This window comes from Vipera berus, assembly GCF_964194415.1.
Source record: "Vipera berus genome assembly, chromosome: 2".
Lineage (NCBI taxonomy): Eukaryota > Metazoa > Chordata > Lepidosauria > Squamata > Viperidae > Vipera > Vipera berus.
In genome coordinates, this window is record NC_138203.1 from 137,094,830 (window position 1) to 137,155,777 (window position 60,948).

The 60,948-nt window shown below is 43.8% G+C and overlaps 1 protein-coding gene across 1 annotated transcript; it reads right to left on the reverse strand.

Moving 5' to 3' along the window:
* Positions 1-3,897: 3,897 nt before the first annotated feature.
* MARCHF9 (membrane associated ring-CH-type finger 9) lies at positions 3,898-55,758 on the reverse strand. Its single transcript, XM_081321237.1, has 4 exons — positions 55,262-55,758; positions 25,810-25,965; positions 18,038-18,230; positions 3,898-4,458 (listed from the first exon to the last, which is right to left on the reverse strand). Exons 1-4 carry the CDS (start codon positions 55,649-55,651, stop codon positions 4,130-4,132), a joined length of 1,068 nt encoding a protein of 355 aa, XP_081177363.1. The 5' UTR covers positions 55,652-55,758; the 3' UTR covers positions 3,898-4,129.
* Between the last annotated feature and the right edge of the window lie 5,190 nt (positions 55,759-60,948).

The following is a 60,948-nucleotide window of genomic DNA, read 5'->3' on the forward strand; positions in this document are numbered from 1 at the left end:
CCATTTCCCACTCATCTCTCAGAAACAGTCTTCTATGGCCTCTCCTTTCAAAATATTGAAAACCAGTGAAGCTCAAACCAGGTAGCTGGTATGCAGAGAAGAGAAATGGCAGGTTGGGTCTTTCCTCCTTTTTCCTCTGATTTTCCTCTCTTTCAAATACTATTTCAGCATTTCCAGGCTGTCAGATTGATTTCTAGTGAGAATATTGACCCTTTGAGCAGAGTGAAAGCTCTGATCCACTTCCATTGCCTACCCGCCTTCTCTCCACCCAATCCTCCTTGGTGCCATCGTCTTTCAGCCACGTGCACTGTGTGGAAGCCCTTTTGTCCAAGGGCGATCCTTCTAAAGGAAAATATTTGTAGCTCAGAGTTGAAATGAAGGGTACTTGGTGCTCTCCAAGCCTGGTTGTTTCCTTGCAGACCCAAACTAGGTAATGTCATCGATGCTAGTTTGGGTAATGAAATGTCCGCAAGAAAACAACCAAACTCAGAGAGCACGCAGAACCCCACTTCTTCACAGAGTTCTTGCTTTTACTTCTCCGGCCCTTGCTATATCCTCTCTCATGACAGTCGTTGTGTAAGAACAACAGCATCCAAACTGATTGGCTTCAAAGGACGTTTTCCAACTATTGTAAATGAGGAGGAAGGGGGCCTCATCTATCCCAGGAACTCTTTAACAGAGATATAACTCCAGCAGCGAGAAGGCCCTGCACTGAAGTCACAGCTGTAATTTTGACTCCGTCTTACCAGTTCCCTATCCTGAGATGCAGCATCCAGATAGTTGAGTTTGTTAGGGCAGAAAACCAAGTGTGAAATGCAGTGGGTGGGAGTGGGGGGAATAATGATTATGGTTTTGAACTAGAACTGAGGAAACCATGTTTCCGTCAATATCCAGTCTGAGGGAGGGAGAAACCAGGTAAAAAAAAGTGCCCTTTAAGCTGCCTGGGGGAAAAGTGGAGATACTGCTGCTGCTTCTTGGCTCTGGACTAGCAACTTAAATACAGCGAGTGTTTTACTAGCAGAAAAAAAAAAATATTTATTTTTTTAATCCCATTTATATCCTGCCCTTCTCCGAAGACTCAGGGCGGCTTACAATCTAAAGCACAAATCAATGTGCTTAGCAGTAGCCTTCATTCTATGTATATGCCTGCTTATTAGGGCTTTCACACACCCCCCCAAGCGGCATTATTACAAAGTCAGCTTAATTGCCCCCAACAATCTGGGTCCTCATTTTACCTACCTCGGAAGGATGGAAGGCTGAGTCAACCTTGAGCCTGGTGGGATGCGAACCTGCACTAATTGCAGGCAGCTGGTGTTACTTAAGGAGGCATCAGCCCACTGCTCCACCAAGGCAGTGGATGGAAGATCAAATCATGACGGGATAATCATAGCCAGTAGTGTATGCTTTGTTACGATTAATCAAGAATAGTGAAGTATAGGGACTTTGGATGGAGTAGAAAAAAGGTGGATTTGATAAGACTTTTGGGAGTCTTCTACCATCTACCTTCCACGTTGCCATGATCGTGTCTGGTGGCCAAGCGGAGATGGTGCCTTTACTCCTGTGTGATGCTGTAACCGAACATTGTGACCTGGCAATAGCAGAGCATATTTTTGTCGTGGCATTTGGATTGGCACAGACTAGTTAGAGGGGTTTCCAGCACAGGCATTAATAGTAACCCCACTGGGGCCTGAGCCCAAGGGAACACTTTTTAAAATCACTGTGCTGTTTAAAATTAGTATTGCTGTGTATCTTAGTGTTGAGTGTGAAGCTTGCTCTACATTTTTATAAAGCATCCATTCTCTGGAAACTCCTGCCTGAGGCTATATAGACTCAGCTCTCCTACGAACAGACATTCACATCTATTGCTGAACAGTGGAATACAGTTCTGGGATCATCTTGCAAAGACCAATTTTGTGCAAAAGTTGATTAATAAGGATAGAATGGCTAAGCATTAAGATAAATGGCTATGTACGCTGTAGCCCAGAGTGATCTTTGGACAAGATGGGCAACATATAAATTTAATAAACAAACAAACAAGCAAGCAAACCTCTATGTTGGCCCGGTAGGAGCATCATCCAATTTAGATACTACATTACAATCTTAGGAGGGGAAAAAAATGCTAGTGACAATAGTAACCGCTCATTTCCACTTTGCTAGAGATTTGTACTGGTGGGAATGTTGTGACTGTCATTCCTTAATTCCTGGCTCACAATTTTCCTCCTTTCCCCTGCTGTGGATTTCATCACTGTAAAACTTCCTTTTCTTCTAATTGACACTGCTCTGCAGCTATTTATGAGGGATTGTATTAATTACTTGAACGGTGTGTAATTAAGTAAAACTGAAAATTAAACATTCAAAGTAGCTGTTAATTTTGCCTGGCATACATTTGCCTGCCATAGCTATTTAAACGATCGCTGAAATTGAGTTCATATATAATTCGGTCTCATTTCCCTTCCAACATTTTGTACACCACGCGTCTAGTTTTAGAAGATGAAAAGTGTAAGTACTCTATTGTGAATTTGATAATATTGTTTTCAAGGACAATGTGTTTGGGGAGTGTGTCTTGGCAATCTAGATCCTGCTTTCTAGCCCACCAGAGCAATCACAAACCCTTGCTTTGAATATTCATATTAAGGTAACAAATATTATCTCTATAACCAGAAGACCAGGAAAGTCAAGTTTAATAGTCAAACTAAAGACGTTTAGATGGCCAAGTTCAGGAGTGAATCCTAACATTCACACAGCAGACCATAAAACAGAAGCATCCTTTTGGGGAAGAATTTGGGGAAAAGAAACCTCAACTATGGAAATAAGCTTGAAAGTCTCAAAATGTCATAATGTTTCCTTTTAAATTTAGAAAAAAAAACACAGTTGTAATATGTTCAGTGAAGACAAGAAGGATTAAATACCTGTGACAATGTCCCAATCCTCTGCCTATTCACCAGAGTAAATTGCCACTGAATTTAAAGTACAGTAACACTTATTTCCAAATCAACAAGCATAGGATTGTGCTACAGTTGAGGTCAAGTTCTTAAATGCAAGAAACAAGTGCCATAATTGTGGCATAAATGGGATATAGAGAGAGCAATCCTATAAATGTCCATTCAGAAACAAACCCCATTTAGTTCAAAGTGGCTTAGTCCTAAACGAGGCTTAAGCTCTTTCTTCTCAATACAGGCCCAAAGGCCGAACACAGTGAGGTTTCCACCCACCTTCTACCTGTCTCTCCCAAGTGTATATTTCTCCTTCTCCCCCAGGATCTATCACACACATGTCCACCTCTCTGGAATAGAACTTTAAAAAAGAAAGTGCACAATGCAAATGGAAGACACCCATTTGTATACAAACAATCCTTTATCCTTCCGTAATTGGAGAGAAAGGAAAGGGAGGGAAGGGAGAACAGGAAAAACAGACTTTCATGCAGTAAATTAAAGGTGAAATGTGCAGCAACCTTATTGCAAGATGCCATTTTGCTTTAAGAAACATGTTTATTGCACCATTTTTTTCATATTTATTTTTTGGGGGAGGGGATGGTCAAAGTTCAGAGCCTCTCTGGTTGGCATCTCCTGGTCAGAGAGAAAGAGAGCAACGGGATGAGGGTGGCAAGGCGTGGTTCTTCTGGCAGGATTTCCTTTGAAAGATGAGGTAAAAATGTTTCCAAATTTCTGGATGGGTTGGCGCCAAGACTTGTCCAGAAAGGGACCCAGCAAGGGGCCATTTTTAAATAAATAAAATAAAATAAATAAAAGCCCACCCAACTTCCAAAGAGTTCAATCATAACAAGAGAAGCCAGGGAGGTGGCGTCAGGAGGGCTGGGCCAGGGTGGGGTGGGCTGGGCTGTCTCCCTTTTCATCACAGGCCTGGATGGAAAGGAAAAGAATTCACATTGATGGGAGATCAGGAAGAGGAAACCACACTGAGGCACTCCTCCCTTACAAGGAAGGCTTGGGTGGGGTCTGCGGCAATGCCACAGAGCTGGGTGCCTTCTTCCATCAGACAGTATTCAATGTGTGGCCAAGCCCGTAGGGGCTCGGAAGGGAGCCTGTGTGTGGAAGCGGAGGGCATCGGCTCTTCCTTCCATCAGATCTTCAGAGCCTCTCCTTCTTGACAAAAGCTCCCCGAGCGGTTATTATACGGTCGTCACCCTCATGACCACTTCACGGCTGGTACCGGAGCCCCCACGATGTTCATTAGGCCGCAGGTGGCTGAGAATGTGCAGAATTGTATAACCACAGTGATGGTTCAAAATAGTCCTAACTCGTTGGCCCCGCTGGGAGGTCCTCTCACTCCCTGAGGAGGGATTCGTCCGTGAATTCCGACCCCCTGGCTTTGTGCTCCCGCCAAGGGGTTCCCCCAGGTCCTTGGCTTTGTCGTAATTCAGCACCTTCCATTGCTGGTTCACTGCCTGCCAGCGCTTGAATATTCGATACACCGAGGAGCCTTCGTGAGTGATCAGGCCTGGGGAAAGAGACAAGGGACAACAGTTGAGATCCTTGCACAGACAAAGAGGGTGGCTTGAACCAACACGCTTAGATTACAGGACATTGCCCGATTTGCAAAAGTCTCAGCAGCCAGTAGAAAAATAGTCAACAGCTCAAAAAGATGGGCCAAGACCAGGAAGTGGGTGGCTTGGGCTACATTATTACTTCTCAGGCCAGTCCATCCCACAGAATTATTGTAAGGATTAAATCGAGGATGTGTCGCCACCTTCCGTCCTTGAGGGAAGGTGGGGTAGAAATGCAACAATCAATCAATTGCCCATTTTGCATATTCAGTCAGTTGCCATGCAGAACAAATCATTTCCCTCAAATATTTCAGCCCATCTTCTGCGTTCCTGCAGGCCACCTCTCACACCGTATAAAGCTATGATTGGCTTAACTGTAGGATGATGAATAAGCCAAAACTGGCTGGGTTCACAGTATTTGCTAAGCTGTCCTTTTCCCTTATTCCTCTGCTTTATTTCCAACTGAACCTGTAGCAAAGCGTGAGCATTGTTTTTTTTTACCGTTGCCATATCTCCATTTTCTGAACTTCAGACTAAGCTCTTCAGAGCAGGAAATTGCCCTATTTCCCCCCACCCCCACACTTCTGTATAGTGCTGGGCACTACCTAATTAGATGAATGAATAAATGAAATAAAGCTCAGGGATAATTGGCTGATGGGTTGAATTCACTTGGGCAGCCCTTCTTTTTATTTCCTCTTCCAACTTTCCTGAAATTCATTACTCTGCCACAAAACACCCATATCTCTCTGATCATTTATCTTCTGCTCCTCACTTGTGTACATTCAATTTTCACGGAGGAACAAAGAGCTCTGTTTTGGGCTATGAGAGATCTAAAGATTTTCATACATTCGGAAGCCAAGAAAAATGATACAGAAATTTGGGGTGGGTGGGGTGGGGTGGGGGGGAATGAAGTGTTTTTCTTCAATGCTTTCTGTGGATTTAAAATCTTCTTGTCACTTTTGGAATATACATTACATTATGCATAATTTGGTATGCTCTAAAATACTAATCTTTGGCTCCTCCAGTTTAAAAATGTAAGGATCTTTTAGTTTAAAAGTGTGTATAGTGTTCAGCTTTAACCACAAAACTTCTAATAAATAACCCTGACATAGGCTAAAAACAATAACAAAGAGGTCCGAGGGACTTTAAAGCTCATATGCTGGATTGGAAAGTTGAAAAATATTGCAGAAGGCAACTGCAAACTACTTCTGTAGTTTGCATGAACTGTGTCTGTGTAAGTCACCTGATGTACTCATTTTTATTTTTTTAAAAAAACTAATCTATTTATGATTGCAGATATGCTTTTTTGGATTACAGTCCACCTAATGAACTACAGGAAGCCCTTGCTTAGTGACTGCCTCATACATTGACCTTTTTAAGTTACAGCAGTGACGAAGAAATACCTTGGCAACTAACCCTTGCAGTCACAGGTTCATCAAGCAAAGGAGAGCTGAAGTAAGACCGTTAAAATCGTGATTATTCGCTTAATGACCATTTTGATCAATGACGAAGTTGCTGGTCCCAACCGTGGGCGTTAAACAAGAACTACCTGTATATGGACAATGTACCAGCACCAAAGCGCTGCCAAGCGCTTCATTATTGTTTTTGCAGGAAACTAACTTGGCTTCTCATCTAAAACTACATTATTGAGGCTACAATACGGCTTGATGAATTCAGCGTTCCCAACATTCAGGACAGAAGTATGTTTTCATTTCTTTTAGCTGCCTTGACCTTCTCTTTTGTTTTACAGGGACGGGAAGCAGAGTTCCTTCCAACATTAAGATCTGCTCTTCTGAGGAGGCAGGACTGCTGCTGGCTCCGCTCTGTCCCGCTGACCTCTACCACAGCAAACGCGAGTGCACTCAAGAGAAAAATGGTAGTGAATTCTTGGTTTTCTCTGGTGAAAGCAGCAGTACCAGCTGGAGCCTCCTGCAAGGATTGCATGTCCTTAGCATAAAATTTTAATGATTCTGGGTGAACAAAGTCTTCTGGTTGCATAGTCATAACTTGGGTAAACAAAGTCTTCTCCTAGATGTAACTTGGGGGCAGAAAAAAAGAGTGCACTATGTATTTTATTCATCATTCTAAAGGAAAATATTCATGATTAGTATGAGAACTTTCCTCCCATTTTTCCCCCCAAGAAACAAACTCAAACTAACCTTCTCCCCATTTGATTTGTTTTTTTGTTTTGTTTTTTGGTGGTGGTGGTGGGAAATCTCCATGTCTGTAAAACAAGATTTGAATCTTTTGCTCAAACACAAAAATTGACTTGACCTTCAGCAAGTTACTACAGGTAGTCCTTGACGTACAATAATTCATTTAGTGACCATTCAAAGTTACAACGGTCCTGAAAAATGTGACTTATGACCGTTTTTCATAAAGTTACAACCTTTGCAGCATCCTCATGATCGTGTGGATCAAAATTTGGATGCTTGGTCAACCGGTTCATATTTATGACGGTTGCTGTGTCCTGGGGTCATGTGACCACTTTTTGCAACCTTCTGACAAGCAAAGACAATGGAGAAGCCAGATTCCTTTAACAACTAGGTTACTAACTTATCAACTGCAGTGATTCACTTAACAACTGTCGCTGGAAAGGTCATAAAATGGGGTAAAATTCACTTAACAACAGAAATTTGGGGCTTAAGTGTGGTCATAAGTCAAGGACTACCTGTACTTACTCAGACTTAGAGGGTTCAGTTTTCAGGACTGGGTATCAGAATAGAATTTTTAAAACTGCCCATACGTCTTAAAGGAAGAAACTGTACATAAAAAAACTCATCTGAATGTTTTCTTCATACAGACAAATTACTGAGCACGTTTATATGCAAAAGAGACTACCAAAGATTTCCTTGGCTAAATTGAGATTATATTTTAATGCTGGTGATTTCAAAAATATCACTGAGCTTTTATCGTATCAGCATACGCTTATGTGGAATGGAAATTTAGTAGACTGTCATCGTTTGTGGATTTATTTCCATTAAGGGCTTGGCAATTACTTGGTCAATATATAGTAAAAAGGACCTTTCAATTCTGGGACTGAAAAAAGCCGGAGATGTTTGGGCCCTGTTGGGTTGTAGACCGGATTGCTGACATTGAAGCTCATGAATATTTAATTTTATGGAAGAGGTCACTGACTTGTATCATATTTTCATTTGAGTTGGCATCTTTTTGGAGCAATATTTTAATGTACGCAAGTCAATTTATGGGGAAATCATTTAACGTTAAAGATGCTAATGTTACATTGGATTATGTTTCAATAATGTGGAATCTGACTATTTTTGAACAGCTTTGGCTATGTTGGGCTTGTGGAATTGTTAAAGACAATTATTTTGAGAAATTGGAAAAATATTATTTTATTATTATTATTATTATTCCAGACATGAAGTGCAATTATCCAGATCATTAAAAATGTCATAGCATCTTTCTCTTTGACCAGATGTCCTGATATTTATAATAATAGAGTCTTATTCTCTTTTAAGTTTGAAAACTAATACAGGTAGTCCTCACTTACCATGGTTCATTTACTGTCGTGATTGTTCGAAGTTAGAACAGAACTGAAAGAAGTGACTTATGACCATTTTTCACACTTACAACTGTTGCAGCATCCCCAGGGTCAGGTGATCGAATATGGGCTGCTTGGCAACTGACTTGTATTTATGACTGTTGCAGTGTCCTGGGGTCATGTGATCACCTTTTGCAACCTTCTGACAAGCAAAGACAATGGGGAAGCCAGATTCACTTCACAACTGTGTTACTATCTTAACAACTTGCAGTGAGTCACTTAACAACTGTGGCAAGAAAGGTCATAAAATGGGGGTAAAACTCACTTAACCAATGTCTCACTTAGCAACAGAAACTTTAGGCTCAACTGTGGTTGTAGGTTGAGGGCAACCTGTATATTTTGTTTAATATTGAGGAATAGGTGATTTACTTAGATGGTTTATAATTTTTCCTTTTCTCTTTGTTTATTTATCACTAGTTTTATACAAAGTATTCCTTTTAGCTTTGCCCTTTGTTTTTATAATTTTGTGTTTAGGGGGGCACTTTTTGGTGTATTGTTTAAAAGTGTATAACAAAGGGTTATGACCGTAGCAGCATATAATGGCTATAAAATATGTAAGTAAATAAATTGTGTTTGAAAAAATTCTTGTAAGCCATATGTAGCTCTTAACTAGAATAAGAAAAAATTGAACATAAAAAGCTACCCAAGTATCTGACATAAACACTGGCAGAACACATCCTTCTGTTTCTTACTGGTCCTAACGATGGTGTAAGAGTTAACTATTCTATTACAAAATCTTTGGTTTGGAAAACTGCCACCAAACTTTAGACTGGGATGGGGAGAGATGGCCCTTTTGTGATTCGAGGATTTCAACTCCCAGAATTCCTGAGGCTGGCTCAGGAATTTGGGGAACTGAAGTCCACAAAAGGCTATTGTTCCCCAGCCCTGCATTAGATGAGCTCAGCCTATCTATGGTTATTGGCACAAATCGTGGGAAAAATAATGAACATTTATAGTTTTCAGTGAGAAATATTTATTTTACGTGCATAGGGAATTGCCATAAAATTAATTCTCCGAGTTGAACTATTGATGGGAAATGCACATTTGTTGACCTTTTTGTCATAAAAGACAACATAAAGGCTTTGGTTCTGGATACAGTCTTTAGGAATGTCTATGGAGATTCTCAGTCATCCAGGTCATGACTTTTGTCCCAAAAGCGCTTTTTCAAGAGGCAACTGGACTTTCTTGTTTTTCTTTGAAGAAAAGAAAGAAAAGAAAAACAAGAAAGTTCAGTTGCCTCTTGAAAAAAAGTACCTGCGGAGCAGGCAGTTTCTGTGGGGAGGGGGCTGGCCCAGGGGCTGCAGAAGGAGCAGTGGGGCAGGGAAGGACTCGGCTGAGCCAGCTGCCCCCACAAAGACGTCAGCCTTTCAAAATGGACTCCAGCCTCACGGCGTCCTGTTCCTCCCCCCATCCCTGGCACTAACCCTTCCAAGGACCCGCAAAAAACAAAACAAAAAAAAATTCTCAATCAACTCTCTTTATGTAAATAAATGGAATGATCAGAATGTTCAACCAGAACTTTTCCAGAAACCATTCAGTAGATGAGATGTTAGAATAGGGTTTACATATATTTCAACAAGTGAAATTGATTTCTGATTACAGGTACCTGTATTTTTCTTTTTCTTTTCTTAAATGAATTTTGTGAAAGAAATACAAGTCTTCCCTCTTGGTCTGTTCACACGTTCAAACTTCTAGTTCATCAATCAAATATAAATATGTACCAAAGAAGCAATCATTTGAGCGCCCAGCTGCCATCTCCCAAGGTGGGTCATTACCATGTAATACAGGTTCAACCAAATCAAGGGGGAACAGAAAAAGTCATTCATCCATTTCTCAGTGACGGCACATGGCTCCTGCCCACAAGGACCTGCCTGTTATCCTGCCCATCTCAGCACAGCTCATCCATCAGTGCCATAGACTTGGCTCGGTCACTGTGTGTTGGGGGGAGACAGCACGGGGGGGGGGGAGGCTCAGCTAATGTCAATGTACACATGTTGTACTTTGACAATAAAGGTTTATTATTATTATTATTATTATTATTATTATTATTATTATTATTATTATTATTATTATTATTATTATTATTTACTGAATGTCAATAGCTTCCCATTTAAAACAGGTTTCTTTCAAATCGAGGTTGTATAGTGCTAAAGGAAAAATATCCAGTCATTTGATGAGAAACCCACCTGCAACTTACACCACAGGGTGCGCCGAGGACAAATTACTAAGACTGAATATGCTTCAAAAATGATTCAGAGCTCAGGGGGGAAAAAAGGAAGCACCCTTTTTTGTCATTCATTAAAGCACTAGGGTCAGCTTTTTTTTCAATTGGTAGGTGGGCCTAAATAAAAAGTTCTGACTCTTTTTAAGGAACCTACTCCTTAAAATTAATACCATTCTTAAAGCAGCCGATTAATGCAATTAAATTCATATTTGTAGACAACCACACATACTTTTAGAAGCCACTGGGTTTTTTTTATGGAAATATCTCAGGAAGGTATTCTTTCCATAAAAATCAATGTCTCTTAAAAGTATGCATTTCAACTGTTATTTAATTAAATAATAATTTAAATAAATAAAGGATTTGGGCTGAATTACTGACAATGTCAATTGGCAATGATAAAGAAGGTCCTTGATTTAACAGATTTTGGTTTAGAAGATTTTGGATGAATAACACCAAATTTTATATTTATACTTTCTTCCATTTACACGTGCCATGTGAAACGCTTTTCCACCCAGAACCAATCTTCCAATCATTTGTGCCTCCAACCTCCTACTATTTTATTTTTTGCTACTCAACTGCGTGCTAGGGAAGGATGAAGACATTAAACAAGGGTCCATCATTTCCCTTTCCCTATCCTCCAAAACTGGCAATATTTTCAATACCGGTATCCTTTTATACTCAGATAATTTGATGCCATCGTGCTTAGTAAGGGTAAAGAAGTATTTATCACATTTCTTTGAAAGTAAATCTGGTAGTTTTGCACAAACAAAAAAACCCACTACAGAAGGATTGAAAAAAAATATTATTATTAGTATTAGTATTAGTATTAGTATTATTATAGATTTAGTCTTCAGTTCAATTCATAGTCTGGGACTGGTAAAAACTTAACAATTCAATCCTATCCAAGGACCTAAGAGCTGTTAAGGTAACGTCTGAGTATATAGGCAGTTCCAAGTAGTGTGGTTTGTTGCAAAGTCAGAATATTCAGGTCTGATAAGTTCAAAATTTCCATTTATCTAGGTAGTCCTTTGGGTATTGCTCCAAGGGCTCCTACTGTATTACTATTGGTATAACCATTGATTTCTTCCTCCACAATTGCTCAACTTCAATTTGCAGATCACGGTATTTCGTTATTTTTCCTAGTTGTTTCTCTTCAATTTGTGCATCACCTGATATTGCAATAGCAATGAACCAGATTATTGTTGTTGTTGTTGCCCATGTGGTCTTGAAATATTCAATCTGCTTCCCTCCACCATAATGCTATTCATTTTGCCTGCTTGAAAGTACCGGAATGGGAATTATACCCTTTCAATCTGCTAGGGATTACAAGGGTGGGGATTGGCTCACTTATGCCTGTCATTATGGCGTATTTGGCACATAAAGATAAAGCAGAAGTGAGGGGGAAGAAGGAACCAGAAGGTTGTCCCATGGATGAGAGTGGGTAGCAGAGAAGGGCGGGGTTGATTTGTAAACTAAACAATGATGACATGCCAGCCCAGAAGACAGACGGTTTCTCCTTTCTCCAGCAATGGGCTGTGTGTTCAGCTCTGAAGGCCTCAACAGAAATATTTTGCAAATTCTAAGGCTATGACTAAGCTGCATGATGTAGCGTCATGCAGTTAATATTAGGAAAGTACATGCGTCACAAGAAGAAATGCTTCTGACCGTTTACAAGCACAGTTTCCCTCTGACCCCCATTAAAAGATCCAAGTCTTTTGCAGGCTATTGCTTACCCTAAAAATAATATATGCCACCACTTTAAGAGTCCTTTGGGTCCTTTAAAGTGGCAACATCTTTTCTTCTTTTCAGCCCCCACGCTTCACCCTGAACAATGCTGGGCTCCTTTAATTACTGTTAGATGTCTTCCTTAAATATCCCTATAAAAGATAAAATCTCCAACTCAAGCTGAACTCTGCTGAATTCATAGATATATCCATGTAGTTTCTTTGACAGCAATATTTGACTGTTGTCTTTTTAAAGTACTTTTGTTTTTAATTTAACAGCTTAGCCTATAATTCAGGTTTCCTGGTAGTCTACCAGCCAAGCACTAACCAAGTTCAAGGCCACTTGCTTTTTTGAGCTCTGCTAAGATTATGGGAAAAGGGACGCGGTGGCTCAGTGGGTTAGGACGCTGAGCTTGTCGATCAGAAGGTCGGCAGTTTGGCGGGTCGAATCCCGAGTGCCGTGTAACAGAGTGAGTGCCTGTTATTCGTCCCAGCTTCTGCCAACCTAGCAGTTCGAAAGCACGTAAAAAATGCAAGTAGAAAAATAGGGACCACTACGGTGGGAAGGTAACAGCGCTCCATGTGCCTTTGGGGTCTAGTCATGCCGGCCACATGACCACGGAGATGTCCTCGGACAAGCGCTGGCTCTTCAGCTTTGAAATGGAGATGAGCACCGGCCCCTAGAGTCGGAAACGACTAGCACGCATGTGCGGGGGAACCTTTACCTTTACCTAAGATTATGGGAGTCCTTGGTGCTCTCTAAGCTTGACTGTTTTCTAGCAGATGTTTCATTACCAAAGAATGGTTATATTACCTACTTCAGTAATGAAACAAAGTAGAAAACAACCAAACTCAGAAAGGACCAAGGACTGCACATTTAAAGCCTGAGCTACCAATATTCTCTTCTTTTGGTATCTGCTAAGATTATCTAGGTGCTGACACCCAGCTGGGGTAATTTTTCTATATTTTTAAAAATTGAATTTCTCCTAAGCGCCCAAGTTCGGGAAGTCGGGAATGTATCTGTCAAACTAAAAGGCACTCCTTATTCTAAGCAAAGCTGATCTTGATCCTAGAAAGAGCAAAAGCAACCTCAGAATTCATGTGTAAGTCCTAAAATAAAACCCAGTGGCTTTGAACACAGTGTGAAAGCTTAGCAATTTAAATCCCTTATTTCAGTGTCCAAATGTTCACACACAAAAAATATATATTATATTTATTTATATTTATTAAATTTTTATACCGCCCTTCTCCCGAAGGACTCAGGGCGGTGTACAGGGCAATAAATATAAAAAAAAACAATGTACAAAAGTTAAAAAACAATTAAATAATTTATGCCCGATATATACAATAGTTAAAACCATGTTAAAAACCCAACCCCAAACCCATCAGACCAGGCCGGATTGCTCAAATAAATAAGTTTTTAGATCCCGCCGGAAGGAGCGAAGGTCGGGGGCCATCAACCGGCAAGCGGTTCCACAGGTCTGGCGCGCCCACAGAGAACGCCCTCCCCCTGGGGGCCACCAGTCGACATTCTCTGATCGGAGGCACCCTGAGGAGGCCCTCTCTGTGGGAGCGCACTGGACGGAGGGAAGTTGACGCCGGCCGCAGGTGCTGCCGTAGGTAATCCGGACCCATGCCATGTAGGGCTTTGTAGGTCATTACCAGCACCTTGAATCTCACCCGGAGGGCAACCAGCAGCCAATGCAGCTCGCGGAGCAATGGTGTAACATGGGAGTATCGGGAGACTCCCAACACAACTCGCACCAGTTGGAGCCTCCGAGTGGTCTTCAAGGGCAGCCCCATGTAGAGAGCATTACAGTAGTCCAAACGAGAGGTCACGAGCGCATGAGTGACTGTACACAAGGCATCCTGGTTCAGATAGGGCCGCAACTGGCGCACCAGGCGAACCTGGGCAAAGCCCCCCCTAGTCACAGCTCCTATATGATCTTCTAAAGAGAGCTGTGAGTCTAAGAGGACCCCCAAGTTGCGCACCCTATCTACGGGGGGCAATAGCTCACCCCCCATAGCAAGAGATGGAGTAATCTGAATTTCCCGGGATGCCGGCACGAACAGCCACTCAGTCTTGTCAGGGTTGAGCTGAAGCCTGTTCCTCCCCATCCAGACCCGGACCGCCTCCAGGCAACGGGACATCACGTCGAGGGCATCACTGGGGTGGTTTGGGGTTGAAATGAAAAGCTGGGTATCATCAGCATACTGATGATACCCAACTCCAAAACCACGAATGATCTCACCCAGAGACTTAATATAGATGTTGAACAGGAGAGGCGAGAGGACCGACCCCTGGGGAACTCCAAAAATGAGAGGCCTCAAGGTCGACCTCTGCCCCCCTGCCAACACCGACTGCGAATGTCCCAGAAGGTAGGAGGAGAACCACTGAAAAACTGTGCCTCCCACTCCCAACCCCCTGAGACGCCGCAGGACACCATGGTCGATGGTATCGAAAGCCGCTGAGAGGTCTAACAGGACTAGGACAGAGGAACAACCCCTGTCCCGAGCCCGCCAGAGATCATTCACCAGCGCGACCAATGCCGTCTCCGTGCTGTACCCGGGCCTGAAACCCGATTGGTACGGGTCCAGATAATCAGCTTCCTCCAAGAACAAAGGGAGCTGATGCGCCACCACGCTCTCAACAACCTTCGCAAGAAAGCGAAGGTTGGAGACCGGACGAAAGTTGTTTAATATTGCTGGGTCCAAGGCAGGCTTCTTGAGGAGGGGTCTCACCCTTCAAGGCGGTGGGAAAACTACCCTCACTTAAAGAAGCAGTTATCACTGCCTGGAGCCAGCCTCGTGTTCCATCCCGGGCCGCATAAACCAGCCAGGAGGGACACGGGTCCAATAAACACGTGGTGGAGCTCAGCTTCCCCATGATCCTGTCCACGTCTTCAGGAGTCACCGGGTCGAACTCCTCCCAGATAACATCGACAAGAACCAACTACAAAATCACCAACTACATCCTGTCTTCACATGTTGGAGACTGGTGCTGTCTGGTGAATTTGAATTTCAGAATTGACTTTAGGTGCTGTGTAAATTCTGTATGAAAAACAGCTAAATTCTGCATTTTACAGTATCTAAATTATGAAAATAGTGCATATTAGTGTGTTTGGCATATTTTAAGAAGGGAAAAGGATCGTGGAAATCAGCTCATTGGTTCAATCTCTGTCTCTTCTAGAATTATTCAGATATAATTATCTACATATCAAGAGCTTGTGTCTGAGATATAGCTATATGTGTATGTTCTGGAGATGAATTAGAGATTTTAGCCGTCTGAATGAGAAACAGGACCAGCTATATTGGCACTATGTGCAGGGAGAGCAGAAAACTTTAAAGTGATTTTCAAGATGTTGAGTTCAGAGTATAGTACGTTTGCATTAACTATATAAACATGCAAAGGACTCCAAGTGTTCAAAGTTATTTTAAAAAACAAAAGAAAATGAAAACAAAAACATAGTAAGGTATGGCAGCAAATTGTTTCAAACTCAAACTCAAGTAGGCCGCAATAAAAACATGTTTGTCACTGCCTGTCATAGTTTCATCCAGCATGTCTCTATACCCTTAAGACTGTTCCTAGAAGACACTCTAGGAAACCTGGATTTCTCTAATGATCACAATACAAACCTGCTGAAATCTCTCCTGGATTGGCAATTTTTGATGAAAGTATTAGAGAAAATGGAATTTGGGGATAAATTTTTACAACCAATTAGGGCGATATATCAAAAGCAAACAGCCTGTATAATAGTTAACAATAACTTGACTGAACCATGTACTATTGAGAAGGGCACAAGGCAGGGGTGCCCGTTGTCACCTCTATTATTTGTTTTAACATTGGAAATATTACTGATTAAAATACGTGATTTGGAAAAAATTAGCGGAGTTCAAATAAGAGATCAGGACTATAGATTGAGGGCGTTTGCAGATGATCTGGTTGTTACAGTAACTCAGCCGGATTATTCAGTTGTAGAATTGATGGAGATAATAATGCAATATGGGGAAGTTTCTGGATTTAAGATCAATATACAAAAAACTAAAATATTGTCTAAAAATATGACAGTATTACAAAAGGCTGTTTTAGAAGAATTAACGGGATTTGAAATAGTCAAAAGGATTAAATATTTGGGGATATATCTGTCAGCCTCGAATGTGAAGTTATATAAAAATAATTATGAAATGTTATGGGGAAAAATACAAAAAGAATTAGATAGTTGGGAAAAACTACAATTGTCTTTATTGGGAAGAATCACGGCAGTGAAAATGAATGTTTTGCCAAAATTTTTATTTTTATTTCAAATGATACCTATACTTAAAAAGGATTTAAATTTGGAGGAATGGCAAAAAGGAATTAATAAATTTGTTTGGGCAGGAAAAAAACCACGAGTTAAATTTAAAATAATGCAAGATACGCGTGAAAGAGGTGGTCTTAAAATGCCGAATTTTAAATTATATTATGAGGCTGCTGCTTTGTCAGCGATAAGTGACTGGTTTAATTTAACACAAGGGAGATTATTGAATCTTGAGGGTCATGATTTGTTATTTGGTTGGCATGCATATTTATTGTATGATAAGAAGGTGGATAGTGTGTTTAAGACACATATTTTAAGGTGTGCTCTGTTGCGAGTTTGGAAAAAGTATAGACATAAGTTAAGTTACAAGATACCCATGTGGGCAATACCTAAACACGCAATAGAAAATATAAATGTGGGATTTAAACATGATGAGACTACATATAAGGAAATTTTAAGTTTAGAAAGGAATGTATGGCAACTAAAGCCATATAATATTTTAAAAGAAGAAAAGATTGTACAAACTTGGTTCCAGTATGGGCAATTACAGGCTAGATGGAAAGAGGACCAGAAAACTGGTTTTTCGATGACTGATGAAAACTTGGTAAAGCAAATCAGAGATCAAGGACAAGCACATATAAAAAGGATATATAATGCATTGATAGAAATTGATTCAGAAACGGAACTTGTTAAAGACTGTATGATAAAGTGGGCTCAAAATTTTCAAGAAGTTATAACAATGGATACTTGGGAAAAGATCTGGGTTAGAAATGTAAAATTTACACAGGCCCAAAATTTAAGAGAATTTTTATAAAATGTTTTATAGATGGCATTTAGATCCTAAAAAATTAGCAAGTATGTATCCGAATTGTCAGCCCAAATGTTGGAGGTGTGGTTGTGAGGACGCAACGTATTTTCATATATGGTGGACATGTAAAAAGGTTAAAGCTTTTTGGATTAAAATTTGGTGGAATATGCAAAAGATATTTAAGAAGAGGATAAACTTCTCTCCGCAATTGTTTCTATTGGGTATTGTTACAGATACTACTGTTATAGATATTAAGTTGATGTTGAATTTAATTACGGCAGCGAGACTTTTAGTAGCGCAATATTGGAAGAAGGAAGAACTGCCGACTATAGAAGAGTGGACTTTAAAAGTTTCTAATTTGGCAGAAATGGCGAAGATCTCAGCGTACTTGAAAGACCAATCGCAACAGAGATATATTGTGGAATGGAGGAGATGGATTGATTATATTCAGAACAAATATGGGACTAAAAAGTTTCATTTAGCATTTGAATGAGTAGTGGAGTTATATGATGTATAATTAGCTAGTAGTTATTTTGTTATTATCTTGACGATGGAGAGTTAAAGTGCGATAGACTTTAATGTTTTATTGTTGTTAGCATATTTTAGATTATGTTTGTTTGTATTTTTATACCCTGTATTCAGCTCTGGGAAGTCGGGGGAGGGGGGGAGGGGAGGGCGGGGTTGGGGAGAGGGGAAGGAGGGTTTTTTTCTTTTTTCTTTTTTTGTATTCTAAAATGTATTTTAAAACTCTTCAATAATAAAAAAAGACTGTTCCTAGAAGACACTCTAGGAAACCTGGATTTCTCTAATGATCACAATACAAACCTGCTGAAATCTGTCCTGGTACTTCTTTGCTTTGATTTTCATAGGGAAAGCCTAGAAACATGAGAAATTAGGAAGAAGGAAGTTCTCACCTATGCAGACGATATCCATAAAACCGTACATCCCATAGCAGATCTGGAAGAGCAGGTCCTGCCGTTGCCACTTGGCCGAGGGGCTGAGTGACGACCAAATCAGCCAGGAGATGCTGGCAATGAGGAAGAGGGAACCCAGGATGATGGCTGCAATTTGCACTTTTTCAATCACCGTCAGGGAAATTGCCTGCCACTGTAAGGAGAAAACAAGCGCAAGAGTTGATCCTGACCAATTACTCTTGTGGATCTGATGGGCATCCCTATCCAATAGGGCTGAGAGACCCAAATCTGAAGAGCATCCCAGAAGCAATACAAATCACCTTCAGGATGATCAGAGTAAGTCTAATGTTACTTTCCCTCCCATCCTAGTTGCAAGTTCTCTTCCGGTTTCTTCTCTTTGTAGTAAGGTGGGAGAGGGGCAGTGGCCCACCAGAGATTACTGAAGCATCCCAGCATCCATCACTGGGATTACAAAGGCATTCCTCCACATCTTGAGAGCCCCCAATTCCTTACCCTTCCCTGTCATACTCAACCCCGTCAAGTTAAAAAAACCATCCATTCTAATAGGGAAGGGTGGCTTCTTTTCATAAAAAGGGAGAGCGGGCATGTGCATACAGTGGACAAGGAAGTCACACAAGCTTCACTCTTATCCATCCCAAAGAATGTGTCTGGATCATCTGATTATTTGGGAGATTAGTCAGTGTCCATGACATGTGGTGGCTTTTGTCATTGTGGGTATGATACAGTTAGATTTAAGTGTTATGGATCTGGGTTTGCACATATTGTTGTTTAGTTTTTCATGCTCTGTTAGTTCTTCACAGTCACTGTGGTGAGTTGGGCAGCCACATGAAATACCTAAATAAATCAACACATCATATTTGCTAGGTTGAGTTGTTCATTCCTCTCCTTTAGTCCACTTCCAGCACCAGAACCCACTGCTGAAACTTCTATATTCTTAGCATATATACATATACTATATATATATATATATATATATATATATATATATATATATATATATATATATATATACACACACACACACACACACACACACACACACACACATATATATGTGTGTGTCTGTGTGTAAATATATGTGTGTGTATATATATATGTGTGTGTGTGTGTATATATGTGTGTGTGTGTCTGTGTGTAAATATGTGTGTGTGTGTGTGTATATATGGGTGTGTGAGTGTGTGTATGTATATGTATATGTGTATATATGTATATATATAAAATTTTACAGTTCCTTCCATGGGAAAGGTTAGGAAGAGAGGAAGCAGCTTCTCTCTGAACAGCTTGTCCCTGGAGTTAACGACAAGGATTGATGTTGCCAAGCAAACTGTCCGCCTGTGCATGACTCAGGATCAATTCGTTTCTTTTGTCACTGGCAGAGTCACTACGAGATTTTTTCCCCCCTGTCACCTGGTACAATTTTCCTTCTCCATTCACCAGATGAGAGGCTATGCAGAGAGAGAGAGAGAGAAACGAGCACCCAAAATTGAAGGAGACCGTTATGCTACATTGTGACGAAAGAAAGAAAGAAAGAAAGAAAGAAAGAAAGAAAGAAAGAAAGAAAGAAAGAAAGGGAAGGAAGGAAGGAAGGAAGGAAGGAAGGAAGGAAGGAAGGAAGGAAGGAAGGAAGGAAGGAAAAAAGAAAGAAAGAAAGAAAGAAAGAAAGAAAGAAAGAAAGAAAGAAAGAAAGAAAGACTATGTACAAGACTTTTCCAGCCTAAATGTTATCTGCCAGATTATGTTGCACTTGCAGAAGTGAAAAGGGAATACAGGCAGATATCTCTTGATCTGCCAAGATCGCTTCCAGGGAGACACTCCTGCTGGAGTTTACTCGACTGCCTCTGCTGATATATTTGGAGTGAATGACAGCTCCAAAGCGGAACCTGCTCCCTCTGGGCAGCTTCTTCAGCAGCATTTGGGGCTGCTAAGGACAGCGTATGGGTGGAGAAACAAAAAAGAGAAGAGGGAAGGGAGATGCGCATCCAAGAACACAGACATTTCTGGGGAACCTTCTCATTTGCCCCATAACTCAGAGGGGAACAGATGGAGTAATAATTGAATGTGATGGCAACTTTTATGTACTGGGCTCATTAGTAATACCACGTGGGTTGCTGGAGCAGCTAACGGCTCTCCAGCAACCCAGACTACAAGTCTCCAGTGCTGCTATTGGCTATCTCCAGGCAGCAATGGTTGCTTCAAACCTATTGGCTGCCGCCTAGGGGCTAGACTATATGTTGCGGCTAGTTGCAGCCATTTGCCCAGTTCAGATTCAGCACAAAATAAACTATGAGTTTTCCTGTACTCATTTACCTGTCTTCATTCCTGCGCCAAAGAACCCGCTACACAACACTGGCGACGAAGGTGGGATCCTGCTTCCCTGAAAAGAGCTGAAGTCTACGAGGGGAAAGCAGTGCACGCTGGAGGGAAAAGGCATTTCCCTCTCCCCCTCTCAAGGTTGGCTAGCAAGCTACGCTAGCGACCTCGTGCTCAGAGGACTCATTCCCTGAGCCTGGAAAGCAGGATTCAGAAGAAAACGCGGGAACCAGCAAAGACAGAATACCAAAGGTCGGGAGACTTCGAGAATTCAATGTGAAGCACCCAGAGGAATGGCCATCCTATGTGTCCCAAGTAGAAAACTACCTCCGGGCAAATCAGATCGCAGAAGAAGGACTGAAGGCCGCAACGCTACTCTGCCTGTGCGGCCCAGCAACCTTTGATTTGGCTGAGAACCTTTTCATTCCGACGCCGATAGAATCAGTCTCCTACGCAGACCTCAGAAAGAAGTGAACCAAACATTTCCAGCCCAAGATGTCTGAAATGGCTTGGAGGTTTAAGTTTGACCAGAGAGTGCAGCAACCCAGTGAATCAGCTTCAGAATTCAATGCGGGCCTGAGGCAGGCCGCTCGCCTATGCAAATTCTCAAACTTAGAAGAGAGACTACGAGACCGGCTCGTCTGCGGCTTACGGAACCAAACGCTTCAACAGAGACTCTTTGCCAGACCAAACTTAACGTTTTCAGAAGCACAAGACGAAGTAATGGCCGCCGAGGCCGCCGAGAGCGCAGTTCAAACAGTACAGCCCGCCAAAACGACAAAGCATGAAGAAACGGTCCATAACAAGGATGCCAAATGCACCGAAGAATCTTCCGAGGAAGAAGAGCCTGAAATCAACAGACTCCAAAAGCAACCCAACGCAAAACACCGCAACAGCCAGCTGCAAGAGAACACTTACAAGGCAGTTCTCTTTCCTAGATGTAAAGGGTGCGGTGGCAACCATTTTCATGCCGATTGCAGATTCCGATCAGCCACGTGCAGAGCTTGCAGAAGGACAGGCCACACTGCAGCGGTTTGCAGAGCCCGCCAGAGAGACGGGCCACCCAAACACCAGTCGAAAGAACCGACTAGGAGAGGTACTGGAGCCCAGGGTCCAGTTAGTGTGGGTTTTTCCAGAAGCCATAGAAGCATGTGCCGCACCGGGGCCCGACGCCCACTCAAACCTAAACTCAGACTCTTGGTAGAGCTACAAGGAGTTCCACGTAAGATGGAATTGGACTCTGGCTCTGCAGTCTCAATTATTTCTCAAGACACTTTTAACTTCGTGTGTAAGCGCAGCAACAATTGGGCGAAACTAAGGCCCTCAAACATAATCCTAACTGACTTTCAAAATGCTCAAGTTAAAGTTAAGGGAGAAGCCACTTTGACGGTAAAATTTAAGGGGTTTTATGGGCACCTGGATGTCATAGTAGAAGGGGGCCAGAGAATGAGTCTCATTGGACTCGATTGGTTTCATGCCTTAGGTATTCAGATTACTGGTATCAACCAGACACAAACTGTAGACCTCGCATCAGTATGCGAGGACTATGCAGATGTTTTTGATTCAGCCCTAGGAACATACACAGGCCCACCTATCTCATTTAAGCTAGATCCCAACGTAGTTCCAATCAGGGTTAAGACTCGCAGGGTCCCCTTTGCCTTAAAACATAAAATTGATTCAGAAATTGATAAGCTTATAGAACAGGGTGTTTTACAGCCTGTTGATGGTGGGGAGTGGGAAACTCCTATAGTCACTCCACTTAAAGCCAACGGGGAAATTCACATTTGCGCTGACTATAAATGCACTCTAAATAAAGCCCTCAAGCAACACGCTTACCCGGTCCCAGTGGTCAACCACATTTTAGCCTCCTTGCAAGGTTGTACTATCTTTGCTAAACTTGATTTAGCACAGGCAGGGCTTTTTTCTCATAGAACGCTCAGAACGGAGTTCCGGCACCTTTTTTGGATGGAACCTTGTAGGGTAGGCAAGGCAGGTTGCATGACATGTGTGAGTTCCGGCACCTTTTTCTTTTACAAAAAAAGCACTGAGCACAGGCCTATCAGCAATTGCTGGTTGACGGGGTCACAGCTGCAGCTCAGATGATCGTGACTCACAGGGGGGCTTTCAAAGTTAAACGCTTACAGTTTGGAGTCAGTGTTGCACCTGGCATTTTCCAGGGGATCATGGATCAGGGCGTCTGCCCATATTTTGATGATGTTCTTATTGCAGGGGAATCCCCAGAAGTGCTAGCCAGTAGGCTCAGAGCTGTTTTGCAGAGGCTTCGCAAAGCAGGCCTCAAATTAAAAAAGAGCAAGTGTAGTATTGGGGTTCCTTCAACAGAATTCCTGGATTTCCGAATTGATGCTAACGGCATTCACCCTACTGATTCTAAAGTGAAGGCCATTAAAATGGCTCCTAGTCCCAGATCCAAAGGAGAGCTACAAGCATTCTTGGGCCTCCTAAAGTTCTATCACACATTTCTACCTCATAAGGCCGCACTAGCAGAGCCCCTCCACAGGCTTCTAGATAAGAAAGCTCCATGGAAATGGACTAATTTACATGAAAAAAAGTTTCCAGGACTTAAAAGCACTTTTGTCAGAAATGTCCACTGTAACTCACTACAAAGAGTCTAAACCAGTATGTCTTGCATGTGATGCATCTCCCTATGGGGTGGGGGCAGTTTTAAGTCACATAGAAAGGAATGGAACACAGGTTCCTATAGCATTTTAGTCAAGGACATTGTCCTCTGCCGAGCGCAACTATGCTCAGATTGACAAAGAGGCCCTAGCCACTGATGCTGGAATAAAAAAATCCCATAACTATTTATATAGCAGGGACTTCACGGTCTTTACAGACCACAAACTTCTGTTAGGACTTTTCACAACAAACAAACCCCCCACATACTTTCACCAAGAATGCTGAGATGGTCTATTTTTCTATCTGCATACACTTTTAAATTGATTCACAAACTGGGTAAAGAAATGGGCCATGCTGATGGCCTCAGCAGACTACCACTGCCACTAATGGAACCAGATCCGGCTCCAGCTGCTAGAATTCTGTCCATACAGGACCTACCTGAATTCCCCCTCCATGCGGGGGACATTGCTGCTGAAACTGCCACAGATAGAACACTTAGTAGAGTATTGCAATGGGTACACATGGGCTGGTTGGATAAAAGCCCAGGTTCTGAATTTCAGAACTATTTTGTCAGGAGGCATGAGTTATCTGCCCACAAGGGGTGCATTTTATGGGGAAACAGAGTCATAATTCCCACTTCCCTAAGAGACAGGGTTTTACACTCATTACATGAAGGCCATCCAGGCATTGTCAGAATGAAAGCTTTAGCTAGAAGCTACCTTTGGTGGCCTGGTCTTGATAAGGACATTGAGGCACAAGTCCATGGTTGTTATACATGCCAGCAATAAAGGCCTGAAATGCCACAGGCCCCAGTTCACAGGTGGGAGGAAACGCACACTCCCTGGTCTAGGATTCACATAGACTACGCTAGGCCCTTTCAGGGACAGCTCTTCCTTATAGTAGTGGATAGCCATTCCAAATGGCTGGAAGTAATTCCAGTTCCTAACATGACTACTGCTAGGACCATCCAGGTGCTGAGAAAACTCTTTGCCACACATGGGCTGCCAGATGTCCTTAGTTTCAGACAATGGGGCCCAATTCACTGCTGCTGAATTTCAGGCCTTCACTAGAGCTAATCTTATCAGACATGCAATGTCTGCGCCTTTTCATCTGTCTTCTAATGGTCAAGCTGAACGCATGGTGAGGACAACGAAGGAATCACTCAAGCGCATTGTAACAGGTGACTGGCATCACAGATCGGCAGATTTTCTACTCTGCCAGCATTCCATGCCCTGCACTGCTACAGGCAAAAGTCCTGCAGAACTACGTTGGGGGGAGGCGTTTGATCGCTAAACTAGACAGGTTGCATCCAGATAGAGTGGCAGCAGAAGCCTGTCGACCAAAACCTGCTAGGGGGCTGCAAATGGGAGATTGGGTTTGGGCCAGGAACTATGGTCATGGGAATCTGTGGGTTCCTGGTCAAATTACCAAAGCATCCGGGCCCCTGTCTTATGAAGTGGGGTTGGAGGGAGGGCGAGTTGTCAGATGCCACATTGATCAACTCAGAAAACGGTTTCCAGAATGGCCACTAAGTGAGGACTGCATCATAAATCCCTCCCAAGGTCCTCAAACTTGTGGCCAAGCCAGTCCTCACATGAACTCTCAGGACTTTTCCTTCATAACTGAGGAGGAACCAGAGGGAGAAGTGGGGAGTCCAGGAATGCAACATGGATCCCCTGAAGGAGCAAGCCAACTGGACTTCAGCAACTGCTGTGCCTACTCTGCTGATCAGTCTGACTCTGGGGTGGGTCAACCTGGAGAGGCCAGCCAGAGAGCATCTAATCCCCTTGACTCAGGAGCACCAAGTGACACAGGTTTCCCCAGCCCACTGGGTAAACTGGTAGACCACAAAGTGACTGGAACTCCGAGACGTTCCGCTAGGACACACAAGCCTGCTTCATATCTTGCTGATTACATTGTAAAATAAAGAGCTATAATATTGTTGCATTGCAGCTTGCCACTGTACTACAGAAAGTAGTGTTATGATGTTAACTGTCTAGTGTGCTGTCAATGAAGCCTATTCATTCAGACGTTGTTTAATAACATTGTAACCTATATGGTTTTTTTTCTATTACTATTATTTACCGTAAGTTTGTTTTTGATAATGAGTCTTGATAATTGCATTAAGACTAACTTGTGTTAATATTGTCTGATCTAAGAGGGGAGGGGTGTTATGTACTGGGCTCATTAGTAATACCACGTGGGTTGCTGGAACAGCTAACGGCTCTCCAGCAACCCAGACTACAAGTCTCCAGTGCTGCTATTGGCTATCCCTAGGCGGCAATGGATGCTTCAAACCTATTGGCTGCTGCCTAGGGGCTAGACTATATATTGCGACTAGTTGCAGCCATTTGCCCAGTTCAGATTCAGCACGAAATAAACCATGAGTTTTCCTGTACTCATTTACCTCGTCTTCATTCCTGCACCAAAGAACCCTCTACACAACAGTAACCATGTGTGTGTGTGTGTGTGTGTGTGTGTGTGTGTACGTGTGTGTGTACATGTGTAAGAGGAAGAGGAAGACAAGGAAGAGGAGGAGGAGGAGAAGGTTTATGTAAGGTACATGGGCCAGAGGCAGTGGTGGGATTCAGCCGGTTCGCACCACTTTGGCAGAACTGGTAGCTAATTTTTTGTTGCCCAGGCCCAGAATGGACTTCCGGAAGCGGCATCCACACAGAGAACTGGTTGTTCACATATATAGTACCACTGGGCAGAGGTACTATATCCACCATTGTCTGCTCTTGAATCGTCTATTTCTCCTTCCAGCCAATATTCCTAAAGCTCCTTTGCCAGGCAAGGCTTACCTGCAACGGATTCTTTGTGCTAATGGCTAAGACCTGGTACTTGAAGTAGCACAGCTCACAGCTCCAGGAGCCCCTCTCACTGATCCAGCGAATCAAGCAAGGCTGGTGGGTACAACGGACAGAACCATCACAGCGGCAGGGGCTGAGCAGCTCCCCCTGCAAGAAAAGAGAGTTGGAAGAGTCACATTAAAGCAGGGAATTCTTCATTACTTAGAGCAGAGGAACAGACTCTATAGTCTTTGGCTGGACTCCTAGTCCCAGCATCCCCAATAATGATCCAGGATAGCTGGGGATGATGGACACTGGTGTCTGGCGACATCTGCAAAACTATAGTTCCCTATTCGTATATCCTATATCCTTCCATATCTTGGCTAATATCTAATAACAATAATAATTAATAATAATAATGCCACAAAGAGGAGGGACTCAATTTATTTTCCAAAGCACCAGAAGGCAAGACAAGAAACAATGGATGGAAACTAATCAAGGAGAAAAGCAACTTGGAATTAAGAAGTGAGGACAATTAACCAGCTTGCCTTCAGAAGTTGTAAGTGCTTCATCACTAGAGGGTTTTTTTAAAAAAAGACTGGACAACCACCTGTCTGAAATGATACAGAGTCTCCTGTTTGAGCAGGGGTTGGACTAGAAGACCTCCAAGGTCCCTTCCAGCTCTATTTTGATTGATTAATCTCCCATCATGCCAAGCACACCCAATCTGAGCAAACAATCCCCTGAAAGCCTGCTCAGAGAATTCTGGGTAATAAGGCCCATCTCTAGGCTGGCTATCCATTAGGCCTGTTTCATTATTTTTTAAAGTGGCTTGTTACGTCTCCCTGCTTAATGTGCTGCTAGGCAAACCAAAAGAGCAATTAGCATCAATATTTCAGACCTGCTTTCAGGAAGTATTAATGATGTGTTATGGATATAAGCCTCAGAAAGGAAATTGCTGTGGGTTATTGTCAAATGGAGGACAGGCAACACAGGGGTCAGCAACAGTTCTCTCATCTTGTTTCAGATGCGACTGATCACGTTCAGAATCCCATTACTCTGAGCATTGCAACAAAGAGGAGACCAAGTACAAAAGACTAAAAGACACTGACTGGGGTCACCCGTTTCTAAAGCAAAACTCAGACACACACGCATACTCACACATGAATACTTTTTTACTTAAGGTGCTGGGCATTTTCACTTTGAAAGAAAAACTGAAGTAGTGGACCTCTGTCCACACTGCATTCCATACCGGCATCCTGCTAAAAAAATATCTCCCAACCTATGAACACACAGAGAGATACAAGAAGCAGTTAAAGGACTTCAGAATTTAATCAGAGATTTTGTTGGGGATGGCTTCATAGATATGCCTTTGGGCACACAGCTTTCACAGCAATGACCACACACACATAACGCACAGTTTATGAATGTTGCCCAGCACAATAACAGATAACAGAAACAAAGCGGAAGAATTATAATTAAAATTAGAATCATGATTTACAGTACATGCTCTGAAGGGAGGAAAAAGACTCCCCTTTCAGAGCCACAAACTCTTGGAAAGAAAAACACCAAGGACTAACTGAATTACTGAATCCCTCCGTGGGATTTGTGAAAGTCTAGGCTTCTGGTTTGCTTTAGATAAATAGGAAGATGAGGGACAGGATAAAGGGGAAAGGGGAACAAGATATGGAAAGACAAGATGGGAGGTATATATTTCCATTTGTCAACAAGGCGAGGAGTTAAAAGCTTCAGGTCAGAACAGCAATTGCTGTTTCAGGCACACAGTACAGTATAGTCATAGCAGAGGTGAAGTCTAGTTGGGTCCTAGATAGAATATGAATTCCATATGCAATCTATACACTGTAACAGTACAAAATTGTAGTGCTGCAGCTTTGTCTATGCTAAGAACCAACTCTGGCTTCTCGTGATGTGTACAATGCCATGATGTTAGACCTATTTGAAGCCATTCTGCCAAGCAAAGTGACACCCCACTTTTAGGTGTAGTAACAGCCACTGCAGTACATCAAAGCATCTGCTTGGTGAACCAAGGTCTGGAGATGGCAACTGTGCAAAGCGGTGTGACTGTGTACAGTCTAGCACACCTATAATCATGCATGTTTCTAGACTGGGTTCTGGAAGCCTCAAGAATACCTCCTTCTGTTCATGAGTGAAGGACAACTGTATTGATAGCTATTAAACAAGATATTTACATATTATCTGCATTTTCAGGGTTCAAAACCTCTCAGTGCCAGTTGCTGCAGAATATGAGCAGCAGAATCCTGCTGTTGCACCCATGTCCACCCATTGTCTGGTTGGGATTTGGTTAGGAACAAGACACTAGATTAGATGAGTCTCCAGTTTGGTTCAACACAACACTGTCTTTTCCCCCTCTTATTTCTCCTTGTATATTAAAAATGATCAGGTGTGGACTTATTTTCTGTGTGCCTCTAAGTCAGACATGTCAAACACAAGGCCCAGAGGCTGGATCCGGCCCGCAAAGTGGTTTCATGCGGCCTGCGAAGCCATCCTGGAAACAGTGAGGGAACGGCCCCCACTGCCTTGGCCCTGGCTCAGAGACCCTCCTTCTGCCAGAGACCCTCAGATCTGTCCCACTCCTGCCCAGGCCCCCATAGGCACCCTTGATGCGAATGATGTAGAGCTGGCCATGCCCACCCAGTAGGCCATACGCACTCTAGCCACGCCCACCCAGTAGGCCACGCCTACCCAAGCCATACCCACCCGGCCCCCTGAGGGCAACCGCAGTGCTGATGCGGCCCTCAATGAAATTGAGTTTGACACCCCTGCTCTAAGTGTTGATTACTATCCCTTTTTTTTTTATCTGGCAGCTCAAAATGGCATCCATAGGCCTTCATCCTCCAATTTTATTCCCACAGCAATCACTCTGTGAAATGTGTTGATTGCAGAGAGAGAATCTGGCTCCAAGCTGCTTCATCAGTTTCTACAGCTGACAGGATGGACTTGGACTTGAATTTCCTTGGTGTCTTCCCATACACTAACCTTCACACTATACTGGCACTCAAAAACTTCCTCTATAATTGTGCTTTCCTGCTTGAACGCACCAGTTTGCCTCTGAATTTTAGCCAGTTAGTTACAATCTTTAGGCTTTCAGGAAGACCCAAAGTAGTACCTCTGGAATAACTAACACTAGCTTTTTTAGTGGATTTCATGGGCTTTTTTCTGTGAATATAGTTTGACTGAATGTTATTAGGATCATCGTACTTTATCAGAATTCTTACACTGTCTGACTTTTAAATTGTAGGAAGTTTCAAAAGCCTACAAAAATACAGCAAGGCATGATACACATGCATACACAGAAATAAAATGCTATAATCAAGTGGTGACAAAGCGCAGAGATGTCATACTTTCTGAGAAGGAAGTAAATGTTGCAGAGAACCACTCTAAGCACTCTTGGGAAAGTTCCAGCTTGATCTGTCCTGAGCGGGATGTACATGGCAGCAGACATAAATTTATAAATTAAAAAAAAACACCATTTATAAATATAAATTGGGCTTCTTAGCCCCCAGTGAACATGGCAGAGAATTGTGGGAGTGAACAGATTTGGAAGGAGCCAGCTTGAAAAAGCAATCATACTCAACCTCAGTATAGCCATGCAATACCATTACTTCGTGAGCTGCACTGGCTCCAGATGGTTGGCTTCCAGATGACTTTGAATATTGCCTACAGTATTGTAGAGGTGTACAGAGACGGCTTTGAAAAAAATATGCAGGCGACCAATGTTAGGTAAACATGAATTTAGCTTAGAAATACAGAAAGGCATTGGGTGGGGGGAGAAACCCCTCAAGACTGCCCTCATATCAACACTCTGGTATAACAGGGAACAAAGGAGAAAAACCATTAGGCCTTCAAGTTTGTTATTGTAGCCTAAATCAATAAAAGTCTAGCATTACTTGTGATATCTGTTTCCTGAGCGGATTTGCCTTGGATTGCTGACCCTTACAAAGCTCTACAAGGTACAGGACTGGGTTCTTTGTGGGACTGCCTTTCTCCGATTATCTGCCCATTCCAAAGTCCTTTCCCATTGCAACTCCTTCCCCCTAGATTCAGTACCTCTCCCTACCCTCCAACATACAGGTTGTCCTGGCCTTTCTCATTTTAGAAAGACATCAGAAACTTGGTTCTTCTCCCAATCCCCCATAGTTTGGGGCCTGGATGATAGGAGATCCTGCCTTGTGAAGTGTAGTGTATGTTGAGATATGCTCATGGTCTCCTAACTATTGTTATACTTTTAATTGTATGAATAGAATAGAGCTGGAAGGGACCTTGGAGGCCTTCTAGTCCAACCCCCTGCTCAAGCAGAGAACCTATACCGTCTCAGACAAGTGAATGTCTAGTCTCCTCTTAAAAATCTCCAGTGATGGAGTGCCCATGATTTCTGGAGGCAAGCTTGTTCCATTAGTTAATTGTCCTCACAGTCAGGAAGTTTCTCCTTAGTCCCAGGTTGCTTCTCTCTTTGATCAGTTTCCAACCATTGTTTCTCGTCCTGCCCTTTGGTGCTCTGGTGAACAACCTGTCCCCCTCTGCCTTGTGGCAGACCCTCAGATACTGGAACACTGCTATCATGTCTCCCCTACTTCTTCTTTTCTTTAGACTAGCCAAACCCAAGTCCTGCAGCCGTTCTTTGTATGTTTTAGTCTCCAGGCCTTTGATCATCTTAGTTGCTCTTCTCTGAATTTTTTCCAAACTCTCAACATCTTTTTTGTGACATGGTGACCAAAATTGGCTGCAGTATTCCAGGTGTGGTCTTACTTATAACTGAATTCTTTTGGTTTTGATAGATGTATGCTGCTCAGAATCACATTTAAATGAGTTTGGCAGGTACATCAAATAATTTTTTGTTCTTTATGCTTGACCAATTGTTTGCTCACCACCAGAATATACTAAAGGATTGTGCCCACCTATTTTACAATTGTCCAGAATAAACTCAAAGAAAGTCATCCGTAAGTCACTCTTGTAGCATAGCAACCATTAGCCCTGTTCCTTCTGTCCATGAAATAAGAAGGGTCAGGCTTTCAAGGATGCTGCCTAAAACCTTGTATATGTTATGTGTCTGATCTGGAACGTGGAATAAGGAAGGCACTAGATCATGTAGAAGCTTAATCGTGCACATTTTTGAATGCACAGTTCAAAGTTGATTGGAATGTCGGAAAGCAAGGTAGCATTGTAAGATATGATAAGCTTTATTGACATTTTTTTACTGTGGGCACACTGGCACTCATTAAAAATGACATTCTATTGTTTGCTCTCAAAAGTGTACACATACATAACACACGTATAAACATGCTATATACAACATATGTATATGCCTACACTCTTACATATAAATATTAATCACTGTCCATCTGGAATACATAGCAGAAAGAGGAAGCTTGAGAGTTCACAAAGTAAATACTGTATGGAATAAAACTGTGACTGAACCTGGACTGTATTGACCTTCCAGAATAGCTGAAGCTCAACATAACTAGAAATAGCCTGAAATTCAGAGTAACATGGCCGATGCTAGGGGTAGGCAACCTTGGCTCTTTTATGACTCGTGGACTTCAACTCCCAGAATTCCTGAGCCAGCCATGCTGAAGGAAAAGGGAGAGGTTTCTAAGCTGAGCCATGCTGGCTCAGGAATTCTGGGAGGTGAAGTCCACGAGTCAAAAAAGAGCCAAGGTTGCCTACCCCTATGCACAATCCTCCCTTCCAACAGGTTGTTCCCACTTCTTACCCAGCAACTGTTGCTTCACTCTACCCAACAATAGGGCCAGCCATGAGGTGGGCACGATGCTTTCTTCTCACAGCACCTACAGCCATGACTGTACAGCTGAACATATGACTACAGCTATTGTCATCCAAATAAGTCTAACTACTTCTCTTGAGGCTGAGGGCAATCTGCATCTAATAAAATCAAATTTAATTAAATGGGAAAGTCAAATGTTACAGTGCAATTTTCATAATTATTCAGCTCATGTCAGGGTTGGTTGCAGAATCCGACTGACAACCCACCCCCCTCTTCACAACCTCTCGGCATCCTCTCCTGCCTCTTCACACTCAAATCATTAAAGCCTCTGATACAAATTCTAGAGACACAGAGCCTTTTCACACATTCCTAAGCAGTAAACTCCAGTTTGTTCCTAAAAATATGCCTAACAAGCAGCTGCAGATATCTCTGTGGCTTCCTAATGAATGTATGTTTGCAAACAAGTTTGCCCCTATTTGTTTTTCACACTTTGTTTCCCCAAGGAAACATCAAAGAGAGTTTTCCCCACCTGGCACCTTGTAGATGTGTCAGAACTGCAAAATCCGGAATTCATAGCCAGCCAGCCAGCCCAAGGCATAGACTGTTACTAAGATAAGTAACTTGTGTCTCAGCTTCATACATTTCAGTTGTGCTGATGATGACGACAGTGTTCGTATAAAGAAGTGTTACTATTAGAAGTGTGCAGAGGCTTTTGTTGTCCTGTTCAAAGGAGGAAAACCTGTTCTGCATCCCTTGCTTCCACCTCAGTTGTTGAACTTCTGTCCACATAAAATGCCTCCCTGTAGAAAACGGGGAAGCAAGGAGACTAAACTTCTTTATCATAAGGCATCCTTCGCAAGCATATCAACATATGAAGAATGGTTGTAGGAATTGGGTATGTCTAGTTTAATGAAGAGAAGGACGAGGGGGGACATGATAGCAGTGTTCCAATATCTCAGGGGCTGCCACAAAGAAGAGGGAGCCAGGCTGTTCTCCAGAGCACCCGAAGGCAGGACAAGAAGCAATGGATGGAAACTAATCAAGGAGAGAAGCAACCTAGAACTAAGGAGAAACTTCCTGACAGTTAGAACAATTAACCAGTGGAACAACCTGCCTCCAGAGGCGGTGAATGCTCCAACACTGGAGGTTTTTAAGAAGAGACTGGACAGCCATTTGTCTGAAATGGTATAGGCCAGGGTTTCCTGCCTGCAGGGGGTTGGACTAGAAGACCTCCAAGGTCCCTTCCAACTCTGTTATTCTGCATTTCTGAAAGCAAAACTCCAGATGGTCACTAAATGGCAGCAAGGAGACAGAGAAAATTTGGTTATCTAGAATTTGGCAACCCAAATGTAATGCTTATGACAGTCCTAGACCGGCATAAGGCAACCCAAATCTGTTGTCAGGGACTGAAGGTCAGTACGTGCTGCTGCTAAGGCATTGCACAGAGACTACATTTGAACTCTAAGCCTGCCTTTCAAACGTTCGGTTTTGGTGATCGTTTTCTTTAATTGGGATAAAATTAAAGCTCTCGCCTACCAGAGCTGAACATTTTTGTGCAATATCACTCAAAAATACGTGAACATGGATTTATCTTTACCTGGACATATTCATGTTTGTTTGCCTGTCGTTACAAAAGAAATGTAAGCAGGCTGAGGGGGGGGAAAGGGCGAGTAATACAGGCAGCCCTTGACTTACAACAGATTGTTGAGTGACTGTTCGAAGTTACAACAAAAAAGTAACTTACGACCATTTTTCACACTTATGACCACTGCAGCAACCCCATGGTCATGTGATTTACTTTCAGATACTTGACAACTGGATCATATCCGTGACAGTTTCAGTGTCCTGGGGTCATTGCGACCCTCTGACAAAGCCAGTGGGAAAGCCATTGTGACTAATTTAACAGCTGCAGTGATTCACTTAACAAAAAGTGGCCAGAAAAGTTGTAAAATGGGGCAAACCTCACTTAACAAATGTCTCGCTTAGCAACATAAATTGTGGGCTCAATTGTGGTCGTAAGTCGAGGACTGCCAGTAATGTTTTTGCATTCTCACCAGATCTCCTAAGCCAGACATGTCAAACACAAGGCCCGGGGGCCAGATCCGGCCCGCGAAGTGGTTTCATGCGGCCCGCGAAGCCATCCTGGAAACAGTGAGGGAACGACCCCCACGGCCTTGGCCCTGGCCCAGAGACCCTCCTCCTGCCAGAGACCCTCAGATCTGTCCCACTCCTGCCCGGGCCCCCATAGGCACCCTTGATGCCAACGATGTCGAGCTGGCCATGCCCACCCAGTAGGCCATACGCACTCTAGCCACGCCCACCCAGTAGGCCACGCCCACCCTGGCCATACCCACCCAGCCCCCTGAGGGCAACTGCAATGCTGATGCGGCCCTCAATGAAATTGAGTTTGACACCCCTGTCCTAAGCAATGAAGAGAATTTAAAACAGTTTGTAGCATAGGGTTTTTTTCCCCTAAGGAAAGGGAGAGTTAGAAACTCAATCATACACACACACACACACACACACACACACAGACACACAGGCATTACACAGGCTGAGCAGCAGGTATTCTGCCAGAAGGGAGCACACAGGCATGCATTGCTAGCCCCATGAAACATCAGGCTTGTCTGCCAAAGTTTTCTCCAGCTCTACAAGCCAAACTGGCACTTCTGCTTCTTTCAATCTCGCTTTCCAACAGACTGTAGGTTTAAAATAGGCAGGTCAAGTTCAGCCGCCTGCAGTGGGCTTATTTTTCAGTTCCACAGAAAAGGCCACGAGCCACTCAAGACCACTGCTGTCCACTCTTAACCAAGCCGCACACCTAGATGGACAGATGCAGAGCGTTTTGACTCCCAGCAGATCTTCAACGGGAAAGAAGGTGGCTTTCCCTAAAATGTGTACGGAGATTCTCAGTCATCTGAGTCATGGTTGTCCCAAAGGTGTTTTTTTCAAGAGGCAACTGGATTTCCTTGTTTTCCTTTGAAGACGTTTCGCTTCTCATCCAAGAAGCTTCTTCTGCTCTGACTGGATTAAAAAAGCACCTTTGGGACTTTCCCTAAAATGACTTCTTTGCAACCCCTTCATGGAAACATGTCTTGGTTCTCTCAAACCTCCTCGTCAGTAGCTGTCGATGAAGGGATGGCAGAGGATGCCTTTCCTGCATTTATATCTGTATGACGATTCACATCAATTGAGCCAATTTTAAGCTGCGGAATCACTGTGTGGTGCTAACCACTTTGCTTAGCTATTTATGACACACTTGCAGGTTCCGGTGGTATAATGGGATCCATTTTACACAACAGGGAAAATTACTCCAATTGCTGTTACTACCAATTTCTACCAGTCTTCCACACTCCCCCTTAGTTTTAGCTTCTGAGTGCTCACGGGCGGGGCGGGGGGGGGGGAGTCCATCAGCCTCCTCCATCTGCTAAATGCCAACTGGAATTTACCCTGCCCCCAACACGGGCTTACAGGAGACATGGAAGCTCAAACCGGCTAATACCCTCATAGGAAGTACATATGCCAGTGGATGATATGTCTCACTAGCAAGTTGTGCCCAGGATACATTTGCCAATTTGTGCCAGGAGCGCTCTACCGGCATGGAGGGATATTGTAATCGGCAATTTCACAGCTAGCTAATTCCTTTTGCTGCTGCCTTGTTCGCCCTCATTCCAATGTGTGTGCTCTGCCTTTCTGTCACAAATGCAGACACATACATTTACTGGGAGGAAAAAAAAACACCCTGAAGGCTGCTGAAAATAGAAGAGATTCTGGAAGCCGGCAGTGGAAATATGTCAGAAGCTCACAGGAGGCAAGTATCCTTGTTGCCCCGCTTAGTTCAGCTGTCCACCTGAGCTTCTGTCTGTTATCATGCCTAGCTGCTAAGGGTATATTAATCTATGACATATCCAGGGATTTCTATGTTCAACGGAAGACCTTTAGCTCCTCAAATGTGGAAACACCACACTGGGTAAAAATAAAGCAGGGGAAATGGGCTGAGGTCAGTTTAATACCAAGACACCATCACAGATGCCAGGTTGACTTGAAGGATGCTGGTAGATGTAGTCAAATCCTCCTCTCAGATGAAATATCACTTATTGGGCCAGGATCGCAGGTATCAAGGCAGGAGAAAACACATTTGTAGATCAGGGTTGAACTGTAGAGTCTTTGATGCTCTCTGAGCTTGGTTGTGTTCTTGCGAATGTTTCATTACACAACTAGGTAACATCTTCAGCATTAAAAGGCAGTGTGGTTTGTTCTCAGAAAACAACATTCCCACCAAGACTGAGAGGGCAAGCCACTAAATACAGAGAGCAAACCTATTCCCTTCTAGCACTGAAGGTGTTACCCAGTTGGGTAATGAAACGTCTGCAAATAAATTAAAAAACAACAACAACAACCAACCTCAGAGAGTACCGAGGACTCTCCAGAAAACATTAGGCTAGAGCAGGGGTGTCAAACTCAATTTCATTGAGGGCCGCATCAGCATTGCGGTTGCCCTCAAGGGGTCGGGTGGGTATGGCCAGGGTGGGCGTGGCCTACTGGGTGGTCGTGGCTAGAGTGCATATGGCCTATTGGGTGGGCGTGGCCAGCTCTACATCATTCACATCAAGGGTGCCTATGGGGGCCTGGGCAGGAGTGGGACAGATCTGAGGGTCTCTGGCAGAAGGAGGGTCTCTGGGCCAGGGCCAAGGCAGTGGGGGCCATTCCCTCACTGTTTCCAGGATGGCTTTGCGGGCCACATGAAACCACTTTGTGGGCCGGATCCGGCCCCTGGGCCTTGTGTTTGACATGTCTGGGCTAGAGGATGGCCTTTGTCTGGGCCAGGGGTAGGCAACCTTGGCTCTTTGATGACTCGTGGACTTCAACTCCCAGAATTCCTGAGCCAGCATGGCTCAGCTTGGAAACCTCTGCCTTTCCCCTCAGCGTGGCTGGCTCAGGAATTCTGGGAGTTGAAGTCCAAGAGTCATAAAAGAAACAAGGTTGCCTACCCCTGGTCTAGATCATGCTCTATAATCCATGCCAAAGCTCACAGCAGGCCCTGGTTTGGCTTCAAGTGAAGCAAGATCTTTGTCAGTTTCAGCAAAACTTCCAGGTAATCTGGTATTCGTCTCTGAAGGTCAGATGAGATTGCAGAGGCTCTTCCAGGACCCCAAAGTGAGTTCAGTGCTTTGAACTGGTAATAACCCAGCAGCTCTTTTAGAAAACTCCCGAACCAACGAACATGGCTCTGACTCTCCCTTTGGGTGGTTTTCAGTCCAGGGAGTAGAAGGAAGGTGGAATCCTGCTGTGCACAGCAAGTTGAGACAGTGGGAACTTTCAAGCCGGAGGCAAACCCTCGAATCAAGAGTCTCAGCCTGTGAGCCAAAAGCACTGACTTATTCACTGGCAATGGAAACGGGGAGATTGTGAGGGTTCGTATCAGTTGATACGGAGAATCCCATATATATTTTTTTAGTTCTTGGCAACATGCCCCAAGTAGTGGCGGCAGCAGCAGCACTGTCCTCGTCCTCACTGGAGGGAGAAAGCAGGCAAGTGAAGAGCAAGATTATTTACAAGGATGCAGCACAAGGATGCCGCTTGTCAGTGCCAGGAGTTGGGATTAATTCAAGAAGGAAAAGCAAGCGAGTGGAATTGTTGTCATTTGCAAGCCCATCTGCGAGTGAGGAGCAGCCACAGCAGAATCCATTGGCGGCCCCACAATCGGCAAGCAGTGTTCTTGTGTAGGGCCTGCCCATTTCCAGGCCACTCCAACTAACTTCCTCCTTTCGCACTAAAAGAGAATTCAGCCTGCCAAACTGAATAACCCGCTAGGATCTCCAACAACTTAACTTCAGCAAGATTTTGGCTACCGTGCCCTCCTGTAATTAGTGGCACACTCACACAACTCCGGGAATGGCAACTGAGAATCAGACACCGCTTGCTGATCAAGCAGCTGTTTTGTAGGCAGAAGAAGTCAGGCTCCACTGAGGCTACTCCAGAGGACTCTTTCAAGTCAGTTTTACTTCCATTAATACCAGTTGACCTGGCCAGGAATCCAACTCGGGGCAAGATAGTTTGCTGTTTTGCTTATGTCAGAAAGAGAAGTGGGGGGAGATCAACATTTTTATTTAGGGATTTAGAGGCACAATGTGGTGTATGCCTGTTTCTCCTGCTTCGCTCATGAAGTAATGAAAAACCAAAGTATTAGCAAGGATCTGCACATCCTAAAACCTAATGAACCTGCTCTGTTCCTGCTTTGGATTCTGAAATTTTATGGCATGCATATCTGTTGAGACAACTCACTAATTTTGCAGGTAAGCAAACAACAAAAGTCATTCTGCCTAGAGATGTAAGAATTTTAAAAAGGGGATTTTTCAGGATGTACCATTCTCTCAATTCTCCAGTATGGTACACAGTACAACCCCAATAAATTGATGATGATGATGATGATGATGATGATGATGAATTTCTCTAGCAAAACAGGTAGCTAAGTGGAACTTTCAAACCATGTCTTCTCCAACACTGGTCCAAATTTCTATCAGCTAAACTGAAGGTGAGCAGCTCCGAGGCTTACAAGAACTATTTTATGTTTTGATAGAACCTTGAGATTTCCCATCTACAGTTTCATGAAATTTATTGGCAGACAGCTAAGAAACAGAGATCATCACTCTTTATGCAAATTTAGCCCAAAATTATAAATCAAGGTAATGTATCTTTTTTTTAAAAAAATGCCACTCCTAGCTTTTCCACAAGCAATCTTTTTCCTCCCCAATGTTCACTTTTAGGAGGAAAAATGGTTCTTAAGTTGTTACTGCTATAGAGAATATATTACCAAAAGTCTTAAACCAATCCAGTGCAAATCAGCTAGAATCTACCAACAAATTCCAATCGGTCTCTTCCTTGTTGCTGTTCTATATTACACCAATTTTGTTCTCATGTTAATGTGAGACACAGCTGCTAGTAAAAAAAAATAGCAATGTGGTTGGCCTCAAACCACAGTTATATATTCTGTCGATAAATAACCACATGAAGAAAAGTTATGTTCAATGTTACAGCTACCAGCATTATATATGCAAGTCTGACTGCTGCACCCACAGGCATGTTCTCCCTAAATTTGGTCCTCCTTAGTATGTTGCCAAGCCACGAATCTTATGAATGCAATCTAGCCTTCCACCATACAAAGAGTCCTTGGATCATGATGGCAGTTGGAACTAGAATGTCTGTCACTAACTGATGCAGTCATAAAGTGGGATGTCAAATGACTTTGTTTACTAATGGCAATTCCAGCAATACTGGTTAAACGAAGCTATTAACTGAAGATCTCATGTGATTGCTCCTTCTGACTTCCTGCTGGCTTCCCCCATGACTTTGCTTGTGGGAAGCTGGCAGGGCACATCAGAAATCATAATCATGTGACCGTGCTTGTTGTGAGGTTGTGATACTGAGCTGGGTGCTGAGTGTGTGGATTACAATCATGTGGCTGGAAACTCTAAGGACTGATCATAAAGCCTTCTATTCAGCATCACTGTAAGTCTGAACAATTGTAACTGTACAATTGTGGTTTTAATTGAAGGACTACCTGTATTGACTAGAATATAGTGACCACTGCAGTAAAGCAATATTGCAATCCTGCATTTCAGTACATTTTCAGTACAGGTAGCCACAGGTGGCAAGGAATTGCATGCAGAATGAAAGAATGAAATTTCATGCAGGTGAGGTGAGTCAACATCTACACTCAACACAGAAATCAGCAATCTGATCTCCTCCTCCTCCTCCTCCTCCTCTTTCTCCTTCTCCTGCAGCTGTTGTCTTCTTTACATTCTAATAATGACTGCTTTAGAATCAGTGAGATCAACAAAATACAGTGACAGTTTCAGAATCGGGTCACCGTTTCAGACCATGCAACAGCAGGTCCTGATATACCTCACCAAGGATCTGAGAAGTGGTGCACATACAACTTCATGATACTTAGCCCCTTAAGCAAAGAGCTGTCACATCAAAGCTCAGCACAGTTCCTAGCAAGCTGTTTGGCATTGAATGCATGTTAAGTGGTAGTAAAGCAAGCTGTCACTCAGTGCCTGTAGTCATATTGTTTCCCTGCCCCTACAGTCTTGTTCTGTGTGACCAAATTCGAAAGGCAGGACAAGATATGCCATTTGCCTAAGTCAGGAGGAGGCAACCTTGGCTCTTTTGTGACTCGTGGACTTCAACTCCCAGAATTCCTGAGCCAGCCATGCTGAGGGGAAAGGAAGAGGTTTCCAAGCTGAGCCATGCTGGCTTAGGAATTCTGGGAGTTGAAGTCCACGAGTCATAAAAGAGCCAAGGTTGCCTACTCCTGGCCTAAGTAAATTTATTTATTTTTTAATCCCATTTATATCCCGCCCTTCTCCGAAGACTCAGGGCGGCTTACAATTTAAGCACAAACCAATGTGCTTAGCAATAGCCTTCATTCTATGTATATGCCTGCTTATTAGGGCTTTCGCCCCCCCCCCAAGCGGCATTATTACAAAGTCAGCTTATTGCCCCCAACAATCTGGCTCCTCATTTTACCTACCTCAGAAGGATGGAAGGCTGAGTCAACCTTGAGCCTGGTGGGATGCGAACCTGCACTAATTGCAGGCAGCTGGTGTTACTTAAGGAGGCATTAGCCCACTGTTAATGAAAACTCAAATGTCCTAGCTTCACTACACATAGTCCTCAACTTATGACCAGAACTTCTATCACTGAGCAATGCAGTCATTAAATGAACCATGCCCGATTTTACAATCTTTTTTTTGCTGAGGCCATTATCACAATTATTACGTGAATCACATGGGCATTAAGTGAAGCTGGCTTCCCCATTGACTTGGCTTGTCAGAAGCCTGCTGGGAAGGTCCCAAATGATGATCACATGATCCTGGGATGCTGCAACCATCCTAAGAGCCCTGGTGGCGCAGTGTTTAGAATGCAGTATTGCAGGCTGATTCTGCCGACTGCCAGTAGTTCGATCCTGACCGGCTCAAGGTTGACTCAGCCTTCCATCCTTCTGAGGTTGCTAAAATGAGGACCCAGATTGTTGGGGGCCATAGGCTGACATTTGTAAACTGCTCAGAGAGGGTTGTGAAGCACTGTGAAGCAGTATATAAGTCTAAGTGCTATTGCTGTTGCTATAAAAGCATGTCGGTTACCAAGGGCCCAAATTTTGATCATGTGACCAGGAGGACATAGCAATGATCATAAGCGCAAGTATCAGTCATGAGTGTTTCCTTTCGGTGCCATTGTAACTTTGAGCAGTCACTAAATGTATAGTTATAAATTGAGGACTACCCGTAACCTGCGGAGAAACCAAACTGGATTACGCTTCCTGAAAACCCTTTTCTTTCCTGCACACATTTTTAAACGAGAAGACAGGAAAGAAAGAAATAATAACACACGTTATGATCTCCTTACATGATGCATTTGATCCAAAAGTCCCCATAGGTGGCTAATGGAAAGCAACATTGAAGTGCCAAAGCTCAACTCAGCTATCTGAACAGATGTTGTAATTAATTTATAGCTGAAAAAAAATGCTGCAAAGTTCATCCTGCGTATCTTTCAAAGCACAGTTACCTTGAAATTCAGAAAGGTTATAGTGCTCACTCATTAATTCCACGGAGTGCCAGCAGTAGCAATTCAATATGTTTTGGAGCTACTAATTGGCACGGGGTTTCAGAAAATTTCCATGTTCGATCTTTTACTGATCTTGGTCTTGTGAGGAAAGGAGGATATAACAATTAGTGTAATTAGAAAATGTCCATGTTAGGAAAAATACTTTAGAAAGATGAGAAATTAATATTGGCATTGACATAACCATGACAAATATTGGCCTCGATGACCATAACTTTCTAGGCGGCCTCATCTTAGTTACCCAACACCAGAAAATTCCAGAACAAGTTAAGCAGGATCACAAGAGCTGGAAAAGAAGGAATTCTTTCGCAGTGGTTGACAAATAAATAAACTCATTAAAAGTCACAATGAAAACTGCAGATGGATGATAGGAGAAACAAAGATCTTAAAATCCACAACATAATTTTGCAAAGGACTAAAGCACTCGCCACAGAGAAAGCAGGGAGAAAAAGACAATAGAGGAGTGGAGACAAAGAGGAAGAAAAAGATTCTGATGATGACGATGGGGGAGGGAGATAGGAAAAAGAAAGAGAATCAGAGAGCTATTTGCCAGTTCTGGCTTCACCCACTTTAGGCTTCAGATTCACCCTTCACTGATTTCCTGATTTATGTCCCCAGAGATTTCCGTCTCCCTGGAAATTTAGTTCTTGACCTACAAAAGATTTCCCATCTCTCTTTTATTTTTTTCCCCTTGCTCCTGCAGTTGTGCTTTAACCATTCTCCTCTATTGTATTCTGATTCAGATTATGCTTCCTAGCATTTCCCCACCTTTGTTCTCTTTTTGTTCCGCCTTTTCGGCATTTAGCAATAGTGTCCCCATGGCTTACAAGGCAATGCTACCCTCTTTACTAGGTCCACGCTTTTGTCCTACTTCTCCTTTCCGGCTTAGTTTGGCTGACCTGAACCTGCCCTGAGATGGCTAAACTAAGGGCAAACCAACCTCCTCCTGGCAGTTAGCCAAGCAGCTCACATGCTCAGATTCTTGTTTAACTCCTGTGATGTTAGTCAAAGAACTGACAAGCTCAGATGTCCACTTTAACGCCCATGACATGAAGATGGGTGGCATAGCTGGATCAAGGAAGATGAAGCTTTGGAACCATTTTCTAGACAGGAGGAATCTGAGGTATTTTGGCACCTTGGATCTGCTCATAAATATATGTGTGTGTGTATATATGTAATATATTAATGTATGTGTGTGCATATATGTATTATATTTATGTATGTCTGTGTATATATGTAATACATTTATGTGTGTGTATATGTAATATATTTATGTATGTGTGTGTATATATGTAATATATTTATGCATGTGTGTATATATATGTAAAAAGGGACGCGGTGGCTCAGTGGGTTAGGACGCTGAACTTGTTGATCAGAAGGTCAGCAGTTTGGCGGGTCAAATCCCGAGTGCCGCGTAACAGAGTGAGCGCCTGTTACTCGTCTCAGCTTCTGCCAACCTAGCAGTTCGAAAGCACGTAAAATGCAAGTAGAAAAATAGGGACCACTGTGGTGGGAAGGTAACAGCATTCCGTGCGCCTTTGGCGTCTAGTCATGCCGGCCACATGACCATGGAGACGTCCTCGGACAAGCGCTAGCTCTTCAGCTTTGAAACGGAGATGAGCACCGGTCCCTAGAGTTGGAAACGACTAGCACGCATGTGCGGGGGAACCTTTACCTTTACCTTTATATATATGTAATATTTTTTATGTATGTGTGTGTGTGTGTGTGTGTGTGTGTATATATATATATATATATATATATATATATATATATATATATATATATATATATATATATATATATATATATATATATATATATATATATATATATATATGCATGCATGCATGTATGTATGTATGTGTATGTATATTCTTTTGAGAGCGGGCATCAAAATTTCAATTTTTAATGTATGCCAGTATGTTTACAGAAAAAGTCACAATACAGGTTGTTGTTGTTAGCTGCGAAGTCGTGTCTGACCCATCGCGACCCCATGGACAATGTTCCTCCAGGGCCATCCTGTCCTCTACCAACTTCTGGAGTCCATTTAAGCTCACGCCTACAATACAGGTTATCTTATCTTAAATGTGGAAGGGGAGTTGATTCAGGAAGTTTCAGCAGAGACATCTGGATCCACTTTTTTTCAAAAAGATCTGTCCGAAAGGATTACAATGGAAACCACTCTTCCTGTGTGAGTTAGTCGAGGAACTTGTATCATCTAATGAGCCACTTATCAGGCAGTTTAGCTCCACCGATCTATCATCATGCAACCATACCAGAAAGGTGGTTATGAGGCATTGTGCATGTGTTCAGAAGATTCCCCTTCTTATATAGGTTGAATCCTGGCACAAAGTATATAAACCTCAACTGATTTTTAAGTCCTTATCAATTGGTTAGCCAAAGTTTCAACAGGGACATCTCTGCATCAGCTGGGAAATGTCTCAACCATTGCCAGTAGGATAAGCCAGCCCTACAATTAAAATGACATTTCCGTGCACACCCTGCCTCTCCAATGACTCATTCCTTTGCCAGACTCCATTCTCTTGGAAGCCTCCGGCGCTAACAGCAACACAGTCCAATTCACTCAAGGAAAGACCTCTCGCTGGGCACATGGCCATGCCACCTGAAACAGGGGAGGCCCAAATCACAGGCTCCAAAGGTGGCAAAGGAGAATTTCAGTGTCTTCTTGGAAGTAGGGTACCACGTGCTAAAATACAGCTAGTCCTCAACTTACAACAGTTCATTTAGGGACCGTTCAAAGTTACAATGACACTGAAAAAAGTGACTTATGATTATTTTCCACACTTAGGATGCACTTGTGGCATCCCCATGTTCACGTGATCAGAATACCAGATGCTTGGCAACTGTCTCCTATTTCTGACGGTAGCAGTATCCCAGGGCCGTGTGATCACTTTTTGCAACCTTCTGACAAGCAAAGTCAATGGGGAAGCCAGATTCACTTAACAACCGTGTGACTAGCTGAACAATCGCAGTGGTTCGCTTATCAACTGTGGCAAGCAAGGCTGTCAAATGGGGGCAAAACTCACTTAATAAATGTCTCACTTAACAACAGAAATGTTGGGCTCAATTGTGGTCATAAGTCAAGGATTACCTGCAATAGCGACAACCATCATTCAGAAGCAGGAATGAAAATCCATCCATGATTAGGCGGAGGGAAAGCATGTTGGACCACACAAAAATTCTTTTTATATGTTCTTAAATGATAACGTAACCTCATATTTTTGTATCCAATAAACCTGAGCTGTGAAGCCCTATCACCTTTACTGGCCATTCCCATTTCACATGCTTCTGGTGTAAGTACTGAAATGATTCTGACAAAAGGCTAACTAGCCAATCACACAGCAAAGACCAAGATCATTTTCTTCTGAAATTCATTAAACATTTGAACCATATGTTTTGTCCCAGTGGAGACACTCCCACTCACTCCTTCCAAGAACCTTTATGGAGAGGGAAATCAGCTGTGATCCATCTGTTTCACACGCAAAACCCAGGGGCTTATTGCTAACAAACAGCTTTTTTTAAAAAAGATCCCTTTTGGGATCTGCATTTGGTCAGCCACGGGGACTAGGAGTATGGCCAGAGCAGACTGGACAAATTTACAACCCTTCAGTTAAAAATTAAAGAACTGCTTTCCTAAATCAGAGCCAGGCCAGTCATGCACTGTTCTGCACTTAATGGCAGCCAGCTTGGTTTTTTTTCAAAAAGTGAAGATAGGTGAAAGGCTTTATTCCACTGTTTCTGATATACAAAGACACGATGCCTCTGTCTCAAAACTAAAAGGAAGCAACATCAAAGAAGATGAAACAGGATACAAGTTTACACGTAGCCTTCCCCCCATACTAATTTACATCTGCAGATCCCAATTTAGAAGGTATAATTTAAATCTGCGTTTCCCAACTTTGGCAATCTAGATGCTTTCTAGATGCTTGGGCTTCAACTCTCAGAAGTCTCAGCAATGACCTTTGCTGATTGGGGGATTCCGGGAGTCAAAGCCCACAAATCTGGAAGAAAGCCAATGTAGTGGGATGGCTAAGATGTTGGACTATAAGTGCAGAGATCCAGATTCAGGATGATTTTGGAGCAACCTGAACTCCTGATTGAAAAGCGGGATATGCATTTAATAAAGACAAAAAAAAAGAAGCTGCACTCTGTGTAGGAGCTGTCCAGGTGCTGATGGTTGAAAGGCAACATTAGGCTGCTCCATAGTCCCTTGGCTCTTTTATGACTTGTGGACTTCAACTCCCAGAAATCCTGAGCCAGCATGGCTCAGTATGGAAACCTCTCCCTTTCCCCTCAGCATGGCTGGCTCAGGAATTCTGGGAGTTGAAGTCCACGAGTCCTAAAAGAGCCAAGGTTGCCTACCCCTGCCTTGGACTCTGCTAGTTAGAAGCCAGCTGGGAAGGTTGCAAATGGTGGCCATGTAACCCTGGGATGCTGAAACCTTTGTAAACAGGAGCTGGCTGCCAAACACTTAGATCATGATCATATAACAATGAGCGTGCAGTGATGGTCACAACTGTGAAATCAGACATGAATCACTTTTTTCCAGTGCCGTTATAACTTTGAATGCCACTAAATGAAGTGCCGTAAAGTTGTAACGGTCCTTATTCTTAAATCAGCTTTGAGTCAAACTTTGCAAGAGAGGGCTGCACTTCGCAAACTTGAATATCTGCAAACTTCCTACACAAGCAAGGTATATTTAATTATGGGGTCATTAATCATGATGCAACATACGTGTATGGAATGTGCCTCATCCTTACCAGGCAAACAAAAAGTCATCTCAGTTAATTGACCTCATTGCTGCATCTTATGGAAGTTGATTGCATTTTCTAATTACCACTAGATGGGCTTAGCGTTTGATTTTAGCAATGAAAAAGTAGGGTAGACATTTTATAAATCAAGCAATCAAGGAGATCAGTCTTTTCCCAATTCAAAGAGTGAGGGGCTGTAACTCCTACAATTCACCATCCAGACAATGCTACTAGGCATACCTGTTGATTGTAAACCTCAGTCATTGGATGCCACATAGAAAGGTTGATTCTCTCTGCGCCATCACAAGCTCCCCAAAGGGAACAACCCTGCTAAGTCCTGAAAATATATTTCTGAAAACCAAGATCATGTAGTATTGTTATAGGAGCCATTTCTTCAGCTTAGTTTTCATTTCTACAAAGAGATATTTGGCCTGTTTACATTATTAGAGCAGGGGACTTCAAACGTGGCCCTTTTATGACTTGTGGACTTCAACTCCCAGAATTCCTCAGCCAGGATGCCTGGCTGAGGAATTCTGGGAGTTGAAGTCCACAAGTCATAAAAGGGCCACGTTTGAAGACCCCTGTTATAGAGGAAACTGCTGAAGGTGCCCTTTAATGGGAAATCTTGCTGTCTTGCTCAGCTGGAGTTTCCTGGTGTGTACGTAGGTCTGATGAGTCAGGAAGCAAAAGTGGATAGTCAACTTCCTTGGTTACCACACATCAGGAAGGCACCAAGTTGGGCAAACCTGGTTGATTTCTGCTACATGATTTCAGATGATTTACAGCTGCAAACCCTGAAGTCCATTCACCTTCTTCTGAATGGACTTTCAGAAATCCAGTTCAGTAGTGCCATCCTAGAGGAAAGCTCTGTTGATCATCCTTTGTTGCCTTTATAACTCTGAATGCGCTTGAATGTTTGATTCAAACAGATGGGCTTCACACATTGCCCTAAGCCATAATGTGGTTTGTCTGATTTTGGCTTGGTATAATTGTACAATTCTAACTATTGTGGTTTGAAAATCATGACTTATGGATTAACATTCTGTGTTATTGTTTTTATTATTTGAAATTTGGCTGGTTTTATCTCATTCTGTTGGCGATTATGCTCTCCTTCAAGTTGCTGTTTTATTGTCATCTCTGTTAATCATGTACTAATGTTGGGATGAAAGGGCTCATGGCCAAAAAAGAGATAAAAACATTTTAAATAAGCAATAAATAAATAAGGAGCTCAGCCTGGTGTATACAGATCTGCTCCTACCCATTCCATCTCAGTAACAAACTGTAAAATATATTAAGCTAAGGGGCAAACACTGTGGCCTGCATGTGTAACCTACCAACATCCCTTCAGCAGACCCACAGCTCTTCAAAGGAAGTAAAGCCTTTAATTTGGTGGGCACTGGAGTGTACACATGAAAAGGCAATGCAGGCAGTCCTCAACTTACGACCACCGTTGAGCCCAAAATTTATGTTGTTAAGTAAGAAATTTTTTAAGTGAGTTTTGCCCCGTTTTACGACTTTTCTTGCCACATTTGTTAAATGAATCGTTGCAGTTGTTAAATTAGTAACACAGTTGTTAAGGGAATCTGTGTTCCCCCTTGACTTTGCTTGACAGAAGGTCAGAAAAGGGGACCACCTGGCTCCAGGACACTTCAAACATCATAAATGTGAGTCAGTTGTCAAGCATCCGAATGTAAATCTCGTGACCATGGGGATGCTACAGCTGTCCTAAGTGTGGAAAATGGTCATAAGTCACTTTTTAAGGTGCCGTTTTAAATTCAAACAGTCACTATATGAACTGTTGTAAGTCAAGAACTACCTGTATACACTTCATAAGCTTTACAGAGGTTTAAAGCAGGGGTCCCCAACTCCCGGTCCGTGGACCAGTATTGGGCCATGGGCATGCCAGCAACCTGGTCCACACAAACAAGTGAAGCCACATCCGCGGGCTGCGGGCTGCACATGAAACCACACCCCCTCCGGTCCGTGGAAAAACCTCTCTCCATGGAACTGGTCCCTGGTGCCCAAAAGGTTGGGGACCTCTCGTTTAGAGCATCTGTGTTCCCCCTGAAAACTGATATTTTCAGATTGTATCCCACAGTGTCCTATGTAAAGTTCACAAGAGCTCTTGAGCTAACTGCAGGTGCACTCAGCTGACTAAAAAATAGCCACTAGCTTAAGGTCTTTTAATGAGCTTGATGGCCAAATCAAGATATGCACATGAGTTTTCTGACCTGGGAACAATGTCTCCCTGGAGGTATTGGATGGTTATTATACATTCGGCCATTTGCAATCTACCAGCATTTCTTCAGCAGCCCAAAGCTCTTCAAAGTGAGCGATGCCAAGAATGTTTGTCCTTTCTTTCATTTAGGGGGGAGCACTGGAGTGTAAGCTTTACAAAGGATTAGAACATCCGTTACCCCTTAAAACAATGAAAATGGATATTTTTCAGAGTGTGTCCCACAGTGTGCTATGTAAAGTTGATGCAGCTCTTGAGCTGACTGAAGGTGCACTCAGCTGACTAAAAAAGAGCCACTGGCTTAAGGTCATCTAATGAGCTTGATGGCCAAATCAAGATGTGCACATGAGTTTCAGACCTGGGAACAACATTTCCTTGGGGGTATTGGTTGGTGATTATACGTTTGGGTAGAGAATCTTCTCCTTGTGGCCTCAGCAAGGCCCAGTTTAAAGCACTAGAATAGAAACAATTAGATTTCAGTCCCATAAATGTATACATTTATGTCCTGTTTCCAAGAGCCATCTAATAAGCACATAAAAAGGTAAGCAGATTTGGAATCATGTATGAACCACTTTCTGGAGAAGTGCGGAACAGCACAAATAATGTGGTAAGATTCTGTACTCCTATAATTTATTCCCGGGATCCCAAACTGGTATTTTTAATCTACAGCCATCATTTAGAACACTCACATGCTTATATGCTTGGGAACATTGAGTGACAATACTGAAAGCGGACTAAAAATGAAAAGTAGAATGGAAAGAAATCCCACAAATTTGTAATTGTGATGTGGGTTTTCTGAAAAGTTTCAAATTGTAAATTTTTGCAGTGGTGACTAGGCTACTTTGCACCAGGCAGTTTACACCGGAAAACATCCCATTTGTACCGGAAAAGCTTCCGATGGATGACATGTATTGCTGATCTCACATATTTGAGAAAGCTAATCACTTGACAAAAGCATAATTACTGTAGATTTAGAAATGACTAACCCCGCCCAACATTGTAATACTAGTAACAATTATTGTTGTTAAACTTATGAAATGCCGCTTGGGGTGTGTGTGTGTGAAAGCCCTAATAAGCAGGCATATACATAGAATGAAGGCTACTGCTAAGCTTGTAAGCTGCCCTGAGTCTTCGGAGAAGGGCGGGATATAAATGGAATTAAAATAAAAAATAAAAATAAAAATAAAATGGAGTATTTTCTTCAGGAGAAAAAAAATCAGGCACCTGAAAAATAGACCTGTCAGATCATTGGGTATTTTGGAACATATCCCTGTCCCTGACTTTGGGTAGCCTAGCACATTTCAGAAGATTAACGTTCACTCAGGTATGAGTGAATCCCTGCATTGAATCAGGCCTACCACAAACACATGGATTCCTGTAATTTCGGCCTCTTGCAGACAACAGAAGAGCAGAAATCCAGCATTTCTGTTATCACTAACTTATATTTAGAGGAGAAATGATGAAACGAAAAGACCAAGCCCTTTGTATCAGGATAGCAGAGAGAGGGACAATAGATTTTTGGGAGGAAGTGGGTGTGGTAGGGATTTTCTGTTGATCAGGACAGAAGCCGCTGCTATCAACATGGTGAAACAATCTGTTTGCTTAATTCAGTATTGCTCCCTTTGAGGGAATGAACTTTTCCAGGATCTCAGCTGGAAGGCAGCTTTTCCCCCATCGTCTGCTGCTTGATCCTTTTAATTAGGCATGCCAGGAGCTGAAATTGGCATGAGTTGAACCACAATAGTTTCTTTCCTAAACTGTTCCAAATGCTACACCACAATCAGATGAGGTGCATCGGGCTGAAAGGGAAGGACTGACCAAGCCAGCTTCCACGCCTAAGGCGGGACTTAGAATTTAGTCTCCTTTAGATCAAAATGGGTCTTATACTTAAGTTTGATCTTGAAAAATACAGGTAAGCAGGATTGATTACCGCTTGGGCAGGAGGCCATAAGAAAATCCCAGGACTGTGGTCTTGACTTGAATTTCCCCCCAACCCCGGCCCCCTCAATTTCTGGCCACCAAAAGCAACCTTATATAGGCCTATTAAGTGCCCCAAGAACTTTAAGCCGTGTTTCTTTTTTGAGCGGTGCTCAACTTCTACATGACTTTTTAATAATTCCAAGAATACCTTCCACTTTCAGACCAAATTTTTGAAGCCAAAATTTTTTAGGCAACTCTCCGAGAATCAATTGCAGGCATCGCTATCAATCCTAGCAGGACTTTCAAGCTTTAATTTATCCTTTTTTTTTTTTGCTAAGCAGAGGGTTACTTCATACATTATGCAGAAGCAAACCCAGGTCTGCCACCAATAGTGAGCTTCTGGCCAGTTGTGGCTCCCTGATCGGGTGCACGTCTAGATAGACGAGCGCATGTTATAAATAGGAGGATGTCACGTCTGTCGCCTGCACTATTTTATATTTGGGAATAATATAAGGCGAGGTTGTCAGAATACAAGCTAACGTGAGGGCTAATCCACATGAAGCCCCATTTCCATCTGTCCTGTTTGCCATCGTTCACTCCCTAGAGACTAAAATGGACAATGTGAAATTTGAGCGGGCCACGATTCTACAAGGAGTATATATTGGAGGTGGTGACCCTTTGAGAGCTGTATGCAACGAAATTTCATTTTGATGTATGCCGATTGGTGTACATTCAAAGTGACAATAAAGTTATCATCATATGGGAATCAAGACAGATAAGCCTACCATGAGGCATCAGAAGTCACTTTTATGTGCTCCAAAAACATGCAGAACAGAAGCACAATTAAACCCAGGAGTGTTTTCAAGAGTCAAGGTGCTTAGGCCGGGGTGGGGGAAGGAGCTGAATCAATTTGATCTTTGCAACATAATCCCTCAGGGAGGTGCTCTGCCCAAGCCCTCTTGGAATGAAGGGAAGCTACATGAGGATCCTCTTGTTTCGCCATGTTCTGCCACTTCAGCTGGACTCTACTCTTTATTAGCAAGCATTTTTGGTGGGCGGGTGCCTATCTGTCTCAGTAATATGCTTACCCTGTACCATTATTTTGCATGCTGCACAGTTGAACCTTGGCAGAATAAAAAGTCTGGGGCTCATTCTGACTCAAATTAAGAGTTAACTAATGAAGAATTAGAGAACTCACTCATGTCATCTATCCCAGGATCCTCCAAGGTGGGGGCATCCAATTGTGTTGAAGTGCAGCATTCACTACCTCCTAAGCACCATAGGCTTTGTCCCGTTGGGTATGCGATGGGAGTTATAGTCACTACATCTGGAGAGCTCTAGCTTGCAAAGGATTAGTTAAGTTTACATGCATATGAATGGCCACATGGAAATAAGATCACATGTGGATGCACGCAACAAACCTGAGGTACAGTATATACATATACCATCAGAAAGCAAAATGTACCTATGCCTCTCCTCCTGAGTCCAAATTAGGTCTCAGGAAAACACACAACTACTTAGAAACGAGAATCTGGTTACATATACACATATTATTTGCTGGCTTGCCGGTTGAGCTCCGGACGGCCCCCGACCTTCGCTCCTTCCGGCGCGACTTAAAAACATATCTATTCGAGCAGTCTGACCTGGTCTGATGGGTTAGGGTAGGGGTTTTAATATGTTTTAATACTGTTTTAAACTGGGCTAAATATTTAATCGTTTTTTTAACTTTTCTATTCCGCTTTTTTATATATTTATTGCCCTGTACACCGCCCTGAGTCCTTCGGGAGAAGGGCGGTATAAAAATATAAATAATAATAATAATAATAATAATAATAATAATAATAATAATAATAATAATAATAATAATAATACACAACACACCAAGAAGCTTGAGGTGGAGGAAATATCAGTAGAATACTTGTATACCCTGTACTTGTATACTTCTACAACCCTATATAAGCATGGTGTACATCCACGTGAGCCCAAAGACAGATGTGCAAATGCTCAAATATTCCTTAAATCTAAAGACACAGAAAGGGAGATGCAAAGGAACATGGATGTCTCATTGTGTGAACACAGTTTTACCAACATTCTTTGAAGCACATCAAAATGCAGTCATGGTTTGCATGGGTTCGTCGAGAGCTTTTTATCTGAGCAACAGGCACACAAAAGTGCATGGACACATTAGTTTTATTTACCTCCCTCCAATTTGTGAAAAGGAAATCAGTGTGGTTTTTCATGCCAACATGTGCAGTCACTCAAACAAAAAAATCAGCCACACCCTAAAGTAATGCCAGCTCAGTCGCCTGGCTTTTCATAGAGCTTCCCATAGCTTTTCATTCATTCAATATGTGAAAGAATGCAAGCAGCCTTACAATCAATGCTGTCTTCTGCACAATAGCCTCCCTTCCTCAGACTGAATCCTGGCGTAAGGCAAGCATGCACAGGGCATGATCTGAAAAGAGCTTTTCCTTGCGTGCCTCACGGACACCCAGCTTCTCTCTACCTCTTCAGCTCAGCTAAAAAGTGGGGGAAAGATCCATCTCCATCAGACCAGCAGAATTGCCACCCTGCAGAACAGATAGATCATCAAATGGTCACCTGCTCGACTTCAGCACTTTCTCCCTGGTGCACCCAACTCTCTTAACACTTTGGCTGATCTTTCTGAAAATCCTGGCCATTCCCAGTAGTAAAGCACATGTTCCGCGGGAGGGAAGAAATCAATTCCTGGTATCCCTAGTTAAAGTGACTAGAGGATCAACTCTTTTTTTTTGTTGCTGAAGAACTTGAATAGAGCAAATACTAGTTAGAATAGGTAATGCTCAGCAAGATTAACCCATCCGATCACTTCAGATTAACTAATCAAGAAAAAAAAAAACACCCCAGTGCAGTACTGTCCAATTCTGTAACTGGGTATAATCTGCACGGTTACTACTGTTTTTGCATTTCTCAGGGATGTTTCACATAAATATTGTGTCTTCCCACTCAGGGTGATCTTGTCATAGGACAACTTTTGCCAGCCTGATAACCTATGATGGACCAGATTTCTACTCTCATCGTTTCCTACCACGGCTTTAAATCCACGCTGTCTGAGAATTAGGGGAACTGCTTAAGTCTAATGCATCTGGTGGGGATCGGGCTGGGACATATTAAATAAAGGTCATCAGCCACTCTCCAGGCTAATTCGTCTTTTCCAAAAAAACAAAAAAAAATGCAAACTTCACAGACCAATGCTCTCCCTATGCCAAATGGGACAGTAACTACATATTCCGACTTTTGTTCCTAACCACACAGATGGAGAATTACCTAGTGTTAATTACTGTGGCTAACTGGACCCTAATAAAATGATTAATTATGAATTCCAACATACACTCTTAGTATCTACTCCACAATCTATGTTTAAATGAGCCCGCATAAGAGAAGGCTGAAGCAACCCAACATAGGAATTGTAAAGGTAAGCCATGCCCGTATTCGGTTTGTTCTCCCTACACGGTACAATCAGTATCAATTTCATAGATCTTGACTTCTCTAAAGTGGGAGACTTGAGACGCTTTCGAACAATCCTCCCATTGTCTCTCCTATGAGTATCTCTGAGACAAGGAAGCCAGAGGCACCCGGGGTCTACCTTTTTTGCAAACTGTTGTCTTTTCTATGCATTTCAAAGCTCTAAGCCATAGGTGACCATCACTGGTATGCCTGGAACAGCCTGCTTCTTGCAGGAAAACACAGCTTTGCTGCAAGAGGTGGCGACAGGGATCAATAGGTGGCATTTATTTCTCTGAGCCAACCAGACAACTCCTGGAGGTGTGGTCTTCTTCCCATTGACACACAACTCAAGAGGCCTTTTGCCAGGTTCACGTTGAAGCCTCCTGCTGCTTATTATCCCCTGGAACTCCCCAAATTCCCCATCCAGACTCCTTTCAGCAGCTCATTACTGCCCAGTCTTTTTAGAATAGCCTTTCCCATCCCTGCAGGGAGCCACTACAACTGCTGTTGCTGCACAGGCACTCCAAAGGAGAAGTCTGCTTATTCTTTGTCTTAGAGCATAAAGCCCATCACTCTGCACTCTTAGAGGCAGTAGGCTAAGGGAGGAGAAATCCTAAAGACACCCTGTCGGCACGTGCAAACGTAAAAGGCTCTGTGCCAGCCAAGGAAATGGAATTCACAGGGAGCACCTCAATTGCTCTCAGGTCCCAGCGCATGGCCTTCCTGGCAGCTCAGGAATGTTGCATTTCCAAGCACCTTCAATAGCACAATACGTCTTTGGTAAGCCCAGGGTCCTCTTTACGGTCTCAGAGCAGCTTGCACTTCCTCAAACGCCAATGAAAGCCATCTCAAGAGATAGCATGCTTCTCCTGTGGTTCCCTACTTAGATTAAGTGGCCTGGGTTGATACCCAGACTGTCCCCATATCCACAATGAGGTCATCTAATACAGCTTTCCCCCCCAAAAGGCTTTTGAGGGTTTTTTTTGGGAAATAAATTGCAAGCAAGCCCACATGTGGGATTGGAGAGCTGGCAGGAAAAGAGGGAAGCCACAGGGATTAAGAACCATTCTCACTTGTGCACGCACTGTCACTAGTTTCATCCCATGGCACCATGTGAGCTTCTCCAGAAACAAAAATAAAACAAATCTTGAAACGTGTCTTTGGGGCTATCGTTCAGCTTACGTCCCCAAACAGATCTCAAATCCTTGGCATCCCGGAAATCAGGTCGCAGGACATGATGTGGTCTCCACCTTGACACCAGGTGACATCCCGGCATCCAAACGCCTCTCTCTCAGCATTTTTTTAGTGGCTAACTTCACTGACATCTCGATAACTTTATGGCTTTTGCTGCCACTCCTGTCACTACCTTGGCCTTGGTGTTTCTACCCTCTGCCCCCACCCCCACCCCAGGACATTTGAAACCGTGAACTGACAGGAGTCCCCAATAAGATGCAGACACTAGGGAAAATTGGGGAGGAAGTTGTCCAACGGTCTAGCCCATCCTCCTCTAATACCCAGCTGGTCTGGCATCCTGCCATCAGACTCCAACTTGACCCAGACACAAGGGGCTTTTTCTCTGGGGTTCGGCCACACCTCAAAACCCAGGACAACCTCCTCCTTTCCCCCCTCTCCCCCAAACATTTCTTTCAGTCCACTGACCTGCTCTGGTCCCTGGAAGCAAATCCGGCACTGCGGGGTCCTCATCCCACTATCCAAGCTGCTGCTGAGCGACACTGAGTCCAAAGCTCCTCCGGCCCCACCCGCGGTGGGCTGATGCCCCGGCTGGTGCCCCGGCGGCTGAAGGCGAGGGTCCTTCTCCTCCAAGGCCAGGCTCCGGGGCCGCGTCTCGGCGCCTCCTCCGCCGTAATACTCCGCTTCATCGTCCTGCTGGACCGAGCAATCGGCGAAGGGCGGCCATCCGCAGCCACTGCCGCCCAGAGCTCCCCGGCTTCCCCCAGCTCCAGGCTCGGGCTCCGGGCGGCCCCGCCGCATCAACACCAGCAGCTTCAGCTCGTTGAAAAACATGCGGATCCGGTACTTGAACATCATTTACCTTCTTCGAGGACGGCGGCGGCGGCAGCGTGTACCTTTCGGGATGGGGAGGGGGGAGAGCCACGGAGAGGTGGGGTGCGGGACGCCGCCGTCTAGCTGCGCCCCTGCCTAGCATCGGGGAACGGAGAAGATCGGGAAAGGGCCCGGCAGGTGGAAGACGGGCGGACGTCGGGAGCGAGACTCGCAGCCCACATCTCGCCGCGGAGGGGAAAGGCAAGCTGCGCGTTTACAGGTGTCGGGGAGGGAGGGAGGGGGGGGGCGCAGAGATGGACGAAGGGCAGGAGGAAATGGGGAGGGGGGAGGTTGCAGCCGGCTACGACGGAGAGAAAGGGCTTTGGGCGCGGACAGCGAAGGGTTAATCGAAGAGGTCCGAATTCGACAACTCCAGGTCCCGCCGGGGTGGGCGACGAGGGCGCGGGGTGTGTATGCGTGTGTGTGTGTGTGTGTGTGTGTGTGTGTGGGAGGGGAGAGGGTCGGGCAGCCGTCCTGCCTGGCGCGAAGTCCAGGCGTTGCGGGCGGACTGCTAGGCTGGGACAGAAGCCGCGCTCCCCCTCTTTTTCCGAGGCGGCCGGTTTGCTCTCCGCTAGGATTCGGCGCGCTGGAAAAGTCCCTCTTGGACTCTAAGCGGAGCTCCGGCGTCCGGATTTCCTCGGGCCATTGTTAAAGCGAGGCGAGCCAAGGGAGAGCTTGCCGGCGATCAGGGCCTGCAATCGGCTCCACGGAGGATCCGGGGAGGGAGGAAGGAAGGAAGGCAGGAGGAGAGGAGAGGAGAGGGAGGAGGGCGACGACGAGGAGGAGGAGGCTTCAGCAGACGCGCTGCAACGGCGGGCTGCGCCTCTCTCTCTCTCGCCTTCCCGAGCTTCCTTTTCTGCCGGCCGCCAGAGCGGCGGGGAGGCGGCTCCTCCGCTTCAGGACCTGCAGCCCCGGCGACAGGGCCCTCTCTCCTCCTCCTCCTCCTCCCCTCGGGAGCTGGCTGGGCAGCAGCAGGCGCAGGCGGGTCTTTTGTCTGCGGCGCTCCCGGTAGCTCCGCTCCTTGCTGCAGCCTCAACTGCAGCCGCGCCGCCGGGCTGGAGGAGTCGCATCCCTGCGCGCTCGAGCCGGTTTTTCCTCTGCCCCGCCGGGCGGCCGCTTCCACCCTCTCCTGCCGGGATCGGGCGGTGCGTGCGTGTGTGTGTGTGTGTGTGTGTGTGTGCGCGCGCGCGCGCAGGGAGGGGAGCTCCGGCGGGCAGCGTCTGAGATGCGGAGCCCTCTTTTCCCCTCGGCTCTTTTATGCAGCCGGCCCCGGCGGGCGCTAGGCTTCCGTCCCAGGGCGCCCCCAGCCGTCGGGGCTTGCCAGCCGACTCCCCACGCCTCTCCTCCTCCCACCGCCCCCGAGATCCGGGGGCTGGGGCGCACGACAGCCCGAATGGCAGCGGTGGCGGCGGCGGCGGCTGCGACGACGGTGGCGGCTCAGGGCTGAGGAGAGGGAAGATGGCTTCTCCTTCCGGTACAGCATGTTAAATAAAACATTTCGGGAGGAGAGCGAGAGCGCGAAGCGAGTGGATGCAGGCTTGCGTGGGGGCCTCGGAGGCGCGCCGGCGTCGGAGGAAAACCGAGGGGCTGATGCGTAACCGCTGCGCCACTCGACTGTCGGTCGACCTCGACCACGTGGAAAGACGGGGGGGGAGGGAGGGAAGAGAGTCCCCGGGAAATGTGAAAAGTGCCCTAAGACAGCGTTTCCCAACCTTAGGAACTTGAAGATGCGTGGACTTCAACTCCCAGAATTCCCCAGCCAGCTATGCTGGCTGGGGAATTCTGGGAGTTGAAGTCCACGCATCTTCAAGTTCCTAAGGTTGGGAAACGCTGCCCTAAGAAACAGCCTGCGTTTCCCCCCATTCCAGAGATGCCTAGATGGAGGCGGTAGGGAAAGCTTCTCTGGGGGGGAAAAAAAGCGGATTTGTTAAATCGCAGTGGGCTAATGCCTCCTTAAGTAACACCAGCGGCCTGCAATTAGTGCAGGTTCGCGTCCCACCAGGCTCAAGGTTGACTCAGCCTTCCATCCTTCCGAGGTAGGTAAAATGTGGACCCAGATTGTTGGGGGCAATTAAGCTGACTTTGTAATAATGCCGCTTGGGTGTGTGTGTGTGAAAGCCCTAATAAGCAGGCATATACATAGAATGAAGGCTACTGCTAAGCTTGTAAGCCGCCCTGAGTCTTCGGAGAAGGGCAGGATATAAATGGAATTAAAATTAAAAAAAATTCAAAATTTGGGAAAATGTCAGAATTTGACGGTGAAAGCTTCATCTCTGCTCCGAAAATCATTCCCTAACTCAGCAGGCTTAAAACTGTCTCTCCCTTAGGAAGAACGTCTCTGTCGTGACCCAGAAGTCTGGTGACCTCACTTACTCAAGAGCTATTATCCTTCACGTGAGACTCTGGGTCAGGGAGGGTGTTGAGGAACAAAGGAACGTGAGGAGATAAGTGATGTTCTTTTCCTAGGTTAATTTGCCTTTTAAGCCTTGAAGCAGAAATGTTAACTTTTATTTTATTTATTTATTTTTAATTCCATTTATATCCCACCCTTCTCCGAAGACTCAGGGCGGCTTACAAGCTTAGCAGTAGCCTTCATTCTATGTATATGCCTGCTTGTTAGGGCTTTCACACACACCCCAAGCGGCATTATTACAAAGTCAGCTTAATTGCCCCCAACAATCTGGGTCCTCATTTTACCTACCTCGGAAGGATGGAAGGCTGAGTCAACCTTGAGCCTGGTGGGATGCGAACCTGCACTAATTGCAGGCAGCTGGTGTTACTTAAGGAGGCATTAGTCCACTGCTCCACCAAGGCTTTTGATACATGGATGGATGGATAGATAACAATCTTCTCTAAATAGTTAAGTAGGATTTAAGGCCAGCCAACTTTCCATTATTCAGAATAAAAAGGCAGGTATAATGAATAAAACAGGGATAGGGAAAGAGGTTCAGCAAATAAAGAACCGAAGAAAAGATTAGAGAAGGAATAGATTATATTTGGTACTCTCCCAATTTTTGGACTTTTTATTTCCTATAATCCCTTATCACAATTGTTTAGAAGTTGCGGTGCACAACATCTGAAAGGAGGCAGGTTATCTTTCAGTTTGGAATAAAAAGAGGTTTAAAGAGCAGGTGGATAAAGTAGGCTGGTAATGAAACTTGGGGGAGGCTGTTTTTAATACAGTCACCAACCTGGCAGAAGGCACAGAGGTGGGGGTGGATGAGAAAAGGGTGTGTGTGTGGGGGGGGGGTTGATTGCAGATGAACTTATTTCACACTACAATTAAGTAACAAGAAGGGTGAACAAAAGACAAAGCAAAGTATTGCTTTATTCCTAGCGCCAAAGTGCTGTTAATGTTAATAGGTAAGCAGAAAGCAAGAGAAGAATGGAGTAAAAATAACTTCCCTTCCCTGAAGAATCTTACAACCAAAATTTTGATAAAAGAAAGGCTGCAGGCAAAAAAAAAAAAGAATATGAGCACATACTGTTGAATATGCTTAGGTCTGGAAATGAGGATTATAAGGAATAAAACCAACCAATCGGAATAGAGCTGGAAGAGGCCTTGGAGGTCTTCTAGTCCAACCCCCCTTCTCAACTAGGAGACCCTATACCTAAACATCTTTTTGGTAAAACTGAGTTTTGAAGAGGGGTTTGAAAGAAAAGGGCAGGGTAGAGCCATGTTTTGGGAAGGAGGCCTAAACGGAGTGACAAGTGGGGAAAGGTGGAAAGGAAGCCAGGTAGTTTGGCTGTGGACAATGGTGATAGAGTTGGAAGAGCAATGGCTCTAAGATGTGGTCATTAAAAGATAGTAGAAGCGTGGAACCATTGGGAAGAATGTTAAAATAAGGATAATTTTCTCCAAATGTAAAGGCAATGGGAAATCACTGGTAAACTGTAAGCAGTTCATAAGGTGCACATAATTTTCTCTCATTGTATTCGTAAAACAACACTCACGTGAAATAATTGACAGAGACAGGTTGTCCCAAAGTCACTTGCCAAACTTCGGTGCATGAATGAGGATGGAATCTCCTTTCCTCTTGCAAACAGCAACTAAACCCAACTGTTATATTAATATTACACCCTTTGGATAATAAGGAATTTAACTAGGATCTTCTGGAATTCCTTCTTTACAATTGTATTGACTTAGTAATAGCCATGTTTAGGTATTATGTTCATGTCTAAATCTCAGCACATAAGTACTCTCTTTCCCGCCCAAGTTGAGCTGGAGTGAGATGTCTCCTAAGAGCAGGTTCCCGAGTCTCTCAAGATTTGGCAAGGGAGGAGCAGCCTTTAAATTCTGTGCCTCTTCTTGCAGTGCACCAAGCTGGGGCTTTGTGGCCTGTACTCCTGTGAACTGGTCCTTGGATTGCTTTTGGTATATTCCATGCTGCAGTCTACAGTCCTTTATTAATACTGAAAGGCCTGAAGGGGAGGGCCACTTTATACTTGAAAGCTATGTTTTGGCAAACCCAGGAACAGACTTTGGAATATACCTAAGTCTTTTTCTTTTGTTTCTCTCTGAAAACTCTTGATGGCTTTTGTTTGGACTCCTTGCTTGGCCTCTGAAATTTACATTCTGTCCTATAGGCAGAAGATCACACAGGGCAGGATTTGCATGAAAATCCAATAAACTAATTTTGGCAGAGAAAACACAATTGGTTTCTTGAACTTGGAGTTGAATTTGGAATTTTTATATAATCACAACAAAGAAATGGCAGAAAAGGTGAAAGGAAAACCCATGTAAAAAGTTGTGCTGAATATCACTTCTGCACTGTTTATTGCTATAAGGTAGGCTCAGTGGGTTAGGACGCTGAGCTTGTCGATCAGAAGGTCGGCAGTTTGGCGGGTTGAATCCCGAGTGCTGCGTAACAGAGTGAGCGCCTGTTACTCATCCCAGCTTCTGCCAACGTAGCAGTTCGAAAGCACGTAAAAAATGCAAGTAGAAAAATAGGGACCACTACGGTGGGAAGGTAACAGCGTTCCGTGCGCCTTTGGCGTCTAGTCATGCCAGCCACATGACCACGGAGACGTCCTCGGACAAGCGCTGGCTCTTTGGCTTTGAAACGGAGATGAGCACCGGCCCCTAGAGTCGGAAACAACTAGCACGCATGTGCGGAGGAACCTTTACCTTTACCTTAGCCCACAATACAAGTACTCTTAGTTATGCAAAGCTAATTGCAAAGTATGGAAGCAATTTTAATGCATTATTTTTCCCCTCCCTTGTTTTATTGAGTCCAAGATAGCATATATGATATTTTAAAGCAACTTCTTCCCAGGTAATG

Coding starts and splice junctions, on each gene's coding strand:
- MARCHF9 (XM_081321237.1), bottom strand. CDS start 55,651: ATGATGTTCAAGTACCGGATCCGCATGTTTTTCAACGAGCTGAAGCTG. Junction 25,966..55,261: donor GCTTCCAGGGACCAGAGCAG/GTCAGTGGACTG, acceptor CTTTTCTTGCAG/GGGGAGCTGCTCAGCCCCTG. Junction 18,231..25,809: donor GCACAAAGAATCCGTTGCAG/GTAAGCCTTGCC, acceptor TTCTCCTTACAG/TGGCAGGCAATTTCCCTGAC.